We start from the raw sequence: 72,089 nt of genomic DNA, 5'->3' as shown, positions 1-72,089 counted from the left end.
TCAACGCAGTAAAAATTAAACTTGTTGTGTAAAGCTCAAAGACCTGTAAACAATAGGTGGTTGACATTGTCGACATTTCACGATTCAGCAAAAATCAGCTCATGCCGACAACTATTTATGGCACCTTCAGCCGTCTTGTGAAAACGAAACGAATTTAGTCGCACACTCAAAAACGGATGTGTCAGAAGTTGCGGGACTAAATAAAAACACGTTTGGTAAAAATATTTATTTTTAAATTCAATTCTTTATTGCATTTTTTTTTTCAAGTACACACAATGTGTGTTTGAGTTGTGAAACAATCAGAAAAATGGTGGCCCTTCATCTTAAATCTTCCTCAAAATTCCCAGAATCATGGACCTCGTCATCAGGGTCTAGGTCACCTTGAGCTCCACTTTTTTGGCACATCTGTGGTGGCTTCCCAACCATTATCGTAACACCGACTGGGACAGTAAGGCCCAATACGACTTGATTGGCCGCGCCTGGGGTACGTTCTGGGGATTGTCTTATTCACGTACAAACGGTATGTTATGGACGATCAACCAATCCAGAGTGGCCCAGGTTCGTTAGAACACCATATCTTTATCCTTATGGTGCTTTTTCACGAAAGCAACCATTTTTCTCAAACTGTTTTTCGTTTAGCCCACTTCGAATTCAGATACTGTCTAAGCATCCGAAAGACGCGCTCTCGGAGAAATCTCTGTTCCGCGACCTTCATCTTAACAAGCGAAAACACACTTAGCACGAATAACGCCCACAAAGAGGAGAACAAAACCACACACAGCGATTTGTCTCTCTATAACGCGTCTGACGCAAATCTCGCACTTATGATCCATTAAACAAATTTGAAAAAAATGTAAATTTTTGAAAGATATTATTTACATCGTGTCCAATATATTCTCATACAAATTCAAACTACGATTATTTTACATAAGATATTCATATTTTATTGGTTATTGTTTTGAATGAATTTATTTTTTTACTATAAACGTTTTAAGGAGGCATTCTAGTGTAGACACGAATTCCGAACGTTTTTTCGAGTTCCGTAAAAATAAAACAAAGAATATTTCTATTATTCTTTATATCATTATTTGATGCCTGCAAATTGTATCCATATAAATTCGACATGAATCGGTTCAGTAGAACTTGAGATATCGTGTACGCCAGTTTCGAGAAAAACGCGTTTGAAGTTCATTGTTATGGCCGCACTAGGTTAGATATCGCATCACTACAATGGCTCTAACTCGGTAAATAATAGGATTTTCGGAAGGAAGGAAGGAAGAAAATTTACATTTTTTTCAAATTTCTAGACTACAATACTGCCTTAACCCTACGGGTCATTCGCGTCTAAATTTTGAATGAATGGTAATATTATGATGATAATTTACAGCATATATTTCGGAATTATACCGCCTCTAATCTTATTGACAAGCTTCAAAAATTTTTCGATCTCGTCGCAAGCGACATACGCGATTTCCATTGGCGTTTCGTCCCTATTCGGAGAATCAACGGCCTTAAACTGAGCCAAGGTAGACATTTTTTTGCTCGTTTACTCTCGACAGCATGAGTGAGCATTATTACCAGATTATATTTCTAAACCTATTCTAACTCTAAAGCTAACCGCATCTTCAATATCTGAGTTACAGTATAAGGTGTATCACGGGAACTAGTCTTTAAGCCGTATTAGAGTAATTTTCTGAGTAATAAAGAGTTGAGAAGCACTTTGTGTGTCTTTACGCGTTCAGCTTCTCAAGCCTTTCGGACGTTGTTGATAATATAAATATCAATCGGGAGGTTGAGCAGCTTCTTGTTGACTCTGAACTGCTGTGAACTGTAAATGTTTCGCAGTGGCTGTTGCCGAAGGAGTTTCAATGTTGTGGGGTCTAGATACGGACAACAGTAGCAGGTTGTGTGGCGTACAGGGTTGCCACATTCAAATCTATAGAGTTTTCTGAACAAAATCTGTATATCTGAATTTTTATCCAAAAAATCTGTATAACAAATTTGTATAGAAAAGTTGAGGTAAAAAAATGAAAAAAAAAGTTTATTTTCACTTCGAACTAATTTTTCCTATTTATGGGTTTTTAAAGTCGTATCAGTACAACAAAATAAATCATAGAACAGTTCTCCTCTGAATTGTATGATGTTTATAAATGGTTTTGTTGAACTTTGCTTTCAAATTTTCGCTTTTAAAATAGAGTTCATAATCTCCGGATTTTTTATTTGGCATTGTAAAGCGAAAATATTCGCTCAACACACGCGCATGAGTATCAGAAAAAAATGTCTTACAAACGACCTTAGCAATGGATATAAAAATTCCCCTTCACGCTTTTTGACATTCAACAGCTAGGACCAAGTTATATCTGAGTCACTCAATTTTGCCCCATAAGATTCGACTCGAGTAGCCTGAATTCGTTATCCAAGACTTGTCTATTATCTGTCTCAACGAATTGCGGAAATCAGAAAAAAATATTAAGGTTTGGTAGCTTGACGAAATTTTGAGGGTTTATCAAGCCCGCAGCTATGTTTCACGAGTTCAATATAGAAGTCACGACAGATCGATTTGAAGGTCAACTTCCTAGCTGCATCCAATCCTTTTTCAGCTTCTTCTGTATCGATACCAACGCAAGAATCCTCAGGCTTCTTCAGAATGTCTTTAAAATCTTTCACATCAAGGTCAGCACCTGAGAATCGTAGTACGTAGTTCTTCAAACATTACCCAACATGATAAAAAATGACATTTTGTCTTGTTATAAAGATCGCAAAATTGAGAACCTTCTGATTGGAAAGCATGATTGAGGTTATTGATGAGCGATGGAACAAAGTTTAGGAACAGCATAATCAGTTTAGTCATAGGATCGTTTAAATGAGTCAATATACGATACGATTGCGATTGTTGCGTTCAACATTTTTATAACACATATATATATATATATATATATATATATATATATATATATATATATATATATATATATATATATATTATATATAAATGGATTTCTGTCTGTCTGCCTGTCTAATTCTTATGGACTCGGAAACTACTGAACCGTACGATATGAAAATTGATATGTAGTGGTTTTTGGGGTCGGGGAAGGTTCTTATGATACTTCGAGACCCCTCCCCCCTCTCTAAGGGAACAGGGGTGGCAGGGGGCTTCCATACAAATGAAACACAAATTTCTGTATAACTCGAGAACTAATCAAGCAAATCGAACCAAATTTGGCATGTGGAGGTTTTAGGGGGCAATAAATGTTTTTATAGTGGTTTGACACTCCTCCCCCTCCTTAATGTGGGGGACTGCATTACTCGAGAATCAATCAAGCAAACGGTAATTTTAAAGGGTAGATTGAAAGATCAATCAATGAACAGTTCTGCGATTGGACACATGAACGTGCGCCTAATAAGAAAACGTGGATGAGATAACGAAAAATAAATCTTGAGCGTGAAAGTTTGCCAGGTCAGCTAGTTTTATAATAAAAATTAAATTTAAAAAATAATTTGTAAATTCTGTATTTTTGTTGAAACTATGTAATTCTGCATATACACATTCTGTATCTGAAATTTGACGAAAAATATGTAAAATAGAGAATATTCTGTATATGTGGCAACCCTGGTGGCGTAGTTGTTTGTAGTAGGCAGTTAGTCTGCGTACAAAGCTGGATAATGCGAAGGTTCATCTACTTTGATGTCCTTCGAATGGTAGACAAAACTTTTCGGCGTTGTTATATCTTCCAACAGGTGATTGGGGACCGTGGACCTGTTTTACGATACAAGGGATGAACTTCTTCGTTCGGTGTTCTGCTGCGCTCGACAACTCGATAGACTTGGAGGTCTTCGTAACTACATTGGTTACATTGGTTACGCTTAATAAGCGATCGATCGTAAATTCAAAACTCAGGGCCCTCAACTGACCACCTTTATGTTGTTACAGAATAACTACGTCCACGCAACAATCATTAGCGATGGAGATCGATCCAAGGTCGAAATAAGATCAATTCATCCATACAACTGCTCTGCTCTATTCTATTAATAACACATCAATAATCACAACAACTCGAGTTCTTTGTGCTTCGAGGGAATCGTCTATAGAATTCAGTTGGGCCACTGGATATTGGTCCGTGAATATAGTGTGATCTCTGCCGAAGTTACAGTAGCATGGACTACAGTCGAGGGCTTCATGTTTGGCTGTATTTATGGCTCACGCCACTTGTTGAATATGCTCATTTCAGTTCCGCTGGTTCTGACGCAGGTGATCAGCGCACGATTGGTCCGCTCAGCTGCACTGCACATTGACGCGTAAAAGTCAGTCCTCATATGGATTCTGTTATATCTTTTGGATTGTAACACCGGGGAGAGTAACTGTGATCCAGAGTAAGAAATGATAACTCTTGGTGTCGAAAACCAAAGAAAAACATATTGTTCCAGAAAATATGACATCTTATTGGCGGTAGCAGTGCGAAAAGGCTCCGTGATTAGGAACTTGATCACCCAATCGACGATAACCAAGAGAACCGTATTCACTTGTTTCTAAAGAGTTATGGGTCCTACCCAATCAATCAATATCAGCTCCCATGGGAGTTGAGCTGACTGCACATATTTTCGGATGTTGGCCGCCATCTGTGGCCAGTAGTAGTCTCGTTGTGATACTTCGTTGAAGATGCTCTCATTTTATTTCATATGTTATGAAAGTTTGTCGGTGAATTTTGTCGGCATGATCTCAAAAATTGTAACATCATACGAAACAATCCAAGGGCCACTTCTACACCCAAACTAGCGTTATCAGAGAGCATTTAATTTTCGACAGAAAAAATGTCATTTCATGCCTTGGAGCGTCACATAGGCAAATAATGTCATCTTTCCCCCAACGCTTTAAAATGTTTGTATGTATGGAAGCAAACATCTATTTCTTTTTTCATCTTTATTGGGATTGCACTAAAAAAAAAGTCCAAACGACGTCAACGGGAGTCAAACCAAGGCCAATTGGAATGCAAGACTGTTTTACACGATCACGCTATCCACATAGCTAATGATGCTTTTGGGGAGAAGCGTGATAATATTACATCTCATTACAAATTGAAGTTGGAAAGTGTTTTTTAATTTTACTCCTAGAAAACACTTTCCAGCATAAAGGAGATCTATGTCCATCTCGGTCTGGGCCGTGGCCAAGTAATGCGTGCTTATTTGAAACGTGTCGCTTGTTCCGCTCGCTCGTATTGCCGTACCATACATATTATACAAATGCTTACCAGTATTTGTGAGTCATGACATTTTCTGTAATTCTTACGCTCATTTAATGTAATAAATCAGGATGAGAAAACAATAGCAGAAAATCATTTTTGGGTGTAATGATGCTGTTCAGCAAATGCGTGATTATATTGCACCTGATTATAAAATGAAGTTGGAAAGTGTTTTCTAAGAGTAAAAAAGGAGCGCATGAAGGAGAGCAATATCTATCTCGGTTTGTGTCGTGCATGTGGCAAAGTATGCGGAAAGCTTATTTGTCTTTTGTTTCGCTCGCTCGTTTTAATCTTATATTGCTGTACCATGTATATTATACAAATGCTTACCAGTATTTGAGAGTCACGACATTTTCATTTAATGTAATAAAACGGGATGAGAAAATATGAGCTAAAAATCAATTTTGGGTGCACCCCATTCATAATCGGCTAAATAGTTGATCAAATTTCTCTGACATCACTTCTGAACCCGATTCACAGTATGAGAAGGCGCACCGTCATAGGCCCACAATCTGTTGTTTTGGACATTGTGAGACAAATAACTTTTCAGCCGAAATGATAAAGTCTTGTCACCGTGCCGTGATAGCAGAGGAGATGCCCTTTCATACCGTCTTTTTCTTCGAAGCTTCCGAAACTCAAGAACATAAACTTTACATTTCTCAAAAGCTGGGCATTCCATATCATGTTTGAGCACATTCTGCATTCTCTGTTTCGAAACAGAAGCAGATTCCAAAATCATGGGCGATTTTAATTACAGAGCTTTTTTTTCTGTCAAATTCACTACTTGACGATCTTAATCACACGCTCAGTCCTTTCTAAACATCTTCAGCAGGATCTTTTCCGGCCGTCCAACGAGAGGATTTCATGGTTCCTCCTAATGGTACCTCCTAAAGGATTTCCAAGCTTATGACAATAGCGCCAGGTGGCACTACTTTTAAAACCTTTTTTTCCACCGCAGCACGAAACTCTTTCATCGTTGATCAACAATGAATACTGAATGAAAATGATCAAACAGATCAGTCAATGGATTGTGTAAACATAATGCTAAATTACAGAAATAGAATGCATGCAGAATAGGGGTACTATTCAGAGGTACTGTATATGTGTGTTTATTGATACAGGGTGGGCCATTTAAAGTGGAAGGATTGGTTTTTGCAATAGCAAAGTAAAGAAGTGGAATTTTAATTTTTTTTTTTGAAATTCATTTAATTTGGTCCAAGGAGATTTGTTCTAACTACTTTTTGATTATGATATCTCGTAAATGACCGCCTCTGGCCTTGACCGCAAAATGTGCCCTTTTTTCGGCATTTTCCATCACTTTGCCCAATGTTTCGGCCGATATGGCAGCAATTTCTTGTCGGATATTGTCTTTCAGCGCAGCCAGGGTCCTTGGTTTATCAGTGTATACCTTGGATTTTAAATATCCCCATAAAAAAAAGTCAGGAGGCGTCAAATCAGGTGATGTCGGTGGCCAGTCATAATCGCCGTTTTTCGATATTAATCTTCCGGGGAACATTTCGCACAATAATTTGGTCGTGGCAGCCGCTGTATGGCATGTAGCGCCGTCCTGTTGGAACCAGTAATTGTCCAATTCATTTTCACGAACAAATGGCAATAAAAAATCGGTTATCATTGTCCGATAACGCTCCCCATTCACGGTTACCGTTGCTACATTTTCGTTTTCAAAGAAGTACGGGCCGATGACTTCATCGGCATAAATGCCACACCACACAGTAACTTTTTGGTCGTAAAGAGGTTGCGTTTCGATGAATTGAGGGTTTTCAGTAGCATAAAACCGACAATTTTGTTTATTCACTCCTCCATTCAAGTTGAAATGCGCCTCATCAGACATTATGATTTTTTGCCAAAAGCCACAATTGAGAAGTTATTTTGAATGTACAGCTGAACAATTTCAGCGCGTTGTTTAGGTGTGTATTGTTCCATGGTTAAAATTGTACTGAAATGACGCTTCCAACGCGGTATGACATTTGTTAATCTGACATTTCTGTCAAAAGTTATGGGGTTGCCAGATGCTTCCACTTTAAATGGCCCACCCTGTACATTTCATTTTCTATTGGGACAGAGAGCGAAACGGTTTCCACTACAAAATATTAATACAATCTGCAAAAAAGTTTGTAGTAAACAACACCTCATTGTACCGGCTCATAGGTACGCTATCTGACCCCAGCCTATCATTCAATATATAACCACCAACACTAAAATACTGACACAAAATCGCGATTTGCCCACCACGCTAAACGCAACGCGTCCCACAAAAGGGGACACAGTTTGTTCTCTACAATCAGATAAACCCAATTCAACTCGATCGAGTAGAGCACACATAATGCCGCAGGGATAAGCTATCAAGCAAGAGCAACAAAAATTATACTTTCACTATCGAACTAAAAATGTGACCACATTTCGCCCCGGGAGGAGCGGTCGATTATCGCATACTCCCCTCTATGTGTAATGCCGTGCCTTTACCGGTAAACATCTCGGGTCCTGGTGCTCATGACTTTGACTTCGAATCGATCTGGTTAATGACATAAAAGTTGATTGCTTGCAGCGTCCGTTCCAGCCACTTCTCCCGGGCGTTCGCGTGTGTACCTGTAGCCGGACACGACGTAAGGGTTAATATTGCAGCAGCAATTCGTCGTCGTCGTCGTTCACTGGCAGGTTGATTCGTGATTTGATGCTGTAAGGCGGAGAGATGCACGCGAGCGGATTTGCGATTGAGAGAAACACGGAACCATGAATGCAAGCACTTATCTGCCATTTTGGCTCAGTACAATCACGCGCGTTTATTTTGCTTGCCGTATTTTGGAAATTATATTCATGATTGGATATTTTACGTAACTGTGCATGTGATTGGAATTTTGCGATCATTGGTCGCTACAAACACTAAATACGATTTGTTAGTTGTTCTCATCTGTACATAATCAAACATTAGATACAGCGAAATATATACTCTCATTAATGGTGAGTTTATTTATTTTTTTGCTCTACTCATTTGAGTTCTGAAATATTTTGGATTTTTTATGATTTTTCCGTGTTTCTCTTCCAAACATTCATGAAATTCTGGAAAAAATAGAAAACGAAAAACCATGGCTCTTTAGAGTCCTGTTGAATATTCTAAATCTAAAGCACATTAGATTGAAAGTTTCAATATACACTGCAAGTGTAGGTGTATGTTCCAAGGGTTGTGCTGGCCAGTGATCATTCAACAAGAGTCGATGAGTCGAGTCAAGAAAATGGCACTACGCTAGATGAGGAGTATTTGCTAGGGGCGGGTTCAGCTGCATCCCAATAGGATGCTGTTATATCCTATAAGCACCCCATGCCAGCCACAATTATTGCAATTATGAAAAACTCATTGTAATACTAACCTCGAGTCAACCGCGAGTAATCAGTTACATATTACGTACATAATTATGAAGCAAAAACTTCCGAAATATTGAACTCCCGGCTCCGTTAGGCAAATGAGCCTGAAAATGGATTTCTGTATGTCTGTCTGTCTGATTCATATGGACTCGGAAACTACTGAACCGATCAACACAAAAATTGGTATGCAGGGGTTTTTGGTGCCGAGGAAGGTTTTCGTGATAGTTTGAAACCCCTCCCCCTCTCTAAGGGGGGCTGCCATACAAATGAAACTCAAATTTCTACATTACTCGGGAATTAGTCGAGCAAATGAAACGAAATTTGGCATATGGAGGTTTTAGGGTATAATAAATGATTCTATGGTGGTTAGACTCTCCACCCCCCTCTTTAAAGGGGGGCTGCCATACATGAGAAACACAAATTTCTGCATTACTCGAGAATCAATCAAGCAAATGAAACCAAATTAGGCATATTAAGGTTTCAGGGTGCAATAAATGTTTCAATGGTGGTTAGACCCTCCACCCCCCTTCTCTAAAGAGGGGCTGACATACAAATGAAACTCAAATTTCTGCATTACTCGAGAAATAATCAAGCAAATTAAACCAAATTAGCCACATAGAAACTTTAGGGTGCAATAAATGTTTCTATGATGGTTAGACTCTCCACCCCCCCTCTCTAAGGGGGTGCTGCCATACAAAAAAACACAAATTTCTGCATTACTCGAGAATCAATCAAGCAAATGAAACCAAATTTGGCATGTGAAGGTTTTAGGGTCCAATAAATGTTTCTATGGTGGTTAGACTATCCACCCTCCTCTTAAGGGGGGGAGGGGGAGCTGTCATAGAAATGAAACACAAATTTCTGCATAACTCGAGAACTAATCAAGAAAATGGAACCAAATTAGGCATATGGAGGTTTTAGGATACAATAAATGTTGCTATGGTGGTTAAACACTCCACCCTTCTCTTCTAGGGTGGGGGAAGCTGCCACACAAATGAAACACAAATTACAGGGGACACAAAAATACAAACTTCTGCATAACTCGAGAACTAATCAAGCACAATTTGGGATGTGAGGGTTTTAAGGGTATGAGAAATGTTTCTATGATGGTATGACACCCCTCCCTCCTCTGGAATGGAGAGGGAAGATATGCGTAATGGAATATTACGCATATCTCAACCAAAAATATTCCAACCAAACATGAGAATTGAAAATTTTCGAAAAACTCTGAAGGAAAAAGGAAAAATTCGGAAAATTGAATTCCCATATGTTCTACGCACGATGAAACGCACTCCTATATCTTCTTCTATCTATACCAATAAGAAAGTATCGCCGAATGTGTTGATAAAATCAGAACTCGAGGATGGAATTGTCCGATTTAGGGCTGTCTTTATTCTATCATATTTTCTGTATAAAACATTTATTCCATGTAACGGAGAAACATGTCATTTGCAAGTGGTTGGAAAATCTTGAACGAGAATTGTGTCTGAAAATAATCTGATATTATAATGATGAGTTTCGTTAGAAATACTTTATAATAAAAGGTAAATTCAATGGGGTCGATTAGCAGATCGATCAATGAACAGTTCTGCGATTAGACTCATGAACTTGCGCATAGTAAGAAAACGTGAATGTTTGAAGATATTGATAACATAAAACAAATTTTGGACGGGACGAAGTTCGTCGGGTGAGCTAGTAAAAAATATATATATTTTTAGGGTTATAAAACTATTTCCCAAGTAGATGGTGCTTACGAATTGTTCCATCCGAGTAGAAATCCCTTTTTGACATTTTATCTATGCGCAAATTCACGCACTTTAATCTGAGTTGAACCCCGGTAATAGTTATCGTTTTTTTTATTTGTGCCATACAAATCAAACACAAATTTCTAAATTTCTCGAGGATTATTCAAGCAAATGAAACGAAATTTGCCGTGTGAAGGTTTTAGGGTGCAATAAATGATTCTATGGTGGTTAGATACCCTTCCCCCATCTCCTAGGGGGGGCTGCCATACAATTTTTTTGCATTACTCGAGAATTAACCAAGCAAATGGAAGGTTTGGTTTGGAAGGTTTAGGATGCAATAAATGTTTCTATGGTGGTTAGATACCCCTCCCCCCTCTCTTAGGGGGGGGGGGCTGCCATACAAATGAAACACAAATTTCTGCAATACTCGGAAATTAATCAATCAAATAAAACCAAATTTGGCATGTGGAGGTTTTAGGGTGCAATAAATGTTTTTACGGTAGTGAGACACTCCACCCTCTCGAGAATTAATCAAGCAAATAAAACCAAATTTGGCATGTAACGTAACGGAGGAACATGTTATTTGCAAGTGGTTGAGAAATCTTGAACGAGAATTGTGTCTGAAAATAATCTGATATTATTATGTCGAGTTTTAGTGGAAGTACTAGGAATTTTATAGTAAAAGGTAATTGGGGTAGATTAGAAGATCAATCAATGTATAATTCTGCGATTGGACCCATAAACAGCGCTTAGTAAGAAAACGTGGATGTGATAGCGTAAAATAAATGTTGGGCGGGACGAAGTTTGCTGGGTCAGCTAGTATTCAATAAATATTTCATGCCACAAACATTATTTTTTTACATTTCATTCAACAATGTTCTAGAATATGAAAAAAGGCACTTGTCCAAAAAAGTTACTCCTATGTTCGCGTCGGTGTGTCAGACCGAAAGTGTTAAAAAAGTGACACACGTCCCCAAAGTCGTAGTATTGATATCTTCTGAGAAATGAACGAATTATTGATTTCTCGGTCTGACAGACCAATGCGCGAGTATAGGAGTGTTAAGGTGGCCGTACACTGTTTGTCCAGAGATCATTTGACACTTTTTGACAGGTAGAGTTTGGGTTGAAATTTGTACAAACACTATTTTGTTAGCCACTCTTCAATTAGGGTGCTCATACACTGTTTGACCGAAGCCAAATATTTGACTCTTTTTGACAGATAAAATTTGGTCAACGTGTACTGATCAAATATATTCTAAACAAAGCACGACAAGCAAATATTCAATTATTGGATGTCTAAAATATTTTTTCAGTCTGTTCTTCGAACCTGTCGGTACATGGTTAGGTTACCTTGAATATTTCAGCGGATTTTTTCCATGTTCGGTGTTTGACATTGTTTACCACTGTTGAAAATTGAGGAGTGGCAAACAAAATAGTGTTTGTACAAATATCAAATCAAACCTTATCTGTCAAAAAATATCAAATATTTGACCTCCGGGCAAACAGTGTACGGTCTCCTTTACCAACAGTGGCAAACAAAGTCTAACATCGAACATGGAAAAAATTCGACTGGTATATTTAAGGTAACCGATAGGTTTGACGAACAGAACGAAAAAATATTTTAGACTGCCAATAACTGAATATTAGTTTGTCTGGTTTTGTGTCGAATATATTTTGCAGTTGATCAAATTTTATCTATCAAAAAGTATCAAATATTTGGCTTCGGTCAAACAGTGTATGAGCACTCTTTTGCTTCATGGGCGCAAACATATTTTTCTTGCTGGTTATGTATACCCTGCGCATTTCACACGTCACGCAATGTTTAATTTGTCATTCTTCTCAGCGCAAAACAGTTTTCAATACCAAGTGACACAGCAAATCTTATCCGGCACTCATAATGGTAAATTATATCTTTATTATTCACCATATTTCGCTTATAGTATGTTATGAACAAATAGGAAGAAAATTATCAATTTTCGACATATTAATCATGAACCGTTGTGTCTAACCTTGTTTCAGTTCCGCAATCAGTACGACAGCGATGTTACCGTTTGGAGTCCCCAGGGCCGTTTGCACCAGGTGGAATATGCGATGGAGGCAGTTAAGCTGGGTTCCGCCACTGTTGGGCTCAAAAGTAAAGATTATGCAGTACTAATTGCTCTGAAACGAGCGTCTTCGGAATTGTCATCTTATCAGAAGAAAATCATTCCGATCGATGATCATCTGGGTATTTCGATCGCCGGAATTACTGCTGATGCTCGAGTTTTAAGTCGCTACATGCGCCAGGAGTGTCTGAACTATAAATATTCTTACGATGATAACTTTCCCGTTGGACGTCTGATCGCCAAACTGGGCAATAAAATGCAAGTTTGCACCCAGCGTTATGACCGCCGTCCCTATGGTGTTGGTTTGCTGGTCGCTGGTTACGATGACCAGGGTGCCCATATTTATCAGACCTGTCCCAGTGCTAATTTCTTCGACTGCAAGGCGATGTCTATCGGTTCTCGTTCGCAAAGTGCTAGAACGTATCTGGAAAAGCATTTGAGCAAATTCCCAGATTGCAACAAGGAAGAGCTCATTCGACATGGTGTCCAAGCTCTACAGGATACACTACCCAATGAAGTGGAACTGAATAATAAGGTATAATATAAATGACATTTCAAAAACATGTTAATGTTTGCTTTCTAATTGTTATTAGAATATTTCAATCGCTGTTGTTGGAAAGGATGAAAAATTCCATATTCTCGAAGAAAACGAAAATGCACAATATTTGACCAATATTGTGCGCCGTGGAGGCGGTGGTGGAGGACAAGTGGATGCTAGCGGTGGACAACCACCAGCTGACGATGATCAGCCTCAACCCCCAAACGACCCAGCGGACCCGATCCCCGCCGTGGCGATGGAAACATAAAGCGGAGTGCTTCCGTGGAATCGTTGAATGTTGAAGCTCATCAAGTCGAGGCTTTGGGTGCGTTTCAACAAACAATATTTCCGAAGCATTACGTTAGTAAACCCTTTCTGGTGTATGCAGTTTTGAAAGGCGCATGGGTGGGAGTTTGAAAATGTATTACTTTGTCAAACTCCCACCCAAAATTTTGTATGTGATCAGCGTTATTGTATCAGATTCTTTCGTTATGCCGCTATTCAAAATACACTGAGTATATTATTCATAAAAAAATGTTTTTCTTCTCGTATGTATTATATATCATAATTTTCATGACGAAATAGCTATGGTTCATCAATATGATGGTCTAATTTCTGGAGTGTTGTTTGTGCTTTTTTCTGATGCTGGTAAAATTAATGGTTTTGCGAAGTAAAAACCCAAATGTAACGTTAAAACCGTTCCAATTAAAAGTTTCAACATCCTAGAACGCTGCATGATGAACCTGGAAAAACAAATCGTTACTAGAGATCAACAATCAAATTGATGAAACCTGAATGTATCGTACCACTTTTAGATTATGATGCACAATTATTTTATTGTGATTCCTATACCTGATTCAAGTATGAATTTTTATGCACACTCGGTAAACTTACGAATAACATCACTTTTGATTTTTTAGCCATATATTAGATTTAGAAGAGTGGCTAAAAGAACAATTTGCGGTGAATTTACCGGTCGTTCAACTGATCGTATGTAGGCCGTGCTCATGTATCAGTATAATTTTCCTATAAACCATGTGATCGTTTCGAAAATTTTGTTATCATTATTTTTAGATTTAATCAAATCAAACACAAATGCCAATATTGCAAAGCATTGGGCGATTTACGTAAATATTTTTTGACGCTAAAATAATGCACACACACAAAATTCATTTTGGTTATTTGGTCTTAAATACGTAACCTCAGAAAATAATTTTTGATAATTTTCATAATTTTTATATTAAAAATAACTCAAATTTATTACCATTTGAGTTATTTTTAATATAAAAATTATGAATGAAAATTAACTGCTCCGTATCAAATTATTATTCTTTTTTTTTTCCAAAATATATGTTTTATTAAGGCACATGTGGCGTTAGCCTGACGGGGCCGGGAGTCCAATATTTTGACAATTTTTGTCTTACAACTATGTTAGTAATATGTAACCGATTACTCGCGGTTGGCTCGAGGTTAGTATTACAAGTGTTCTCATAATTGGTATGTTGCAGTCTTCGATGCTCTGTACGTGTGCCCGACACGGGATACTTCCTATTGGGATGCAGCCGACCATTAATCAGCAACGCCCCCCTAGTCTGTACCCCATATTTAGCGTGGTGCGTCTTTCTCGCCTCGAGGAATCCAGGATAGAATGGTCACTAGCCGGCGCAATCATCAGCTCGTGTAGAGTTGTCATGAGCGGTACAACCTTTGGCTCTTGTTGAATGATCAGTGGACTGCACAACCTTCGGCCCGTGCATCTGTAAAGAGTGTGTGTATGTATTGCCGCGACTAAGTAAAAGTTTATCGATCGCATAGGAGGGATATGAAACGGGGGCACAACGAAGGAAACATCATTAAACGTTGACATCGGCGTTTCTGAGGAACAGGTATAGATGAAGCAGAAGATCAGGATCCCGGCTACCTAAGATATCCCGGACGGGGATATCCGATTGTCTGCCTTGTGCTCTCAGTGCTCTAGAGAGCTGAGAGCGAGCAGCATGGAACCGGATACACGACCAGACAACATGCTCAATGTCGTGGTAGCCATCGCCACAATCACAAAGATTGTTTGCTGCGAGCCCAATGCGATAGAGATGCGCGTTTAGGTTGTAGTGATTGGACATAAGCCGAGATATCACGCGAATGAAACCACGACCTACATTCAATCTCTTGAACCATGCACTCGTCGAGACCTTAGGAATAATCGTGTGTAACCAACGACCGAACTCATCACCACTACACATGCTGCCAACTTACGAGCGTATACTGACGAGGAATGTGGAAAAATTCATTATAAGCAATTTGCCTTTCAAAAAGTGTGCCTTCTAAAGCGCCCACCTTAGCTAGCGAGTCCGCTTTCTCATTCCCCGGAATCGAGCAATGAAAGGGAACCCATGCTAAGGTAATCTTGAATAATTTTTCGACCAAAACACTCAATAGTTGTCTTATTCTTGTTAGGAAATAAGATGAGCGTTTATCAACTTTCATTGAGCGGATTGCCTCTATTGAGCTGAGACTGTCTGAAAAAATAAAATAGTGGTCGATGGGCAATGTTTCAATGATCCCTTTAACGGTCTACTTGGATGATTTCAACGATTTCATAGGTTTCCACGACGATTGGCCTACCAGTACGGAGTGTATCTTCGACAGCCACTACACCAAAACGAAATCAATCAAACCAACGCTGTGCTATGCGAATCGTTACAGTATCGGGTCCATAAACTACACGATTTTTTTCGGCCGCCTTCGTTCCAGTTTTACCTCGCAGATAGTAAAAACGTAAAATGTGGCGAATTTCTTGCTTGATGGACTCTATCTTTGACGCGCTATAACTTGAGACTGAGAAGGACAATCACAACACTGTCAAAACGACACTTGCAGCACAGATTGTCGTTTTTAAATAGCCGTATAGTATGACCCGATGCGATAAGTACAACACAAGATATGTTTGAGTGTTGCCATATATTGACAATATACGACATTTCTTTTTCCTCAACCCAATATATGTCATGGAACTAACTATCGAACAATTGAAAAATCGCAACCCCTATCCTAACGGAAATACCCACTTCTGATTGGGAAAAAATTGACGTTAGAGGCGAATGAACTGCAAAGTTTAAAGCCTCTTAAAAACAAAGAAGGAAGGAAAAAATTAACGACACATGCGGGGATCCCTAACAGAGACATCAAAACCAAGCTGCCTGGGGGAAATCGGCATTGCAAATACATGAAAGTAGGGTAAACATTTTTTCCTACCGTAATGTATTCCTTAACAGAGATATCAAAACCAAGGTGCCAGGGGGAAATCGGCATTTCAAATATATGCAAGTCGGGGCATTTTTATATTGCAAGTAAAGCGAGTGATACGATTAATTCTAGCAAATAAAATTTAAATTGAGAACTTTAATATTGGTTGCTTCGTGAAATTTCATATCAATGACCAATCGTGTATTGCGTGTAAGTGTAAAATTGTATATGGTAGCAGTTGTGTTAAAAATTACTTGATATATGAAAAGATTCATTTCAATTTTCACGGGTCGGGTTTAAGCTGTCTGTTTTGTTGTGCTCATTTCACCCAATGAAAGTTTATACGGCAAGAAAAATCGGAAAAGTGAAGAAATATTAGAAAAAGTGATTTTCTATATGCTCTACATATAGTATTAGTTGTTGTCAGTCCAATTAAAATTCGCATTGGGTTGAATAAACACTCAGAAAGTAAAAATTATTAAAGAAAATTACCTTTCCCATTTCAAATATGTTTTCTCTATATTAAAGTAACATGTAACTGATGAGAAAAATTGATAATTGTGTTCAGTATTGGTAATTATCTTATATTACATTAGTGATTTTTTTTCTATAGTTCTTCCATACATAACACAGGAGGCATCTCGTCTAGGATCACAGAGGGTGGTTTTCATCATATCTCGTTCCGTTTCGGTATCTTTTATCTGTTACGCACCATCCAACGACTGTTCACCATCCTTCTGTCATCATCACTCGGTAAACACTGGTGGAGTGAACAAACAATACCCAACAACAAAACAAAACGACCCTTTTCAGGGTCACCAAATGATTATCAAAGAATTTAACGATGTAATTCTTCAAACATATCCAAAATCAACAGATAGCCCAACGGAATCCCACGCCAACTATGCGGTCATGTCTCGGACACAACCCTCCCGTAACTTTTTTTAGTTGTTATTTGACACTCTAAGTCAATAACAAATGAGGACACGACTCCGAATCTCACAAACTGACCGATTTTAGTAACGCCATTCGTCTACGGGAATGCAGTGACTTGAGCCATCTCGCGTCATTCGCCGCGGAGAATAAAAGGGACTGTTTAAACTGAATCAATTAGATATCTGAACACTAGAATGTGAATATTTTAAAAATCGCAGGACACAATTTTGTTCGAAGTAACAATAAATAGCAAAGAGTGGAAAATAATCATAAAGTGCTGTGAGTGGAATATGAAATTCATCTGATGGTCATCAATCAAATTGACTTAGAAACAGTTTGAAAATTAACATCGCTTCTCATAAAATACACCAACATCCATGTTCCAGAACAGCCCTGCACTTAAACTAGTGCTCCATTCATGAATGCCTCGATTAGTACTGATGCAGCAACTGACGATTTCTTTTTCATCGTATATCTCAGACCCACTGTTACAACTATGACAAATCTCGAAACGACTAAATATATCAACATTGAAATGTTAGGCACGAGTAGTAGCACTTGAGATAAAATACGAACTGATATAGAAGTAGCACACCGTTGAACCGTATAACTGTCATCAATAAATTTCTACAGAGGCATCACCTTTTTCCATTCTCGTGCCATTTTTATTCCATTCCTGAAGGTCTTCACAGAGTGTCACATGAAGCACCTCTTTTAAACAAGTCATGTCGCTATAAATATATGTCTATCCCTACGCTATCGACCCAGCATTGGACGCGATACGTGGCCACAGATCAGCACATTCTTTCGCCACAGGGCCTGTAATAGCCGACCCCTTCATTTCTCCTTTGTTATTCACGATAACGCCGGCATTATCCTCAAAATAGAGAAAAACTCCATCTCGCCTACGGAACGGTTTCCGCTGCCTGATCACGACCGCTGGCATAACCTTCTTACGCAGTTCCGGTTTACCCTTCTTTATGGTGGCGACAAACATATCACCAACTCCAGCGGCGGGCAGGCGGTTAAGACGACCACGAATTCCATGGACAGCAATGACATACAGGTTCTTACCACCTGTAACCAAGAAACAGATGAATTAGTTCCTACTCAAATAATGTTCAACAATATAGTTGGCCCTATGTTTACAGCCAAGTATTGAGGTTAAAAAACCAAAACAAATTCCCTGTCTCGGTGCTCTGATTCTCACCTGTGTTGTCAGCGCAATTGATAACGGCGCCAACTGGCAAACCTAGCGAGATGCGGAATTTTCCTCCCGCGGATCCTCCACGTCCTGGAAATATTAAATAAATTTAAACACTTTGCATCGTCAGTAGCCTGTTCAATGAACTTCAACAGGATTCACATTATGCACTCGTAAATTGAACTTTAAATCCATATCTAACAGTTTCAAATCGATTCAACTGGTATTGCTAAATGTGAGATCACTTTCTTCACCAATCCACATTGATTTACGATAAAAAGTACCAAATATTCACCTCTTTTAGACATTGTTTAGTTTGCACCAAAATTGAATGTGTGCTCGACACTACCAAAGATGCCGGAAAAAGAACGAAAGACAGTAGTGGTTGACAGCGGGTTAACTTCCGTTTCGAAAGCAAATAGCAAAAGTGACAATTCAGGCGGGAAAATTTCCTATGCTGGGAATCATTCAAGCAAGTATTCATTCCCAAGTTATGTATAAATGAAATTGTGATACACATTACTTTTATAATTCTTTCACTATTCCCAGCTAATGTGAGATGGTAAAACTCTTCACATGCTAAATGATATTATGAAGGTGATTATAAGGTGATAATTATAATAATACCTTCTATGGAGTATACCCAGCAAACATTAAATCGCATAACAAGCGTATATATATAACATCATATGCCCTAAATTTTGGTTGGCATATAATACGCCTAACTGGCTTATGCATGCAAAAGTGGAGGGCATATACATACATGGCAAATGCTAACCGAATTAGTTTGGATGAATATGCAACTTTGACCGGCTATAATAGCTATCATGTTGAAATTGAATTGCGATCTAATATGAATATATTCATGAATTGTCAAAGCACCCAATACGACTTTTGCCATACTAATATACGATTTATTACAGACATAGAGAAAAACAAATGGCGCAAAATATTTTCGTAAAATGTTTATTATAGCCTTACGATTTTTATATATGAGTATTTATGTTTGTAGAAATAATAATTGTTTAATTGACTTGTGTTGGAAGTGGAATATAAATGTTTAAAATGGCACAGATTGATGTTTGGTGAAAACTGCTCCGATGTGGGTTCGAACTCCGGTCGTCTGGATTATCAACCACCAGCTATCTGCGCGGCTATCTGAAATTTAATTGAACAATTTAATACATATGATTCGATATGATATAACCTAATACAGTAGAATCAGTCATTCCTGGTTGCCGATTTTATTATTTAACTATGTTCCAAAGAAAAAGATCTTTGATTTCCCTATCATAGAAACCAAATATATAATATCATTGAACTGGAATAATAAAAAATAAATAAATATCAATTAAATTATCTCAGTTTTAAATTATTTTTATTACAATTTTCACTGTACAATTTGTGTTCTCAATCATATCCAACTAAATTCTGATTACTGTTATATTAAATATAATAAATCAATATGGCAACCTTGCAAAGCGATGCTATGCAATGGGCCAAATTCGATGTGGTATATATCTAAGATTGGCGTTCAATTGCGTAGTTCACTTCGTTTTGCTGCATGTTTCATTAGAAGGGTTGTTTGCCGTTGTTACTTTCATCGAACATCAGCAATTTCGAGTGCATTTCATCATTTTCGAGTGCATCAGCATTTCATTGACATTTCAATATGATGTAATATGGTTGTACGTATATCCCCAGCAAACATTAAATCGTATAATTTTGCACGTACTAGGTCTTACAAGAAATCAGAATAAATCATAATCGCATATAATATCAATCAAAGTGTGTATCGTGTATATTTGAAATCGCATAAAATGTGAAAACTCGATTTTATATACCATTATCAAATTAAGTCGCATATCGGTATAATAAACATCAATTTTATGATGTACATTGTCGTAAAACATATTTAATCCGCATCATATGCGTATATTACGCTGATGCAGTTTGTGTGTCGTATAAGCGTATAATTTAAATCGATTCAGTACTGTAGTAAATCGTGTTGCATGCTGAAGAAAATCATGAAACAGTAAATCATATTAGATCCTAATAAAGGACATATTACATCATATTGAAATGTCAATGAAATGCTGATGCACTCGAAAGTTTTAACCGCTGTTGAATTAAATTGCAGATAGCCGCGCGAGATAGCTGGTGGATGATAATCCAGACGACCGGAGTTCGAACCCATATCGGAGCAGTTTTCACCAAACATCTGTAATAAATCGTTTATGAGTATGGCACAAGTCGCTATTATAGCCGGTCAAAGTTGCATATTCATCCAAACTAATTCGGTAAGCATTTGCCATGTATGTATATGGCCTCCACTTTTGCATGCATATGCCAGTTAGGCGCATTATATGCCAACCACATTTTAGGGCATATGATGTTATATATACGCTTGTGATGCGATTTAATGTTTGCTGGGATACGTATATGATGCGAATTAAATATATTTTACGACAATGTATATCATAAAATTTATGTTTATTATACCGAATTGCGACTTAATTTGATAATGGTATATATAATTGTGTTTTTACATTTTATGCGATTTCAAATATACACGATAGATACTTTGATTGATATTATATGCGATTGTGATTTATTCGGATTTCTAGTAAGACTTGGCACGTGCAAAATTATACGATTTGATGTTTGCTGGGTAGATCTGTAGTCCGAACGGTATGGTTCTAACGAGAATTATCAAACCTTTTCAAGCTCCAGTACATCTTAAATGAGCGTTATACCCCTGCTTGATCAAATATCTACTGGAATTGGTACAATCAGTAAGTTCTCGTGTAAACACACGTTGAACGTCGCATTGGTCTCCAGGGACCGACATTGAGCTTTTTGTTAGGAAAGCATTGATCACTGGGACTGATAGTTTCAAAGCAAGAAAATAAAAATTATATGGTTTTGTTTTCGAGTGTATAACAAAATTTGACTACTTTCTGGTCGAATTTCTGATTATGTATTTCCTTTTCATACAATAAATTTATTTGGGAGCTGGGACCAATACTAAATTGTGAAATTCTTGATGCGGATTGAATGGAAAAAGTAGCAATAACATTTCGGGGCTCAACGTGTTAGTAATATAAAACATGGCATCGACAACGTCTTCGCGTAAAGCTTTTTTATTTTCGATCGGGAAATTTTACTGACCGGAATCGGTACCATAGTTACCACGGAATATTTCTCGTTCTTAGGAGTGTATTTCGAGAGAGATGATTCAATAAACAGAGCGTTGACCGTAGAGGTGGAACGCAAGGCAGAGCACCGTCTCGTCAGCCTGCGTATGAGATACGATAGAGTATATTTGGAATACGTAGTGGAACAGCCACATACGGTGATCGGTGTAATATATATATAATACTTCGTATAATACTTTTCTGCATACTACCAAACGTAGAAATGAATAACAAAAAAAATGAAGTCACTCTCCTATCTCGCTATTCTTGGTTTTGATACTATTCCGAGATTGCTTCCGTTTAACTGGGCTCAATACCAGTGCCGGGATATAACCGCCGATGCCAATGGGACTTGCTTCACGTACTGGGTGCTGGGTAGCTCTCTTCCGAGGTTTGGTTTAATTCAATAGTAATGAGTTTAATGCTGCGCTGCATACATTGAAGTGCAGAATGAATTATTGAAATAAGAGAAGCCACCTAGTCAAGACGCTTATTTCTTGACTAAGGAACCTTTCTTGTTTCATCCTTCTCATGTCCTATTCCTACTTTGAAAAATCATAACTTAAAAAAGAAAAAGAAAACATCATTTTGACATTTGGGCAAAGTTGGATTTTTGGATATGCTATGCAAAAAATCCTCGGCTTTCAAAAAATATATATAAAAACTATAGCGCCCTTGATCTCGAGGCCATGTAAACTATTAAAAAAAAAAAGAAATACAGTAAGTTACATCTAATTCGGCATGCCGTGGCACCAATCAGTGTCGCATTGGAGGAGATTGTGACCTGTAAGGTGGCTCACACACCGCAGCAATAAGCAACTAGCAAACTGGAATACGCAATTTACAACAGGCAACATATTTTGTTGTTCTTCACATACCAGAGCAATAAAAACCCCTGACATTATGCAAACAATCGGCTTAATGTACGAAATTTGTCAAAATATGGGCGATAAGTTGCTCTTCAACCGACACGTCGTGTTGCTAGCGACATGTGTTGCTCTGTAAAGGCGACAGCGATATCGTATTGCATCGGTGTGCGAGATCAACAAAAATTAAATGGACAAATCCATTGGCGATAATTTTGCTTATTACATGTTAACAGTTGCTAGTTGCTTATTGCTTTGGTGTGCGAGTCGCCTAATTGAACATTCACGAGGACAGTGGTACACTGTCGACGTCTGGTGGCGACTTTCAATGTGGGGCCATAATTTGGGTCCCGAATTCGATGTTTACAAGAATATCCAATTAGAGGTAAAACTGTCCAATTAGTCGCATCACTGGTCTGCCCAATTAGCTAGATATCGAATTAAATTTAACTTACTGTACAATCAATAATTACGAAAACAAAATTCAAAATTTTTGAAAGCGCATTATTTTTTAAAAAAAATACCAGCTAATTGGTTTTGATTTGATATATCGATCATCTGAAATGGTCTAGTAGGTAACCGTTATGGATAATTGAAAAAAGTTATTGTTGGGGAAAAAGTTGATTTTTTGGACCACCCTAAAATGAAATGGGCACCCTAAAAAAAATTAAAAAATACGGGTCTAATATTTTGTGGTAAGAAACAAAACTTCCAATTTCTAAGAAAATCTGAGAGCCACTATATCGGTTTGGCATGGAACGGCTGATAGTTTGAAGCACTCCTAAAAATTTATCATGTTGTCGAAATTTGCACAAAGCTGGGACAAGACTAGTCAATAGAGGGGTCGATTCCGGACCAGTTTTCGGACCAGCTGCTGATTGGTCAATTCTAAAGGGTAGCCAAAAATATGTGAAAATATACTTCCACATAATTTACTCATGGTAAATACTCTCTAACTAGTTTTCATGACAAAGCAAAACAGAAAAATATAATTTATTGAAAAAATTCAACAATTTTGCACTATATCAACCGAATGAGACTATTCATGAATATATGATGCGAAAACATATGTTAGGGACGTGGAAAATAGTTTCAGAAACTTTAACTCATTTGGAAACATGACATCGGAAGTGGTTCGGTATCTCTGTTCTTAGCGCTTGGTCGAGGAAAAGGTAAAAAGAAGAGTAAGAAATCAGTTGTCATGTCTTGTCTTAGGCTGAAGACATAGTGAACGCGTTTTTTTTTATGTTTCATTATATCAGGGACAGACACACAGCTGTACTAGCGTTGTACATGTACAGCGTTGTACAGGTACCATCGTAGCATGACAGACATACTTTGGTTGTACATTGCACCGCATGTCAAACTGACAATAAGAAATTCGACCAATTTTCACCACATTTTTTAATGAAAAAGTTCTTTATTTAGCGTCTGAACTATCAAACACAACAAACAAGTATTCAATCTGAGTTATTAACTCAAGAGAAAGTCAATAAAAAGAATATTTACCAAGTGTTTTGATTCAGTTTGTTCATGCTACCTACCACTAACCGTTTGTGGCGCTGCGCACAGTACAACTGTAGTCATGTACAACGGTGAAATAGGTCGGTACAGATTCAGCGATTGTACCGAGATGCTTGCATGGTTCTAGCGCTGTACATGGTGACAGACATACATTTTTCGAAGTACAGTGCAAGTACAGTTGTATGTCTGTCATAAGTATTACACTCCATTCCACATGTAAATAACCCCGCACAAGGTTGCCAGATATGATTACATATCATCATTCTGTAAACAGTCGAATTGTGAGATATATAATTTAATAATAAATTGTGTTTTTCTCAAAAAACTACAACCGAAAATCTAAATTGAAGGCACAGCAAATGAAACATTTTTTTTCAGTGGCATTTGGATACTTTTTCTCTCAACAACTCAATTTTTTTGTTCGATGAGCTCGGTTGTGAAGATATTTATATATAAATCGTCTGGTAACCATCACTTGCGTCCACTCGCTGCAAAACACTCCACATACAGTTTCGCCGCATTGAAATCACGTTTACTATGTCACGTCCGGGCGGTTTGCATTTGATTTCCGCATTCCTGAACGAATGAGCTTTCCCGCAAACGAGCCCACGCCCGCACCCGCATCGCATCGCATTCACTATGTCCTCGACCTTAGGCACAAAGGATATTTACAAAAATGTCCAATTAGAGGTAAAAATATTCAATTATTCGTGTCGCAATACTGGTCTTTCTCAGAGCATCCCCACCGGCGGGTTGCTATAAGTGTTGGTAATTTGATAAATTTAATAGTTGCTATTTTGAATAGCAACTCATTTTTGCACCGGTCGTTGCTATCATGGTTGCCATTCTACTACTTTCTTTTTCGCACCGGTGGTTATCAAATGAGATTTTTTTTTCTTTGTTATGATTGTTTGATCCAAGGTTTGAGAAATTCACGCGTCGTAAAAAGAAAAGCAAAAATCAAATGGCAACTCCCGATGTTTCCTACATTTCGATTCTCTTTCTGTAGTATGAAACGTCTAAGTCTTCGAAATATGGGTCAGCGCCACTCTGCAGACTGCCTATTGCACTATTGGTACTGGATCCACGTTTCATTCATTGTCACAAAACGTCGGAAGAAGTTCACTCGATTATGCTTCAACAACGCCAAACCAGTTGTTGAATCACCAACGCGCCGCTGTTTTTGATTGACGGTAAGCAAACGCGGCACACATCGTGCGAATAGCTTTTTCATGTCCAAAATGTCATGCAAAATGTATCCCACTGGTTCTTTTGAAATGCCTATGGCCTCAGCTAACTCGTGTACTTTATGATCGTTTAAAACGAGTCGATTTGCCTCTTTTGGCCTTCCAGAGCGAGATGTATCTGTGGTGCTTGTACGGCTCATTTAAAATTCAATAAACCACCCAGCAAACATTAAATCGCATAACAAGCGTATATACAACATCATATGCCCTAAAATTTGGTTGGCATATAATGCGCCTAACTGGCATATGCATGCAAAAGTGGAGGTCATATACATACATGGCAAATGCTTACCGAATTTGTTTGAATGAATATGCAACTTTGACCGGCTATAATAACGATTATGTTGGAATTGAATTGCGATCTAATATGAATATATTCATGAATTGTCAAAGCACCAAATACGACTTTTGCCATACTCATATACGATTTATTACAGACATAGAAAAAAAAAGAAATGGCGCAAAATATTTTCGTGAAATGTTTATTATAACCTCTTGAATCGCCATTTTTATATATGAGTATTTATGTTCGTAGAAATAATAATTGATTGATTGACTTATGTTGGGAGTGGAATATGAATGTTTAAAATGACAAAGATTGATGTTTGGTGGAAACTACTCCGATGTGGGTTCGAACTCCGGTCTTCTGGATTATCATCCATCAGCTATCTCGCGCGGCTATCTGAAATTTAATTCAACAGCGGTTAAAACTTTCGAGTGCATCAGCATTTCATTGATATTTCAATATGATGTAATATATTCTTTATTAGGATCTAATATGATTACTGTTTCATGCTTTTCTTCAGCATGCAACACGATTTACTACAGTACTGAATCGATTTAAATTATACGCTTATACGACACATAAACTGCATCAGCGTAATATACGTATATGATGCGGATTTAATATATTTTACGACAATATACATCATAAAATTGATGTTTATTATACCGAATTGCGACTTAATTTGATAATGATATATAAAATCGAGTTTTTACATTTTATGCGATTTCAAATATACACGATACATACTTTGATTGATAATATATGCGATTCTGATTTATTCAGATTTCTTGTAAGACTTGGCACGTGCAAAATTATACGATTTAATGTTTGCTGGGAACAGGTGGGAAGATTTTTGAATCTGTGACGTCACAGATTTTGTTTATGCATGTTACTTTTCTTATAATAGTCCACTACATAGGAAAAGTGTTGTTATTACATGTAAAAATAAGCAGATGAAATGAACGAACATTTTTTTTTCTTAAAAACAATGTTAGCGTTCAAAATCATAAAAGCCCATTTAGCAGAAACTTAAATTTCAGTATTATTGAGGTATTCTAAACATAATTTCAATTCATTTTTTCTTCTCGTTCGTCGACCAAAAACGTAAATGAACAAAGTCAGAGTCACATTATCTTTTGTTCCTTTAACGGAGAAACATTCAACAGTGGATGGGAAAAAAGGTTGCAAGTTTTTTCATGTAAAATTCACTTGAGAAATAAATTTTATTGACTCCTTATGAACTAGATTGAGACGAAAAGTTTTCCGCTTGGGTCTTAGTTTTAGACGAATGAAGTGTTCAACACTCTAATTGTGAAAAAAGTAATTACAATTGCTGACAAGAGAAAAACTTCCATGAAGTTGCTCTAAAAACCAAACGTAGTATTACATTAGAATACTATTTCTGATATAAGAAGAAATCAAAGAAAAAAATTAACATTTTAGTTTGTGACATGTTCTGTTTTTTTATAATGCGAAAAATATATTTTGGAAACATGTAATTAGTTTCTATATATCCTCTTTCAAATTTATTCGCAGACACACTCAATGTTGTAACATTTGTGTAACTGACTGGTATGCCTGATATGTGAACTTCCAATCTTCCAGGCTACTAATACAATCAAAGTTTAACACAACCAAAACTCGTGAATCTTCCCACCTTCTATTCTTCATCTCGCAGTTGCACACTATCTTTCCTATTGAGTAATTTCTAGAGCAACATGTCAATAGGGCCTAACTCGAATGTGACAGTTTCGAGAAAAATGACTTTGGAATTTTAATTCTCTTTTTCAATTCCTATTTTAAACAGTAACGTAATTATAATCATAATGACACTTCAACAGAAGCGCGAAAATATATACTTCAATGATTGAAACGAAGAATCAACACTAACATCACCAATTTTTGGAATTATCGAAAACATAAATATGTAGTCCCTTTCTACTTGTAGATTTCAGTTAGGCCCTTTTAGTTAGATCCAATGTTTGTGTTGTTTTGATCAAGGCGCCTAGAAGTTTATCCTAAGGTGGGCTAACTTACTAAAACCAGCCATCTTGGAAGTCTACTGTGTTTTGTTTGTAAACAAAACACAATACGCTAGTGTCGAAGCTCGCTCGTGATCAGTCTGTCTCTTTCACGCTACAAGCAAATAATTCCTCTTCTGCTTTCTTCCGTACTGTTTTCATATACCGCTCTCCTAACCAACTTAGTGACGAAACGGCCTCACCTTCTTGGTTTTGATCAAGACGGGTCTGTGGTACTAGGTGAGGCCATTTCGTCACTAAGTTGGTTAGGGGAGCGGTATATGAAAACAGCACGGAAGAAAGTAGAAGGGGAATTATTTGCTTGTAGCGTGAAAGAGACAGACTGATCACAAGCGAGCTTCGGCACTAGCGTATTGTGTTTTGTTTACAAACAAAACACAGTAGATTTCCAAGATGGCTGAAGAGTGGTTTTAGCAAGTTGGCCCACCTTAGTATATACTTCTAGGCGCCTTGGGTTTTGATATAGATCCTTTTAGATATGCCCTTTTGAAATTTGACATTTTAATTAGAGCCTTTTCGAGTTGTTTGCTGATTGATTACTTTGATTGTTTTCAACCTTTTCAACCAATCCTACAACCAATTTGAGACAGATGGGAAGAAACTTCACTCCAAAATTAGCAGCCTAGAGCAAAGCGAAAACGAGACGCGTCAACGGTACGAATCAAGGAACAATAACATGAAGACGTGTTTGCAGGGAACACGGAAAGAGTGTGATAAACTGCAGAATTGATACCAAGATTTGGCCAGAAAGCGCCAGCAGGAACGCCAGATTATCCAGGCGGTAGAGCGACGACTTGGCGAAGGACGACACCACCGACAGTCGCTGGAATCTCAACTGCAGAATGTACGCAAACATCGGAAGCAGGCGGTGGCACAGGCTCGTGTCTCCAGCGCCAGCAGATGGAGATGGAGATTCAGAAACTAAAATGTGATCTGATCAACTCGGAGAACGCGAAGCACAATGCCAAAAGCAGAATCGTAACATCGAGCAGGAGAGGCGCAAATTCGAAGTGCTCAGTCCGGATTCGGTGAAACGTTCCTACCCACTGCGTGTTGTAACCAACACGAAAATGCAGAACAACTTCATATTTTGCTAAAAAGGAACATCTTGCAAATTTTAAACAAACTCATCTACCGCTCTTTATATATATTTTTTATTTGGATCGAATGAAGTCACTATTTGTATAAGCCCGATTAATTTCCCTAATTTTGAAATGAACGATACTCTTTACAATGTACTAACTTGGGCGACCATTGTCCCTATAACACGAGATACACGATACACGATAAATATATATTCAAAGCGTTTAGATGTGTAACATAGGGTACGCGATCGATCCCGATCGCAAGGATGAGTTCTAAATAGCGACATGTATGTCAAAATCACTTTAGCGATTAAACATTGGAAGCATTCGCATGTTATCAACAGAACTATTACGATGATACGAATCAGTGGATTTGTTATGATGGCACACTTGTCTTTATATGGACTGGATTTCAGTGAAGAATAGTGTACTGTAGGGTTCTTGAATCGGAAGTTTGCCCGATAGGTACCAGCATTCATATCCAACCATTTGAGAAATTTTGGATTATGAGCATGTTGAATATTATTGACAAGTTGATGGAATTCAGACAATACTTAAGTTATACTTATATTTACAGGAGATAAATTTAGTGGTGCATACGACGGAACACTGATATTTGATATAGCTCGTCTCGTCACTCTTGCGCGATAAATCAAATGGCGAATCCTTTATGAAGAACAATGCCAGATTCAAAGCAGACAGAGTAGTTGGATTTCTATACTCTTGCAGATATACATCTCATGACTTCCGTGAAAAAACAGACGGTTGACAGAAAATATAAAACGAATGCATTCAATAAAACTTTTTATTAGATCCAATTGAAGTTAGATCCTTTTGCATCAAAGGGTCTATCTACAAAGTATTATCAGTTAGGCCGTTTTCTCAAAATGATTTTTACGTGTTTTTCCATGTATTCTTAGTAGTTTTTGTTAATTATATGGAGTTTGAGTTCTCAAACAAAAAATGCAATAAAAAGTTTGTTTACATTTTCGAGTTAGGCCCTTTTGACATGTTGCTCTAGATTTTCAAAGTAACGATACAAAAAATCTAACATACCTTAAAATGTCTAGATAACTTTATACATCACCGACATTACGGATGACAGTTTATGAGAGACGTGTCAATATATACACGAAAGAGGAGTGATAAAACGAATAGACGGAAAAATTCATTCATCTTTTTGTGCAGACGAAATAAACTGTAATAAACCAGATAAAATTGCATCGGTTTGGGTTGAAGTTATAGAAAAAGTGTAATCCGAACCATTAATTTGCCGAAAACAGGGATACTTCGATAATGTTAACCAATTTCGAAACAAAATCTGCCCGTGTGAAGGGTCTCTCATTCCACCCGAAGCGGCCGTGGGTTTTGGCAAGGTATGCAGGCTTCCATATATATTGTTTTGCACCGTTTTGATAGATCAATGTGCGAGTTGAGAAAAATGTAACAATTCGAGTAAATTGTAAACATGAATTTTTAATATTCTCTACACAGTCTGCACAGCGGTGTTATCCAACTGTGGGACTATCGCATCAGTACCCTGATTGAAAAGTTCGACGAACATGATGGACCGGTGCGAGGAATTGCTTTCCACAGCCAGCAGCCACTGTTCGTTTCCGGAGGGGATGACTTCAAGATCAAGGTGTGGAACTATAAGCAGCGTCGGTGTATCTTTTCGCTGTTGGGCCATCTGGATTATGTCCGCACGACGGTATTCCACCACGAGTATCCGTGGATTCTGAGTGCCTCGGATGATCAAACCATCCGAATCTGGAACTGGCAGTCGAGATCGTGCATCTGTGTTCTGACTGGACACAATCATTATGTTATGTGTGCGCAGTTCCACCCCTGCGATGATATAATCGTATCGGCTTCACTGGATCAGACGGTGAGAATTTGGGATATATCGGGGCTGAGGAAGAAGAACGTTGCTCCGGGACCCTCGGGTTTGGATGATCACATGAAAAATCCAACCGCAACGGATCTGTTTGGACAGGCGGATGCCGTTGTGAAGCATGTGCTTGAAGGGCACGATCGTGGAGTGAATTGGTCCAGTTTCCACCCAACGCTGCCGCTGATTGTATCCGGTGCCGACGATCGACAGATTAAGCTGTGGCGAATGAATGAATACAAAGCCTGGGAGGTTGATACCTGTCGGGGTCATTACAACAACGTTTCGTGCGTACTGTTCCATCCGCGGGCCGAATTGATTGTGTCCGACAGTGAGGATAAGAGTATTCGCGTCTGGGATATGACCAAACGACAGTGTATTCACACCTTCAGGCGAGAGCATGAGCGGTTCTGGATTCTGACCGCCCATCCAAACCTGAATCTATTCGCCGCAGGTCATGATTCTGGAATGATTGTATTCAAGTTGGAACGCGAGCGCCCAGCCTACGCGGTTTATGGGAACTGTCTGTATTACGTCAAGGAGCGTTTCCTGCGGGAACTTGATTTTAACACCACAACCGATTCGGTCGTAATGACGATTCGTGGTGGCGGTAAAACTCCCGTTTACAGTATGTCCTACAATCCAGCACTCAACGCGGTGCTTTTGTGCACGAGGACTTCCAATTTGGAGAATAGCACTTACGATCTTTACAGCATTCCGCAAAAGGATAGTGGATCTCAGAACGCCGAAACCGATAGCAAGCGGTCGTCCGGAGTGACGGCCGTCTGGGTTGCCCGAAATCGATTTGCTGTTTTGGACCGCTCCAATCAGCTTGTGATCAAAAATTTCAAGAATGAGGTTACCAAAAAAATACAAACACCTGTTTGCGATGAAATATTCTACGCCGGTACCGGCATGCTGCTGCTTCGCGAGCCGGAACACGTAACCCTGTTTGACGTTCAACAGTTGCGAACTTTGGCACAGGTGAAGATTTCCAAATGCAAATATGTCGTTTGGTCGGCCGATATGAGTCATGTTGCGCTGCTTGCGAAGCATACGTTGAACATCTGTAACCGGCGGCTGGATCTACTCTGTTCTATTCATGAAAGCGCTCGTATTAAGAGTGGAGCCTGGGACGAGTCGGGAGTGTTCATATACACCACTTCCAATCACATTAAGTATGCGATCATCAACGGAGATCACGGAATAATTCGCACGCTGGATCTTCCCATTTATATCACCCGCGTTAAGAACAGTCAGGTGTTCTGTTTGGATCGGGAATGTCGCACCCGGGTGCTGAACATTGACACGACTGAGTACATGTTCAAGTTGGCGCTGATTAACCGCAAGTATGAGGAAGTTCTGCACATGGTGCGCAACGCGCGTCTCGTGGGACAAAGTATTATTGCCTATCTGCAGCAGAAGGGTTATCCGGAGGTCGCTTTGCACTTTGTGAAGGATGAGAAAACCCGTTTCGGACTGGCCTTGGAGTGTGGCAATATTGAGGTGGCCCTGGAAGCTGCCAAAGCTCTGGATGATAAGCAGTGCTGGGAGAGACTTGCGCAGGTAAGACACACTCTATAAAGGTTCAATGTTTAGAATTTGATTAGCTGACCCGGCAAACTTCGTCTCGCCAAAATTGATTTTTTGATATGAATAGTTTTCAACATTCACGTTTTCTTACTAAGCAAACGTTTGTGGGTCCAATCGCAGAACTCTTCATTGATTGATTACCCTTCGACCCTTCACAATTTCCTTTTACTATAAATATCCTAGTACTTCTACCAAAACTCATCATCTCTATATATATATAAAAATGTTCTGTTCGTACGCGTCAAAAACTCGAAAAGCAAGGAACCGATTGAGCTCAAAGTGGTACACAATATACAATCCACAGTGTTGTTGTTACGGCATAAAAAATTGGAAAATTGGAAGAAAAATGATTTTATATATGACCAGAGTGCGTTTCTGAAATTGAGCTTCTAATGAAAATCGACTATTCAGTAATGAATATGTGTTCTATGTGATGGAAACATCTTTTTCCCACGTCTTTGACAAAATCATGAATTGAGATTGTGTTTCGAAGTGATTTAAAATTTATCGATTTCCCTCATCAATTTATATATATATATATATATATATATATATATATATATATATATATATATATATATATATATATATATATATATATATATATAAATGTTCTGTTCGTTTGTGTACCCGTCAAAAACTTGAAAAGTACGGAACCGATTGAGCTCAAAGTTGTACACAATATACAATCCACTTCAAGGAATGTTGTTGCGGCAAAAAAAAATTGGAAAATTGGAAGAAAAAAGACTTTATATATGACCAGAGTGCGTTTTTGAAATAGAGCTTCTAATGAAAATCGACTATTCAGTAATGAATATGTGTTCTATGTGATAGAAACATATTTTTTCCACGTGTTTGACAAAATTATGAACTGAAATTGTGTTTCGAAGTGATTTAAAATTTATCGATTTCCCTCATCTATCTCTTCTCTATATATATAAAAATGTTCTGTTCGTTTGTGTACGCGTCAAAAACTCGAAAAGTATTCATGGAATTCAACTCAACCATGCAACCACAATGTGTCACGGCAAAGCGTGGCAGGGTACAGCTAGTTATAATATAAAATTATTCTCAGACACTTCTCGTTCATGATTTTTCAATGACTTGCAAATAACATGTTTCTACGTGAACACATGTTTGATACAGTTGTCAGCACTCGTTCCTAGAACGATAGAGGCATGTTTACTTACTTTCTGGCGTACGCCAAACGCTTGCGTCTGCTCTGGTCCCTTATGAACGGCTTATCCCTTGGCTCTTGATTCCAATCTCATTCAAGATGGTGAATCGGCTTACAGCCTCTCCGGCGATTCGGTATGTGTCCCGTGTTTCACCGATTTACGGTGCTAACGTTAATCTTAATCGGGAATAGAATCGGGTCCGATTCCGTCGATCTGGGCAGATTAAGGGATTTTGCGATTTTTTTCTGGATACCTTTTTACACTTCTTTCTTTTTTTTCCTCCTGTGTTTTGGATCAGGATCACGACTATATGGCCAGCAAAAAAGTGATCCCAGCGGCGTTATAGCAGATGCCGTGAGTTCGGTTTTAGTCTTCATTACATTTGTAGGTTCCCCATTTTGCATTCTCTCCGTTCCCAGCTTGCTATGTTTCTTCGGCTGATCGGCTGATAAGTTTTAACTGCCGGCTAATCACATCAAAATTCTCGCGCTTCTGATTCGTTCGTTGCCATTGGTCTTTCAAAGTTATTGTGTCGATGCGTACGACTCACCCAACACTGGAAGATCGTTGAAGTTCTCCAGAGGTGCATACGCGTTTTGCGCCTGTAGAAGAAAGCATTCTCTGGTTTCACCAAAAGAAATTACTGTTTTCGTCATCAGCCATTTGATGTTCTTTAGTCTCAACTTCTCCGGAAAATTAAGTCTTGCATAGAGTCCGATCTACAGTGCGCACACTTTGGCCTATATTTACACAGCTTAAACTCTTCATCCGTGTCGTGTTGACCGGCACACTTTTTTCATCTACGTGCTCCTTTGCATCGTTCCTCACTATGGTGAAACCTGAGGCATTTGTCGCAAGCTATTAGTTTCTGTCCAAATGGCCTCACTCTGCTGTAGAGATGTGCCATCCGCTCATGAGTTGTTCATTCGAATCGCTTCATCATAGTGAGCGGATTCGGATCGGCACGCAATCAAAACTAGAGATGGGCAAATCGGTTCATCATAATGAGCGGCTCAGAGCCGTTCAGCTCATACAAGTGAGCTGCTCATTTGGAACAGCTCTTCGGCTTAGTTGAATTTTGCGGTTGTCCACACAATTGCATATGAAACGTAACTACCATGGGACAGTTTATAGTGTACATTTTCTTAATAGACGGAAAGCAAAAAAATAAACGAATTTAATTTGTAATTGTACACAAATTAAAACTAATATGAATTCTAATAATATAATGTACAACAAATATTGAATGCCGAAATCCAACATACAAGATGCTTAGAACCAGTAGTAGCTAAATAAAATGCCTTCAGAAATATTGACCGAGACAACGTTTTTTGATAAAACTACCGACGAGAAATAATTATTCACAATGAAAAAGGTAACAAAAGGACCATTATCACTCATCAGCGTTTATGCCGGGTGGCTTTCTGAATTGTTTTGATTCAGCACGCGGAAATAAATTTATGTGGTTCCACATTCATGTTTAAAAAACAATATAATATAGTAATTTTATTTACAAGCATATAATAATGTGTATTATTTTCTTTGGCGATGTAAGAAAAATTTAATGAAGTAACGAACGACTGAATATCTTCAAAACAAAAACCTTTTTCCTATCTGGCATCTCCGCTAAAGCCAAAGAACGAAGAGAGACACACGAATACAAACTGACGTCATATCATAAAGCGCGGGAGACGAAAAATTCTTTCGCGTCTCTCAATTCACACTCTCTGCAGCTTTTGCGATCCACAGCTCTTCAAATCAACAGCTCATCGGCTCAGCAGCTCATCAGCTCAACAGCTCAGTAGCTCATCAGCTCATCAGCTATCCAGCTCCGTAATGAGCTGATGAGCTGCGCTGTTTTGAACTACAGCAGAGTCTGCTGTAGCAACAGAAAAGACGTATTAGAGAGGAGACACTCAAGAAATCCACTCCGGGTGTCACCCGGTCACGCTACGCCACTGATCTCTGATGATACACCAATACCAGTTTTTAGAGCAAATGCAAATGGTCTTGTTTTCAGCAAGGCGCGTAGAAGTATATCCTAAGGTGGGCCAACTTGCTAAAACCACTCTTCAGCCATCTTGGAAGTCTACTGTATTTTGTTTGTAAACAAAACACAATACGCTAGTGCCGAAGCTCGTTCCAAGGCGCGTAGAAGTATATCCTAAGGTGTGCCAACTTGCTAAAACCACTCTTCAGCCATCTTGGAAATCTACTGTGTTTTGTTTGTAAACAAAACACAATACGCTAGTGCCGAAGCTCGCTTGTGATCAGTCTGTCTCTTTCACGCTACAAGCAAATAATTCCCCTTCTGCTTTCTTCCGTACTGTTTTCATATACCGCTCCCCTAACTAACTTAGTGACGAAACGGCCTCACCTAGTACCATAGACCCGTCTTGGCTCGTTCATGATCAGTCTGTCTCTTTCACGCTTCAAGCAAATAATTCCCCTTCTGATTTCTTCCGTACTGTTTTCATATACCGCAAAGTCATATCCTTTAAGATAAAAAATTAACATTTCCGAAATTTCTAATCTACGACCAATTAGTCTGCTATATACGTTTTCAAAAGTTTTCGAAAAACTCAAACCTAAGATTTGCAACTTCATTGATGTATGAATTTTCTGAGTACTTACCAATCTAGTTTTCGAAAAAATCACATAAATAGACATCTCGATGCTGGTACCAAAAGTTTTCCAAAACGTTGATTTGTCCACATTTTATCTACCGTGATTTTTTTTTAGTAATACAATGACAGCTTCCTTGAAAAAGTTGCGAGTAGCCCTGAATGCTAGTTTGCGATATGTTTACAATTTATCGAGATATTATAATTGATGGAATTTTCATTCTGGCAATTCTCGGAATACAGATCATGTCTAACTTTGCAGAAAATAGTTACCTCAAGGAAGCCTAATTACCTTTCCAACAAACTAATTCCAATGCGGTAATCTCGAACCATGAACTTCATAATTCCTTATCATAAATCTTCGTATTATGGACAGTCGTTCTTTGTGAGAGGCATTGGAAATTGGAACGCGTTACCTATTAACATAAAATCAATTAAGTCCACTTCTGGATTTAAGCGAGCAATTCTTGCCAGATTTGATAGCACGAATAAAAACAATAAATATTTGGGACCTTCAGGAACTAGTTCATTTTTAATTGAATGAAATAATCTAAATGAATTCACTTTGTGGCATTCAAAAAGACGTCACAATTATTATTAAATAAATAAATAATTTTTGAGTAATGCAAATATTTGTGTTTTGTTTGTATGGGAGCCCTACCTTCCTGAGAAGGGAAAGGGGTCTCGAACAATCATAAGAAAGTTCTCCGCCCTCAAAAACCCCTAAATACAATTTTTCACCCCGATCGGTTCAGTCATTCCCAAGTTCATAAAAATCAGACAGACAAACCGAAATCAATTTTTATATATGAAGATAGATTAATCTGCATCCTTTTTCTAGGTCGCATTAATGCAAGGAAACCATCAAGTCGTCGAAATGTGCTATCAGCGTACCAAAAATTTCGATAAGCTATCCTTCCTATATTTGATCACCGGTAACCTGGAAAAGCTGAAGAAAATGAATAAAATCGCCGAAATTCGGAAGGACGTCTCGGCTCAATACCAGGGAGCTCTTCTGCTGGGCGATGTCAAGGAGCGTGTTTCCATTCTGAAGAACTGCAACCAAACGTCGTTGGCATACTTGACAGCCAAAACACACGGTCTGGAGGAGGATGCTAACCAGTTGGCTGAAACTATTACCGCTACAGGAAAGGATCTTCCGGAGGTCAATGAAAAAGCCAAATTCTTACGTCCACCGGTACCTATTCAACAGGCGGAGAGTAATTGGCCTCTTTTGACGGTGTCGAAGGGTTTCTTCGAAGGTACAATGATGTCGAGGGGAGCCGCAACAGTTCACCAAGCACTGGCAGCAACAGAGACCGTTGTGGAAGCAGCAGAGGAAGATGGCTGGGGAGTCGATGACGATCTACGGGATGATGAAAAATTCGACGATGCTAAAGACGATGATGATATTAAAGTGGAAGGAGGTGAGGGAGCCGGTTGGGATGTGGGTGATGATGATTTGGAACTACCAGAGGAACTAATCTCGAAAATTAGTGCCAGCACTGCTGGTGATAAGAGCTTTTATGCCGTTCCACCGAAAGGATTGCCTGCTTCACACTTTTGGACAATTAACTCCCAGCTCGCGGCGGATCACATCCGCGCTGGGTCATTCGAAACTGCATTCCGACTGTTACACGATCAAATCGGTGTCGTTAATTTTGCTCCATATAAAGACCTGTTTCTGGAATCTCACCTCGGAGCGAAAACGTCTTACACTTGTCTCCCAAACATTGGACCGCTTGCAGCATATCCGAATCGCAATTGGAAAGAGCTCAACATTAAGAATGGCCATCCTACGCTCGCGCTAAAGCTCAACGATCTGGTTCAAATGTTACAGGCCTGCTATCAGCTGACCACGACCGGAAAATTCACGGAGGCAATCGAAAAACTCCAGCATATTATGCTTTGCATACCTCTGTTGGTGGTTGAATCACGACAGGAAATCGCCGAAGCTCAACAGCTCCTTACAATATGCCGCGAGTACGTAGTTGGTCTGCAGATGGAAACGGTTCGCAAGGGATTACCGAAAAACACACTGGACGAGCAGAAGCGCATTTGTGAACTCGCTGCCTACTTCACCCACGTGAACCTGCAGCCGGTGCATCAAATTCTTACACTGCGAACCGCTTTGAATCTTTTCTTCAAGTTGAAGAACTACAAAACTGCGGCGTCCTTTGCCCGGCGGCTGCTCGAGCTTGGGCCGCGTCCAGAAGTAGCCCAGCAGGCGCGTAAGATTCTGCAGGCTTGCGAAATGAACGAAACCGATGAGCATACGCTGCAATACGACGAACATAACCCCTTCACGCTCTGTGCAGTCACGTATAAACCCATTTATCGGGGCAAGCCGGAGGAGAAATGTTCACTCTGTTCCGCCTCCTATCTACCGCAGTACAAGGGCGTCACCTGTGTCGTCTGCAAAGTATCCGAAATAGGCAAGGATATAATTGGGCTGAGGATCAGTGCGTCACAGTTTAAATAATCGTGTGGAAAGTATTCTTTCGTGAGTTAATTATAAGACGCATTTTGAATGGTGAAAAATTTATACTTTTATTAAATATAAACTATAAACTATCCCTTTATTGTAGTTCATATAAAATTGCGTATTATGCAGTATAAACATATGGATAAAACTGACAATGAAGTGATTCCGAAATCAATAAACGCATACTGACAGTTATTAATTGTTTGCTGTAATTTTGTAACCATTTGTACCGTTTTGCGGCATGCCATCTTTGTCCCGTGTCCCGTCAAGCGTATTCAGGCTACTTCAAGTCTCCAGAAGCCATTACATCTGCAAAAAGAGAAATATAAAATGAAGCGTTGAATAACCAAAGTACTGTTCCACCGCAAATGATGATTTTTTTCATAAATTTTATTTTTGTATTTTTTTATTTTTTTACATTTGGAAGGACTTAAGCAAAGATTACTTGAAAAAAAAACTCAGAAACGATTGGTCCGATTGATTTGGTGTCTTCCGCGATGTTTTAGGTTATACCGTGAAGCTCCCTTATACCAGCCAGTGCATAATTCCATATGACATAAAATACTGTTTTTCTCACTAACTATCTTATTTGTTCTGATAAATTATATTTGTGTATACTCGCAAAACTGTAACATTCGAAGCACATTACGTGAGAAAATCAGCTCGTTCCAATCCATTTAAAAACGGAATACCGGCTCGTAAATGGATCATTGAGTTCATTGAACGGCATCCAGGAATATAAAAACGGGTGACAAGCGTATTGTGAAAGCATCGTGCAGTTGCTTGGAAACGCAACAAATCAGTAGCTGGTTTCACTAAACCCATGAATATTTTGAGGAAGAAGCGCTCTCCAATGTGTTGAAATTTCCGGAACAGATGTTCAATTTGAACGAAACAGCAGTGCGTACAATACCTACAAAAGAACTGGTTTTAGCTGGTTGCGGTCAAAAAAACGTCCAGGCAAAAGTAGTTAACCGTTCAGTTTTCAGTTTTTGGTTTTTAAGGGACTTTAACCCGATGGTCATTCGTCCCTAAAGTAGTTAACACCGATTGAGAATCTTGCACTGTACTGTTTTGACGTACAGTTAGCGGCAACGTTGGTGCTATACTCGTACAAATCGAGAATGCCAGAAGAGATCTGGGAGAGGTTGGCCGAAAGCTGGGCCGCAGCAAGAACGGAATCGGGTTGGATGTCCCGAATTGTTCCTGTTTCTCAAGTATGTTTTTACCCTTGGCTTGTCCAGCAGAAAATATCGCTCCCTTTTATATTTTTTTCAAAATGGACATAAGTCCCATGTCTCTTATGAAACGATGCTGCTATGCACGGAAAAAAACATAATCATGGTTTGTCTTCCACAAAATTCCACTCAAATCATTTAGCTGCTGGACGTCAGCTACCACTCAAAAGCTGTGGATAGAGAGACGAACCTACAATCGACATTGATCAACAGATTCCGATGATGTTGATTGTATCCGTTAGATCCTGATGCTGTTTTCAGAGACGAACCAGCCTACGGCTGAATGTCTCTTAAATTTAGACCAAAAAAAACTGATGCTGTTAATTAACGGAATTAGGAAAATTATGTTTTTGCCGGTTGTAATTAGGACCAAAAGGTGCAAAATGTTATCCATCATTATAGATGGTATCAATACAGAGACGCTCTCATCCGTATGTTTACCAGTAGTGAAACGAATACCAAGCAAGTAGCACACTTGATAACACTACGCGTAAGCACTGATTATTTGAGTACACAAACGTTAAATATTGTCTTAGCTGAGCGGTATATGGGTACTTCACGGTGGAGAAAGTATGCATTGTTAACACTCCTATACTCGCGCATTGGTCTGTCAGACCAAGAAATCAATAATTCGTTCATTTCTCAGAAAATATCTTTTTTGACTTTCAACTCATTTGGCTGGTTCGTCACTTTAACTTCCATTTTTGGAAGAATGTCGGGAGTGAGAATTGAACTCGTGACCTTTAGCGTAAGAGGCATGGATGTTACCACTACGCCAGATCGCCTCCACAGAAAATATCAACACAACGACTTTGCGATTCTCTCTAGCTTCGTTATTCGTCGTTAGTCATCGTTTAACGTATCGCATGTGTTGGTACAAAGGGGACGTGTGCCACTTTTTTAACACTTTCGGTCTGACACACCGACGCGAGGATAGGAGTAACTTTTTTGGACAAGTGCCTTTTTTCATATTCTAGAATATTGTTGAATGAAATGTATAAATTAATGTTAGTGGTGTAGAATATTTATTGAATATTATGCATAAGATCATTACCGGACTATTTTTATTTGATTTCAGTCCCTTTTGTAACAGGATTGAACGGATCCATACATTAACTATGCGTCGATATATTCGTCGTTAAATTCATACGTTTAAAAGCAAAATATAAATGTTTGACTTTCGTATAGTTATTCGCTAAATATAATGGTCATACATATACACATATGTGAAAGAATTTCACTTGTGGGAGAATTGTAAACAGTAGACTATAAACTGATCGGTAGCTTATGGTAGTTTTGAACAGTTACAGTTTCGAGGATATTTTTCTTAAAGTGGACAATATCGACAAGGAAACAAGAAAAAGAAAAGGAAGTTCCTAGAAATCCTTTTATATAATCTTTTTATGCCCCATATAAAAAGGCATTAATTCTTAATTTACAAGGAAAACAGAGACAAAGAATATTAGAAATATGCAAACTTTATATTCCAGAACCTTTATCATCTGGTAATTATTTAGAAGGTCGTTATACATTCTTCTCTTCCATAAAAGACCCGAAAAACACGCAACAACTGCATAAAATGTAAAAAAATATGTTTGTTTCGAGCTATGTTCTGATTCTTACTCGAAGAAACCACAATCGATTAATACGTTTTTCATGTTATTCCATAGCTCTTTATACTTCCATGAATTCTATTCAGTTGCTTACTTTTAATTAATAACAGTGAAAAATTCGAATTTCGTCATTTGTGTTGGAGTATCAAAAATTACTCTATTTTGAGGAGGCTGAATTAGATGACTATTGAAACATAATAAAGACGAAGGAAACATATTTTTTGGAGTTGTTTCATTCAATCATACCCTCTTCTTCAAATAAATGCCAATAAAGCCTGAAAAATACACAATGGCAACATTACAGAGAAGTTCAATTTTCGGTCTGTGACACCGTGCGCGAGTATACGTGTTATGATTTTGCACGCGAGTACAGGAGGGTTAAAATCAAGTATTATTTTCATTTGATTTCGAAAACAGCACTTGAAACTTTAAAACAAAATGATTTTGATTTTTTTTATATGTTGCAGCGGACAACTAATTAAGTTTATTTCACAGTGCACCAAAATGGAAAAATTATGTACAAAAAAGTTATAATTTTTTTTAAAGTTGGTCGTTTGATTTTTTTTAATGTTTCTTATAACTGCTTCTAAATCCAATTTTATGAAGTACGAAGATCCGAAGATCGCCGGGAAGATTGGTTTAGAGCGGTTACTCAGGTTACCCAGAGATAATTCTTCAACGCTGCAGTTGGAGTTCGATAAACAATACGCGCGATGAACGACGATGTATATTTACGATCTTCCGGTTTTACAGGAGTTCTTTGAGTTATTTTTACAGGTTTCCCAAAAATAACTCTCTGCCGTTGCGATTGGAGCTCGATGAAGAATACAAGATTTAAATAACGGAATATATCGCCGGAAAAATCGGTTTTAGAGCAGATTTCTCGCAGACAACACTTCGTTGTTGCAATTTCAGTTCTATGGACGTGAGATGAATAACTTCATATATATATATATATATATATATATATATATATATATATATATATATATATATATATATATATATATATATATATATATATATATATATATATATATCTCACCTGGAGGCGATCTGGCGTAGTGGTAACATCCATGCCTCTCACGCTAAAGGTCACGAGTTCAATTCTCACTCCCGACATTCTTCCAAAAATGGAAGTAAAAAGTGACGAACCAGCCAAATGAGTTGAAAGTTACTTTAATACAGATAAAAATAAAAATCTCCGATCTAATTGGTTTTACAGGAGTTCTCTCGGTTACCTTTTCAGGTTTTCCATAGTTAACTCTTCGCCGTTGCGATTGGATTTAAAAAAAAAGTAAGTTCAATAAATAAATGAAAAATTGCCGGTCTAATCAATCGTGTTGTCACATGATTTTCGAAATTTCATTTCATTGTGTGGTCGATAGTTTGCGTTTACGTAATCACTTCACTCACCTCAGTGAATCCTGATTCTTACTTCTCCCCATTAACAACTATCCCTCCCACGAATAGCATACTAACATTCCTTCACTCCCCCTGGTGATTGTGAGGACGTTGCCGGCGTGGTTATTGATTATTTAAAACTCGAATCACCGAAACTTGCACAATAAGAATGGTTTGCTACTCCCAAGCATCATTCAGTATTCATTGTGCAATTTCGCCGGCTCAGGTCATACACGGAGAGCATCTACAGAGTGTACAGTCTACCCAAGCACAAGCTCAAAATATTCAGATCGAAAATAATAACTTGATGAGTAGAGGAGTAACATTCCTCATTTGTCTAACACAAACATACCTGATGTTTTCTACAAGTATGCACATTGCTATATTTTTGGTGGTCAGACAGAATCGTACCTAATAGTTGTTTCAAGTATATAAAACAGTGCTGATGCAGCAAAGATACAAGCAAGTGATAAACAAGTAACAAGCAAGTGTATAAACGATTATGAAGTTATGGTTATGAAATCCGTTTTAGGGAAACACATTTCGTTGAGAACAAAAGTTCCCCCAACTTGTATGTATTTGCACTGCCGATTTCCTCAGGCTGCTTGGGTTTGAAGTCAGTGGTGGGGGAAATCGTAAATCGGACCAAATCAAAATGTGGCATTTAGTGCGTTTATTTTTACAGGCTCAGTTACACAGGTTTAAAGGAGCCGAACTCTTAACTGTATTTTTACTAGAATATATTAACATGTCTCCTTAATTCTATGTTGTGGCTGCAGGGTATCGTGCTGATTACGCTGGAGGAAAGATCCTCTCTGGAGCCACCAAATGTGGCTGCAGGGTATCGTGCTGATTACGCTGGAGGAAAGATCCTCTCTGGAGCCACCAAATGTGGCTGCAGTTCGAGATCGTGCTGATGACACGAAGGGAAAGCCCTTTACTGGACGCTATGTGGTAGGCCAGATCACGTAGAGCGCATAACGAGTATGCGCCTACTGGTGCGATCCGGTAGTACCGCGTCACTTGGGAGTTTGGCCGGGCGGAGCCAAGGGAAGGAAAAGGGAGAGGAAGGGTGGTTGGAATTTCGGATCTTTGGAGGAGGGGTGTTCAATACTTACCAGCGCTTGTTGCGCTGGGATCTGCCGGCGATGATGTCCAGGGTGCTCCCGATGGTGTCCAGGATGCTCGGGCGATGTCCAGGGTTGTGATACGTTTATGACAAAAAAGAGGGGTTCGGTACTTCGCCACGACGCTCCTACGTCCGTGGTATGGTTGAGAGTGTCCAGTTGAGAGTGCGTTTATTCTGTTCAAGTTTTCTCTTATATACAGACATTGCCTTCTTATCTACCCCAGAAGGGCGTAGCATAAGAGAGAGAAAATTACAATTATTTATTCTAAGCCAGACGGGCGAACGAGGGATGATTATTAACACGCTCGCAGGCGTGTTATCTTTTCCTCTCCGTTTTATTACTTATTGTCCTAGCTCGGAGATAGGCTCCGTTTATAGCACCCATAGTGCTCTCTTTTTGGGATTTCTCCCGTCCTTCGGTATTTACGATCGGAGATAGGCTCTGATCGTAAACACATTACGTCGTTTTGCTTATTTTTGTTTTGTTCTCCTTCCCGGCGGGTTATCGCTGGCCGGAGGAGTTTTATGATATTTAGGTTTTCAGCTAGCAATAATCGCACTTCGGAAAAACCTCATTAGTTACGATAAAGCCACTGCGCAAGCTATTCTGTGTATTTAGGATAGAGCGCGATCTAAGCATCCGCTCTATCGTTCTCGCCATGAATCACGCTCTAAAGGCATGATCCGTGCGGCGACATACCGGCCCTCGTAAATCGCGTAAGGCAGATTTACCAATTGAGCTACGCCGCATCTGTTTCTAATAATTTTTTCTTCTATGCTTCTGATGCTGTATCTTTTATTACTGTATAATTCGCAATTGTTTCATCTTATATTCTCTTTTCAATATTATGTTTTTCTTACATTCAATTTCCTAACCTGAAGTTATACAATGCAATTCGTTTGCTATGAGCGGATGACTTCCGTTTATTCTTCATACATGGTGTGTTATAAATTCATTCTTTGCTTCGTTACAATTTATTAGCCACTTTGCCTTCAGATTCATTTACAATGCAAATCCTATTCATTTTAGCTTTGTGTTACACTTCATTTTACTCTCGCAGGAGTATTCAATTTTCAAATTCAATACTTCTTCTATCCATAGAAGAGTCTTCAACTTTATGTACTTTAATAGCCATACAACGGCGCCTAATTGCTTCTTTCACTGAACAAATTATATTTTTTTTTTTACTATTACATTAGACGACATATCTTCTCGTCAGTTTATGCAACCCTTTGTTGCTTATATTTCTTATTCATTGTCAGATTCCTCATTTTGACTACAATTATTTCATATTCAATTATTTTCTTCTATTTTACATTTTGTGTACTTATGGTCTAACAGAGTTTTAAATCACTTTTTCTCTTCAATTCTTCGGCATGCCGCCTTGCTTCATTGAACGTCCCTCCAATGCTTGGTTTTAAAGCGCTGTGTCTTCTAATTGTTGCCGGTTCAATAGGTTGTCCATTCGGATATGGACATCGGGTCCTGCTGTGGCTCTGGATCTGGTGCAGCATCTTCGTCTGCAGCAACGTAGATAAATGATCCCGATTATAATCATTAGTATGCTTACGAAAAGGGCGGCGTTCCTCCAAAGATACTTCGATTTCGGATGGAAGGGATCCAAACTGTTGTACACGGTTATCATAGCGTTGTTATCGTAGGGATTATCGGGCTTCGGCTCCACCACATCTTTTACGGTGTCATTGAATTCGTCCAATAGGTGATCGGCCACCTGGTATTTAGATTTGAAGTATGTTGCAATCTTCTTGTTCATGCCATTTAAACTTGCATGTATCGTTTTGTTGTTGGATTGTATACGGCAATCTGGCTGGAGAGTTACTACTGCTGCCTCATAAGGTGGTGACATTACCACGTTGTCGCAATGTATAACTATTGCCTTTGTATCGGATGCATAGTATAAAACGGTATTAGGAGTGGACAGTGTCTCCATCATAGCGTAAGGCGTGGTTAACAGTTTTGTTGCACATTTGCGGGTACTTGCGATATGCAGTATGACAGCCGCTACGCAATCCACTTCCTTACTCAGTTCTGGTTGAACCGTAATTAAATGCGTATCATTCAGTTTTGTTGGTTCGATCGATGGGTAGAAGAAGTCTTGGTTGTGGCCTACCGCGATGCGATCATGTTCTGTTACAATAATTGAGCCATTCTCAGCCCGTGGGATCGGTATTATCTTAAATACCTCGAACTCAACTTTGTTGATGACAACACTCGTCATGGTAATTATGAGGGAGCCGTTGACTACACGCGTGTTGTATTTTACGGCTGATGGGTGATCCAGGACAATGTAACCAGTTGGCAACGCTTGTGAAATGTTTTTTCTGGTTTGGGCTAGTTCGTCGACGGACAAAGGAAACGTTCGAACTTTCCTATATCTATTCAATGTTCCATCGATAACTTCTCGTGCCAATATCGTGGTTTCTAACATCGTTGTTCGTAACCTTTGAACCTTATCCGCAGAATATAATTGTTTTAATTGAGTCATGTCTTTGTACAATTTATAGTATCTCTCGTTAAGCTGTTCTCCCATTTTGGACGCCTTGGTATTCATTTTTACCATTGACTCCGATATTTGGTGAATTTTTTCGTCTTCATGAACCCTCATTGCCTGTAGCTCGTTTTCCATATCGTCGCTACCAAATATTAAGTCCGCCAAAAAACCGAAGAACCCTTTGCTTCGTTTAGTTCTCGTTGTCTGCTTGATCTCATCAATCGCATCATCGCATAAACGTTCAACAGATGTTGCAATTTGCTCTAGGAGAGAGTCTTCGATGACAAACTCCATGTCTTTCATCGCTACTGTCACATTATTCCGTATCGAGTTAATTACTTCAATGTCTTCATCGGGCACTACGTTGGTTTGTATATTCGTTTGCCATATGCCTCTATGTAATAAGCACGTTCCTTCGTGGTCGAACATTAGACCGTCTTTGTCAACGGGTTTTATGGATATAGCGTTGATCAACGTGAACGACATTACGAACAACATCATTATTTTCAATATACGTGAGATGTTGAACCAAGATTTAGAAATGCCTTTTGTTGTAGTCTTATTTCTACGTCTTTTTTTTCGCGTTGATTTTTTTGATTTATCTTCGGTCGAGGTTATCAGCATTACGTTGTTAGAACTCGCGGTGGTATACTTGTTGACCGGTTCTAAGGGCAAGGGGTTGTCGTTGACTCTTATTGGTTGTCTGATGCTAAATTCATCGATCGAGAAGTGCGCAGCCATCATATCTCGTAGTTCTTTATCGTGTTGCAATAGTTCATGATCGTTTTGATAAATTGATCTGACATTACCGAAAATAAACCATCCAAGCTTACTTCGGACTGCTATTGGGTCATTGTCACTTCCCCTTCTTGTTTCCATGGCGGTAAGCAAATGGCTTTGATTCAGCCCTATGAGAATTGTTGGCCTTGCAAGCTCGTAGCTTTCGATCGGAAGGTTTTCCAAATGCGGATATTTTGTAGCCATTGCTTTGTAGTTCATTGTCTGAGTCGGAAGTTGTAAGTTTTTAATGGTTCTTACACCGTCAAGTCGGTACGACCTTCTGGACGACCCCTGAATGCGAACTTGTACTTTTCTACTGTTCAGCTCGTTTCGAGACACGTCCTGTGTCCATTTTAATTGTAGTGGTTCTTCTCTGCCGTATAGGTCCAAGGAGTTTGCCATTTCCTCATCTAGCAATGTCAGGGAAGACCCTGTGTCTAGGAAGGCATATGTATCGACTGAATGCCTTCCGTGTTGAAGTGTTACTGGAATCACCTGGTAGTATATCTCGTTTGCTGAGGACTTGTGAATATTGCAGTTGGCTTCAAGCGGAACTGTAGCGGACGTATTACGAGGTGTTGGTTCCATGTCTGGATTCGAGTGTAACATTCTGTGGTGGTGCTTGTTACATCCACTCAAGCCGCACCTCCTAGATCGTCTGCAATCTTTAACCATATGTCCGGTGCCTAGACATCCGAAACATATTTTACATTGTACTGCCAATCGACATCTTTTTTGGATGTTGGAGTTCTTAAATTCCGTGCAATCGAAGATTTTATGGTTATTCGAGCAAACCGGACATTTCATGCGTGGCATCTCTTGATGGACATGTATCTGGCTTCTAACTGTAGAAGGTAGAGGAGAAGCCATATTCCTCATTATTTTGGCGTGAGGTTTCAGCCAGTTACTCATTTCTTCTAAAGATGGGGCATCACCAGTCGTCGTTCTATGGCGTGTCCATTCTATTTGCAGGTTATAAGGTAGTCTCTTAACTAGGTCTTCTATTAACCTCGCATCTAGTAGGTAACCTCTTTGATTTATGATCGTCATGTTTGCCACCATATTTTCTAAAGCATCTGACATTTCGATTATTATTGATCTACTTTCTCTTTTAAGCTTCTGTAGATCGTGCAGTAGTTCCTCATATATGAATTTAGGGTTTCCGAAATTTTCCTCTAGTCTCTCTATTATACTCGGAACATTTTCCGAGTTTATAAATAGTTGCTGCACGCTTCTAGCTGCGCGTCCTTCAAGGGCAGCTTCAAGTCTGGAGAGATTTTCATGATTGGAAAACGCACATTCTCTCGTGCTGACTTCGTAGATCCTTTTGAATTTAGCCCAATCTTTGGGCGACCCGCTGAATTTTGGCAAGGGAGTCAAAGCTTGCCTCTTCATTAGAATCGTAAAATCTCCATGCTGTGGAGCTGGCATCATTGCACTCTGCTCCCAGCCAATTGATGGACCGGATCTCATTGGTAGTGGTGTTTGAATCGTTGCTCGGTCACGTTGTTGCCCGGAGATATTGATTAGGGGTTCAGTTGACTGCGCTTGCGCCGGAGAGCATGGTAATTCTGTTTGTCGCTGTGTTGCTATTGTCGTTGCGCCCACGACTAAAGCGTTGAGTGATGCCTGCATTGTTACTATTTCCTTTTTTAATGTGGTTATGTTGTTGCGTTCGCTAACATGCATCTCAGCTAGTTGTGTAACTAGATTCGTCAGCTCCTCTATCTGTTTTTGTTCCCTCGAATTAGTTGAGGGATGAGACGCTGCAGGTGCCTGTGCCTTTCCCTCACTTTCGTTTGTTTTGGTAGGGGAACAAAGCGAGCATACTAAATAGGTTTCCTCTTCAGTGGGTGTATGTCCTACACAGGAATGATGATAATTCCTTTTGCACTGTCTGCATTGGACCAGATTGTCTAGTTCAATTTTCTTGCCACATGCATCACAGCACGGGCGTGATGATCTCGTAAAGCTTGATATCATTATTCCTGAGTGAGGAGCCTGGTTGCCGTCACTCGATGTTTAAACTGTGTTATAATGCGCAAGTGGCGAGGCGCCTGGTTGCCTTCGCCTTGTCTTAAACCAAGCGTGGCGCCTAGTTGCCTACGCTGATTTCAAACGTTGCACAATATTCGTCTTCCGGCCCTCGTGACCGGATTACAGTTGATGTTGACGAGGCGCCTGGTTGCCTTCGTCCAACTATGCCTGACTGGCGATCGGTCTGTTTATAAAGCTGGACTTGTTTCAACAAGATGCCGATTTCTACGGCCTAATTTGTCCGTCTTTCAGGACCTAATTTCTGTTTCTTGAAATGCGCAATTTGCCTCTTGGCTAAATGGTGATGTCCACAGACAACCTCACCTTGTTCGTCTTTACAAGACCGAACCTCTCCGTTCAACGACGGGCGCAAATCAATTTAACAGGATTCTCAACTCAACCGAGCGTGTTGTGAGTTCGTACAGTGTCTTTAGGAAAAGACTCCTCTCTGGAGCCACCAAATGTGGCTGCAGGGTATCGTGCTGATTACGCTGGAGGAAAGATCCTCTCTGGAGCCACCAAATGTGGCTGCAGGGTATCGTGCTGATTACGCTGGAGGAAAGATCCTCTCTGGAGCCACCAAATGTGGCTGCAGTTCGAGATCGTGCTGATGACACGAAGGGAAAGCCCTTTACTGGACGCTATGTGGTAGGCCAGATCACGTAGAGCGCATAACGAGTATGCGCCTACTGGTGCGATCCGGTAGTACCGCGTCACTTGGGAGTTTGGCCGGGCGGAGCCAAGGGAAGGAAAAGGGAGAGGAAGGGTGGTTGGAATTTCGGATCTTTGGAGGAGGGGTGTTCAATACTTACCAGCGCTTGTTGCGCTGGGATCTGCCGGCGATGATGTCCAGGGTGCTCCCGATGGTGTCCAGGATGCTCGGGCGATGTCCAGGGTTGTGATACGTTTATGACAAAAAAGAGGGGTTCGGTACTTCGCCACGACGCTCCTACGTCCGTGGTATGGTTGAGAGTGTCCAGTTGAGAGTGCGTTTATTCTGTTCAAGTTTTCTCTTATATACAGACATTGCCTTCTTATCTACCCCAGAAGGGCGTAGCATAAGAGAGAGAAAATTACAATTATTTATTCTAAGCCAGACGGGCGAACGAGGGATGATTATTAACACGCTCGCAGGCGTGTTATCTTTTCCTCTCCGTTTTATTACTTATTGTCCTAGCTCGGAGATAGGCTCCGTTTATAGCACCCATAGTGCTCTCTTTTTGGGATTTCTCCCGTCCTTCGGTATTTACGATCGGAGATAGGCTCTGATCGTAAACACATTACGTCGTTTTGCTTATTTTTGTTTTGTTCTCCTTCCCGGCGGGTTATCGCTGGCCGGAGGAGTTTTATGATATTTAGGTTTTCAGCTAGCAATAATCGCACTTCGGAAAAACCTCATTAGTTACGATAAAGCCACTGCGCAAGCTATTCTGTGTATTTAGGATAGAGCGCGATCTAAGCATCCGCTCTATCGTTCTCGCCATGAATCACGCTCTAAAGGCATGATCCGTGCGGCGACATATGTTTAATAAAATAGGAAACCGATTACTCGCGGTCGACTCGAGTTTAGAAGGGTGACACATTTTCATTAGGAAAAGGATGGGATGTAAGAAGATTGTAACAATGTTCACACTCACACTCACATTCACATTCTCATTCACACTCACACTTCACGCTTGTTTATCTCATGAAAAATAACATTTAATTAATTGTGATAAATGCGTAGAAAGGGTTTGCATCATGATTTCCGGTAACTTACTTATTTATTTTATATTTATTTATTTATTTACTTATTTATATATCAAATTTGAACAAAATTTATTTCATGTCCGATAGAGCTACTTTTCGAGTCTTTGACATTTTAAGAATAACTATGATATAGATGTTGAATGGCGTGTTTTTTGCAACATTACATGGCAAAGAACCCTGCGATGCCTTAGGAGAAACAATAAAAAGCATAGCTACAAGGGCTAGTATAGCTAAAGAACGTGAACACCCCATCAAAAATGCGAAGAAACTGTTGGGCTCAAAAGCGAAAGAAGGAGCAACTAATCCAAATTTTCTTTTCCTATGCCACTCCAACAGAGTATGAAAATACTAAACAACAGCTTAATGAACAATAGTCGGAAGCTTTTACTATTCAAGGAACACAAAAATATCATTCATTTATTCCAGTTTCTGATAGAAGTTAGGCAATTTTCGAACTGCAATGATAGTAAAAAAAATTCAACAATGAGAAATCAGTAATAAAATGCGACTCTCTATCATTGTATAAAAACTTCAAATAAAATATTTCTAGAAAAATAATTTACACTTTTTTTATTGCAAATCATGCGTACTTTCATAAAATCGGGTCAACAAACATTTACAAGAATCATTTCAACAGTTTTCAAAAATCCAACTTCTGTTTGAAAAATTATAACTTTTTTGTGCATTATTTTTTTTATCTTGGTACACTGTGCAATAAACTTCATTAGTTGTCCGCTACAACAAATAAAAAAACAAAAAATCAAAAACACCTTTTTGAGAAAATTGAGTGTTATTGTTGAGTTAAAACAAAAATAAAATAGTTTTCAAACAACGCATACTTTTTCTATATAGCCCCAATAATAACCTAAAACATTGCGAAAGACACCAAATCAATCGGACCAACCGTTTCTCAATTATATTTTTTAAAATTTCCAAGCAATGTTTGTTTAGACTCTTCTCAAAAGTAAGATTAGAGTCAAAATGGAAAATCGAAGATACAAATTGTCCATTTTGTTCATATATAATGCGTCTGCATAATTTGAGCCAAATATCACCCTGCGATGTCGAAATCGACCTTCGGATTCAAATGGAATCACTCTAAACAAACAATAGAACAAAGCTGCTCTGAGACTGTCATCTATTCATGTCATTGTGCCGCTGGCTATACAAGTAGAAGCATTCCTTCAACGCTGGTGTGTTCATTCGTTATTTGTTCTCTGTTCGGTTTCATTTTATTGTTTTATTCGTTTCGGATCACTAAATTCACAATGCTCCGACTGTACGACGGACAAAAAATTCCGGTCATTGGCATGGGAACACTAAATATCATCGGCAAGGCCAAGATCCCCCATTTTAAGGAGGCTATCGACATCGGTTATCGCATGTTCGACACGGCTCATATCTACCACAATGAGACGAACCTGGGCACAGCCATTCGGGAGTCGATTGCCGAAGGCAAGGTATCGCGGGAAGATTTGTACATTGTTTCAAAACTTGGACCCCAATTTCACCAGCCGGATCTGGTGGAGAAAGGATGCCGTATCTCGCTGGAACGGTTGGGTTTGGATTATATCGATTTGTATCTGCTGAATTCACCCGTGGCTTTCGTACACCAGAGCGATCAGTACACCTTCCCTCCGACCCCACAGCAAAACCGGCCAGAGTTTGATGATGAGCTAACGCCGACGAGAACGTGGCGGGCCTTGGAGATGTGCAAACGGAAAGGACTAGCTCGGGCCCTCGGTGTTAGTAATTTCAACGAGGAGCAATTGTGTGAAATTCTGGATGACTGTGAAGTGAAACCAGCGGTAAACCAAGTCGAGTGCTCCGTCGGCTTCAGACAGGATAAATTGCGAAAATTCTGTACGGATAATGGAATTCTAGTAATGGCCCACAGTCCACTGGGGAATCCACGCAGTTGTCCACCAGAATGCACCCCATTTTTGCGATCACCCGTGTTGACCTCGGTAGCGAGCATATGCAGGAGAACTACCGCTCAAGTTGCTATTCGATATCTGGTAAGTCAGATCAAATGTTCTCATCATTCTCAGTAACATATCAGAGGAAATTTTAAATTTTAGATGGAGAAAGGAACTATTCCAATACCCAAATCTACAAACAGATTCAGAATGGCGGAAAATTTGAACGTATTCGATTTCGATATCGCCGAAATCGACATGAATTCGTTGGATGAAAATATAGAGCAACGTCGAACTGCATCACTTAACTGGATGAGGGGTTCTGTTAATTGTCCGTTCGAATTGAATTGTTGAGCATTGATCAAATAGTACTGATAGAAAATTAAAATCAATTCATTTTTTTTTCGTTTGTTTCGTACCATATGTATTACCGCATCGAAATTATATTTGTCGCAAAAATACAACAAACTAGTTGTTTCAAAAAATGATTAAAAAAAACTTGAGCGGTTAAAAACTGCATCAATATTGAGAAAAACAATCTTAAACATCTCTTACCGAATATGACTTGAAGCTATTTTCTAGAGACGAAAAGATGATAACCAATTACTCGCGAATGGTTTTCGACTATTAAAATATTAATTTCGTTTGAGGAATGGGAAGAACAATGGCGATTGCGACCAGGGCTTGTCCCTTTCGAAACTAAGGAATGAAAAGTATTTTTTAACTCGTACCTTTCACTTCAGCCAGAGTTATTTTCAATGGATTTACTTTAGTCTAAGAAGGGGAATCGGCATGTTCTTATCGCTCATTTCCTTTCAGTTTGGGTAGCAGAAATTTTTCTCGTCGATTTAAACCGTTTGAATGGGCTATATGGTCGGTGTTAAGTCAGACCGGACCATGTGACATTTTTATGATTTCGAGAAAACCGAACTTGAAGTTGAAGTTCTGCAATTTCCAAAGCATTTAATTTTTTCGTTCAATATTGTTCTCAGAAATGTTAGCTACTTTCTGGCAATACTTTGACGTATGATAATTGTAGAAAACATCAAGTATTATACCAAAAAGGCACTTATTTGGCTGCCTATACCTACATGGTCTTCTCTAACCGAACTAAATGAAGCATTTTTTAAGATTTAGTTCACTATGACTGAACAATTTCGAAATATTTCTCAATCAATTAACAGTTGTGAGTCAAAATGTGCCATTCTGTTATACAAATTAGAAAGAGAAGGCGTGTGAGGTTGCATAAACTTTTGGTTGCGTTCAGCATAATAGCTCTGCCATCTAGTACAGACATGAATATGATTTCATTTTCAATGATTTTAGACATTATTCGTCAATAAAATCTTCAAATTCGAATTCATTGTCATCGCTACAGTCTAAATCGCACTATGAAATAGCATCTTTTTGCGATCATTCACACTTTTCACTAATTCGGAGTGGGCATGTTTTTTTTTAATATACACATAATGTGCGCATTTTACACTAACAGGTTCAAGCATATTTCAACAAGGTGCCTGTTAGTTTCAAGAAAAAGTTTTGTTGGCTCTAATTCGGCGCTTGAAAATTGTTTAAAATCAAAAAACAAATTGATTGATACATGGTCTACTCTGTCTGCATACTATGAGGGGTTTTCGTTGATCAATCATAACAATTTCGATCAATTATTCCTGCTGTATACATGGTCCACTCTGTCTGCATACTATGAGGGGTTTTCGTTGATCAATCATAACAATTTCGATCAATTATTCCTGCTGTATGCGTGATTTTCCAAATCTGATCAATGTGGTATGTACCTTACATAATGCTTAACCAAATGTAATCAATAACTCGAAATTTTCTATTTTGCGACTTCGTCCCCTCTGACTTAACACCGACCATATTCATTATCAAGACGCTCGCAGCTATTTAATTGAAAGTTTCATTCGTTTCATTTCACCGAAATGGATTGTCTCCTGCGGTCTTCAAAAAAAAACATAGGAAAGCATTGAAATTCGTTGATCGCTGTCGCCGCTGTACCGATGCTGCCATTTCTGCCACATCTGTCGCTCCTGCCGCTGCTACCATTACATGCTACAATGATGGCCTTGGCATATGAGCTCTGATTCGCGGTTGGAAAATGAATGGTGGCAACTGCCAAATTTATTTGATTCGACTGGCGGTAGAATCACAAGGGGAGTGGCTTACAATGCTATTTTTGCTTATATTCCGCTGTTACTCTGGTTGCTTCTTTTGGAACCATTTGAGGAGCACAAATTGGACCAATCAAAGCACATAGCGCGTTTGGATAATGTTTGAGATTTCACAATTACATATTCAATTGTATATCTCTACAAAAAATCTATATAAAAAAAAGTCGTTGTTGAAGTCGTATCAATACAACAAAATAAATCATAAAAAGGTTTTTCTCATAACTAATTCTATGATGTTTATACATGGCTTGGTGAACTTTGCCTTCAAATTTCCCGTCAATTTCATTCTTATCGCCGATACATAGTTCTTCGCTTTCAAAATAGAGTCCATCATCGTGAGAATTTTCCTGAATTATGATTCGTTGGCATTGTAAAGCAAGAATATTAACTCAACACACGCTGATGAATGTGGAACTATCAAAAAGTATCCCGCAAACGACCTTAGCCGATACGGAGAGTTGAGGTGACCTTTCATATGGTTAAACATTTTTATAAATCAAGGTACCTTCATGACTCAACCAAAAAAATAAGTTTATTAGTAAGAAGGCAGACAGAGATAAGTGGCAACGCTGGATAGATGCGAAGAATTTTTTTTTCCAAAACCATGGAATCCCAGATCATCTACAATCCAATGCTATTCCGTCGATATTTTCGGAAAAAAATATGGGAAAATTAGATCTGCTAAAATGTTCTTTACTGACGGTTCATTCATAAACGGGTCCACCATTATTTTATTTTTTTCAGACAGTCTCAGCTCAATAGAGGCAATCCGCTCAATAAAAGTTGATAAACGCTCATCTTATTTCCTAACAAGAATAAGACAACTATTGAGTGTTTTGGTCGAAAAATTATTCAAGATTACCTTAGCATGGGTTCCCTCTCATTGCTCGATTCCGGGGAATGAGAAAGCGGACTCGCTAGCTAAGGTGGGCGCTTCAGAAGGCACACTTTTTGAAAGGCAAATTGCTTATACCGATTTTTTTCGCATTCCTAACGGGTGTTGAATAAAAAATGAGAATTTTTTCAATACTTTTCAGTAACTCAAATAAAGAGCGTAAAATTTTCTTTCTCCAAGAAAATTGCTCTTTGGGCTCCCTAGAAACAGTAGGCGTGTTTGGTTTTGCTAGTTTGAATTTAGTCAAAGCAAAGATGGCGTCGAAACAGCACGTGCTCCGCGAACGCATTGTACGGTTCTACGAAACGCATTTCTAGCAAGGAAAAAAGTTCACGGTGGCACATTTTAAGGAAGAAAATGTACCTGTCAGTACGGTATATCGTATCCTGGGTTCCCTGAACGTAGAGCGGAAGGTCGGAAGTGGTCGTCCGGTGACGATAATGACGAAGCAGAGGAAGACATCGTTAAAGAAGCTGTTTGACAACAAGGACGCAACCAGCCTGCGTGACGCCGGTCGGAAATATGGCTGCTCCCACGTATTGATCCATCGGACCCTCAAGATGGAAGGAATCGTCTGCAGGAAGAAGATGAGGTCACCGGAGTACAAGGAGGAGCAGATTGAGACGGTTGTCGGTGGATGACCAAAAAATACCGCGGGACGTCTTTCGTTCTGGACGACAAAAGCTATTTTCCGCTGTCCAAAACGCATATTCCCGGAAATGATAATTACTACTCCAGCGACAAGTCATCCACACCTGAAGTGAAATACAAGTTCAAGCACAAGTTTGAAAAAAAGGTTATGTTGTACATCGCCATTTCCGACCGGGGCATTTCAAAGCCTTGGTTTAAGCCGAGCGGTCTGGCAATCAACCAACAAATCTATCGAGAAGAGTGCCTCGATAAAATCCTGCTGCCGTTCCTGAACGAGCATCACGCGGATGGGAAGTACGTCTTCTGGCCGTCTTCTTTTTTTGAAGATCATGACGAAAAAGAAGAAGAATCTCTGAAAAAGCTGTTCAAAACCAAGAACCCATTCCTACATCCACAGAACTCTCAAGCAGAAGGGCATCATCTGTCGCAAGAAGACTAGGTCCCCAGAGTACACGGGCGTGCAGCTAGCGACCGTGAAATCTCAGTGCCGGTGGATGACGAAGAATTTTCGCAGGACATCGTTCGTGCTGGACGACCAAAGTTATTTTCCGCTGTCAAAGTTCCACATTCCCGACAATACATGATTTGACAAGCAATCTGCTCATGTGACAAACGAAGTGCGTCGTTCGTGAGTATAAGAACTGTAAACAGGCCAATCTAACTCAAGGAGTGTTTACAGAAACGTTTTGAAGCAACATGAGGGCCCTACGATCTTCTGGCCGGATCTAGTACCGTGCCACTATTCAAAGGATGTCCTGGAGTGGTACGAAGCCAACGGGGTATATTTCGTATCCAAGGACATGAAGCGAACCCTCCCCCCCTTCGAAAAATACTGGGCTATTACGGAGCAGGCACTTTTTTTCGTTTTTTCGGTGATGCAAATTGATATTGTACACCCTTTAATACAGCCATTCCATGCTGAACCAATATAGTGGTTCTCAGATTTTCGTGACAATCGGTAGTTTCGTTCCTTATCGCAAAATGTTAGAACCGTATTTTTTTAGTTTTTCATTAGGGTGCCCATTTCTATTTTAGGGTGGCCCGAAAAATCATTTTTTTCCGTTTTTCCAAAAATGATTTTTTAATTTTAAAATCAATAATTTTTGAACAACTAGACCGATTCAGATGATCGACGTATCAAATTGAAACCAATTAGCTAGTCTTCTTTGAAAAAATATCATACTTGCGCAGAAATTGGATTTTGTTCTCGTGGTTATTGATTGTATTTGTTTTTAATAGTTCACATGGTCCTCGGGACCAAGGGCGCCATATTTTTTATAGTTTATCATTAAAGCTGAGGATTTTTTACATAACATATCCAAAAATCAGAGATGTATTCTTTTTCGTTTATGAGTAATTTTTATGTTTATGAGTAATGTCCGATGATCTGAAAAATCATTTTTCCCCTTTTTCCCAAAAACGACTTTTTCAAAAAATTCATAACATGTGATCTACTGGACCGATTCAGATAATCAACATATTAAATCGAATGAGGTACTCTTCTTTGAAAAAATATAACACTTGAGATTAAATTGAATCATAGTCGCATTGATCTAGTCGAGTCGCATAGGAATAATGAACGAAGATTGAAATGAATATGAAGAAATCTGAAGGAAATTGTTGAAGTTATGAAAAAAAAAGCTCTATCGTCATGTATTTTAAATTGCATGAAGTGTCGAGATTTATTGTTGTCTCGAAAAAAAAATAGTCGAAAATTGACTTTTCAGAAACGACCGAGTGCTATGCAATTTTAAGACATTTGGCATCAATTTTTTTTTAAATCCCGATTTCATTCACTCCTCCTTGTGTGATTTTTTTGGTTTCCAAAATAACTCAAGGGGGTCTCCGTAGCCACATTGGTTGCGCGTTCGCTTAGTAAGCGATCGATCGTGAGTTCAAAACTCAGGGCCCTCATTGACCATCTTTGTGTTGTTACAGAATAGCTACGTCCACGCAACAATCATCAGCGATGGAGATCGATCCACGGTCGAAATAAGATCGATTTATCCATACAACTGCTCTGCTCTGCAAGACACATCGGGCTGCTGTTCTATAAATAACTCAACAATGATCAATCAACTGTCTCCGCTGTCCGGTGGTCCCACTGGATAATAGAAGAACAGAAAGAATACTCTTACGCCTAAATGGCTACTGTGTGAATGTACCATATGTAATGGTATAGAAGGAATACTGGCGAATGGCAACTGTGTAATGTGCTAATTATAGATATATGATAACCATGTGACATGTACACGATTAAAAAATTCGGCTCTGTTACAGCTAAAATGCTAATAAGCCTTAAATAAAACATTGGGATAAAAAAAAATAACTCAAATTTCAAACGACACTTCAAACTGAAGTACTATTGAGCTAATATTTAGCATAGGGTATTTTATCGTTCTAATCAACATTTCACAGGAAGTCCCGTAAGAAAAATCAAGATGGCCACTTGATACCGATACCGATATTGATACCGTATACCATACGTTTCACCTTGTATTCCGAGAAGGATTTTCGAGGATCAAAAAATCAAAACCTTGAGCGCCCCTAAATCATGTCCGATTGAGCTGAAATTTTGCACAGGTCATTTTTTTTGGGCCAATAAACAAAATATACACGGTCGATTTTTTAAATTTGATATGACCATTTTCGCGACCACTCTACCCTGCATGCAAAAATCTCTGCTTCGACCGGTTGTTCTCTATGGACACGAAGCATGGATGATAACGTTTGCATTTTAAAAATTGGGCTTTCTTCGAATGGCGATAAAAAAAAACTAAGACAGATAATTGAGTTTGATAAATTTCCCATGGCAGGTTATTACATTAGTTTACTTGCAAAATAAATTTTACGCCCTTGCGAGCGACATTCTGGCAGTTAACCGGAACATTCGCCATGGCGGACGAAAACATGCGTGTATGCATGTTTTTGAGATCTTTCTTCGTTTTATTATCAATTTCTTGTCAGTTTTCGCGACAAAATTGTTGGAGTAGATCTTACGCTTCAGGTTTGCCCAGAAAATCCCGATGGGACGCATCTGGGGGACGTTGGGCGGGTTCCCCGACTTGGGTACCACATTGATATTCAGCCGTTCCATCTCCTCTAACGATCGCTTCGAGTAGTAGGCCGACACCAGATCCGCGTCTTCCACTTGCTGGATGACGCAACTTCTGGCAGGCACTTTGTACTATAAAATTCCCCGTTCACGGCCAGTCCGGAACTAAAGAAGCGCGACTTTGACATCCCCTTCTCGCTCATTGTCAACCACATCAGCACCTTCTTGGGGAACTTGGTATGATAATAAACTTCAAGAATTTCCTTCGTGGGGGAAGTAAAATACGAAGTGCCCTGTCAGTCGTTGCCATCCAGGGTGAGATAGGTCTCGTCGTCCATCACTACCGCCACGTCGCGATTTGCCGAGAAAATCGGCTTGACCATCTTATTCAGCCGCTGCCGCTGCATCATTGCCTACAGCTCCGAGACCAGTGGACGGAACTTCCGCTTCCCGGCATGTATGTCCATGTTCGCCAGGTACTTTTTCACTGTTTGACCGGTTGAACCGACCTCCCGGCCAAGCGCACGCAGCGATGTAGCCACTTTTCCCTCGATCTTCCTCTTCAGCAACCTTTAGAGCTTCTTGTCGCCCAGCGTCGTCCGCCGTCCGGCACCGGGCTTTTTTCGATGCTCTGATTGTTGTCCAATAGCCCCAAGATGTTGTAGATGCCGGAACGGGCGTATCCGGGGTCTACAAAGTGCCGCATGATGTCCGTTTTCGACGTGGCAGGATACCGTTCTTCACTGTTTTCTTCGCCATCACGGTTAGAGTTCGACTGATAGGGCTGTCAATTTTTTCTCTGCTAACTCATGGGTTACTATGATGGATGCTGCATGGGTAGTCTCGTCAGTGCGTGCGAAGGTAGACCCTTGAAAAATCGACAATTTTTGTCCATTTTTTTAAATGCAAAAGTCACTCGAGGAGGACTCACTTTAAGCGCTTGGTGTTTTCGATCACCGAGTGCTCAGAACAATATTCGATGGTGTACAGAAATCGGTGCGGTCTGTGCGGTTGGAGACCTGCAGCTAAGGGCCGGGTTCATTGTCGAACAATGATCCCTGTTATATAAATTGAATCGATAACAATATTGCTATTTTACTATTATAGATACCGATCAATTCGATAGCATCGACCGAGTGAAAGCTATCGGTGCAACTGTCAGAAGTTTTTGAGTTGTTTGGTTTGCTTGTCGCATACCTTCAGAGAATTATTTTGTTTTGATTTGCGTCCCAAATATTTTCATTTGGGAAATATTTCAGAAACGTCTAAGTATATACAATTGCAACACATGAAATTCGAGCTCGGAAGAGATTATCTCGATTTACAAATTTTGCTCGGTATGATAGTGATAGTGATTGCATCGACTTCTCGATTCGATTTATATAATACAGCCCAATGTTGTGAATAAGATCCTATTTCTTCATGGGATGTAGCATTGTAAATAAATAAAAAAAAGCTGTCCAAAAGAGGACCACAACCTTAGCCCTAGGGAAGAACCATGAAGGACATATTCTACCAAATCTCCACGAGAAAAATTCTAGTATTCCTTATAAGATAACCCTATCATAGAAATCGAGTCGATAAGATTTATGCTCATTAGCTCTATTTTACTATTATACAGGGTGGCGCATAAGTCACGCAATCCATTTGCACAAAAAAAATCGTATATAAAAAAGTCTCACGATACAAAACCTTTATTCTCGAATAAAAAACGATACAAAGTCGAAAACTGAACTGCTTAGGAACCAACACGCTCGATAGTTGCAGCGCGGTCGTTTTTTTCCTTCAGAGAGCGTTACGTGACTTATGTGCCACTCTGTAGATAACGAGCACCGAGTGAAAGCTATAGGTGAAACTGTCAGAATGTTTCGAGTTGTTTGATTTGCTTGTCGCATATCTTCAGAGAATTATTTTGTTTTGGTTTGCGTCCCTGATATTTTCCTTTGGAAAACGTTTCAAAAACGCTTAAATATATACAATTTGCAACACATGAAGTTCGAGTTATAACTAGATTATCTCGATTAACAAAATATAAAATTTTGCTCTTTATTATAGTGATAGGGATTTTATCGACTTCTCGATTCGATTTACATAATAGAGTCCATAACATATCATTCAATTAAGGCAGCTCTCGAAAATGTAATTTTCCAGACAGCACATCTTACCCCTGTGGAACCCAAATTTTGAGAATAGACTGTCTAATTCTATCTATTGTTTTAAGCAAAAAAAAAGGTCAATTACATACAGAATCGCGGTATAAATTATAGTTGGCTATTCGAACTAAATTACAAGCAATTTGAAAACGAACAAAATAACAAAACTGTAATCTCAATAAAAAATATAAATCACACCTACCGGCACTTATCAATCCATCGCTGTTCCCAGGCCTTCATGGCAGCTGTTTTGGCAACGCTAACCACACTGCTGCAGGATCCACACCGGGTGCAGCGGCGCAACGATGCTGGCCTACGACCGAGCTGCAGGTACATCACCGAATCGATCACATTATCGTTTGAGAGTCCTCCCTCCACGATTGGTACCTCTGGACAGAATTTGAGCACTTCATTCTCTACGCCATAATCACACTGGAAATTCGAAAAGAATAACCAACAAAATCAAAGATAATGCAAAGATAATTTACGTTCAAAGCGAACCTACCATCACGGGCAAACTGACATGCGGAAGAAGGGGAGAAGCAATCATCGTTCGCGAGGGTACGAACTGCAACTGTGGAATCAGCACTTGATTGGGAAGAAGACAACACTCGTCGAGCAGCAGGTCATCCGGTTCGTTTGGATTCAGCGAAAGTTTCGTGAGCAACCGGAACAGCGTCAACAGGATGTCCAAATTGTCCGCCGAGCAGGAAAATATGGGAAGACATTGTGGGTTCAGTAAGCCCCAAATGCGAATCATTACGAGTAGCTCGCGGATGCTATTCAATGCGACGATATCTTTGCTGATATCATATCCTTGGGATTTATTGGACATGAACGAACGATTTTCTGGAAGTTTGGCAAGGATATTCAGCGCAAGATCAGCAACCCACTGAATCAGCTGCTGCAAACTTTGCAAAGTGGAACGCTCCATCGTAAAATCTTTTGCTTCCAAATTGAGCAGCACTTTGTCGACGTCCGGGACCGATTCGGAAAGAACCACTGAAAATAAAAATTGATATATTTTACTCATGTTGAAAATATTCAATGTACTTACTGGCCAGATTCTCTGCCGGGCCCTTATCATGCGAAGTTAGATCTGACGGACGCAACAAGCTCTTGAACGCGATAAGAATCGAATGGAGAATCAACAGGTTCGACAAATCGTGAGCCTTCTGTTGTCCAGGTATCGACAGTCTGTACAGAGCGATTTTCATTGTAAGAAAATTCACATAGTAATACTGCTGCACATTCGAAGGCTGCCGATGAAAGTTCTCGGTCAAGCGTTCCAGAATGTTATCCAATATTTGAATTTTAAGAGTCAGAAGAATATCCAGACTATCGAATCCAGTGACCAAACAATATTCTAACAAATTGACGGTTTGGACAATCAAAGCAGGAGTCCCCAGTTGATCCTGGCAAATGAAATTGCATCGATACACATACAATTGACCGAAAGTATCCAATGCGATGAAAAGATGTCCCAAATAGGATATATTAATAGCTCCGATTTTGACGCCCAGTTTTATTTGCTTGTTAGAGTGGTCGTTCGGGTCACGGATCGAAATGATGTTCGTACAAGTCAATCGCTTGAAAGTATCTCTCTGCAGGCAGTGAATACTGTTATCGCTCATGGCCAAATAGATGAAAGAGCTGCTAAGAAAGTTCAACCGGGTCGTGCAAATCTTCACCACTTTTGTGTTATACCGGTATTGATTCTTGCTGACCCAAAGAATCGTCTTGAAGGCCTCATTTTTGCTGCTTTGAAACAGCTTGTGTATTGGGAGAGATTCCTCGGTCAGCTCCCACTGTTCTATTAAACACCCTCCACCGGAATGGTTCGAAGCCACAATCAAAGAATCGGCATCCTCGTTGAAAACCCATTTCACCCGAGCCACCCGTAGGTCCTTCAGATCTTTCCCTAACCCCTCCGCTACGAAAAAGCTGGGAAGGACGGAACTGCTTATTTCGAGTGTTTCGCCAACTTTTTTCACCACAACTCGGAAACATTGAATCATGCTAGAGTTCGCCGATTTCGTATCCTCATTGCCCACGGCAACCATAAAGTGGCCATCTAAAATGAAACCAAATGATTAAAGCCGAAGCATTGTTGCGCTGCTTGATTGATACTCACTTTTCGTGCAGCAAATGTCCGCGGTGGTGTAGAAATTCCTCGTCACTGCGAGACTTTCCGTGACCGGTGTCAGCGTGACTGGTTCTTGAACTTTCTGAATGTTTACGTTGGACTCCGACGGAATGATGAAAGCTCCCAGCATACCGGTGGCCGACACTATCAATACCCCGTTCACCGGAACGCCACCGAACTGTCTCACGCTGCCAGTGAACTTGACTTTTGAAAACTTCTCCAAATACAAATATTGATCTTTTTTATCCGATTGGAGGTTCATTTTTCGCCCATTGTGAAAGAACACTGCCGCAATTATATTTTCGCCAGGAAATTTCGTCCTGTAGAGCACCTTCCACTCCGACAGCAGGTTGTCTTTTTGCACAAATATCTTGATGTTACCGTTGCGGTCTCCGACCAGCAAATATCGTCCCGTCACATCCCAGTCCAGAATTGAGATGGGGTACTTGTTGGAGGTAACTTTATAGGGAAACCACGGAGTATTCAAATCTGCCACATATATGTGGAAGCCCCAGCCTTGGATAGGCGATAGTTCCGTCAGCTCATTCGTCGTTGTGAAAGCAAGAACGTTGCATGAGGATGTTATGCTGAACTGTTCGAAGTTTTGTCTAAATAAAACAGAAGATATATTTTGTGAATCTAGAACTACATAATTCAAAATCACGTACTGTGTTTCCGCTAAACTAAAGCTGTTTGCATTCCATTTACGGTGGGTTGTATAGAGAAGATCCATTGTTTAGAGCTAAACTTTAGGACTAAGCACCGCTGGTATATCAAACTAATTCCTTTGACTCCTCTAATAACTAAATTGTCGCTGCACTCCAAATTGAAAAACCGACTGTCAATTTCCCAGGCGATGCGGAACCCAAAAAAGAAGAAGTGGAACAACGGGAGAATTTGTGTTGTTAAACAAATCATGGGCGTACGTTTGAATGGGAGTCATTAGATGCAGGGGTGTAACATTGTTTCCACCAGCCGGGTGCTATGATTGATGCCTAGGTAGTGCGGACTGAATCAAAACGGCTGTCAAAAAAGATCCAATTGAAATGTCAAAAGAGATCCAACGATCAGGAGTGTTATTTTTCTTATGGTATTCAACTCTATAAAAAAGGTATTGTTATCAAAGGCAAAAATAATAATACTTATAAAATGATCGAACTACAATTTTTCGTCAACTGTTCAATTGACCATTGCAACCTCCAAAAACGAATAAGCTTAGTTAACTCCATGATTTTAATGTGGGAGCAAAATTCGACATTGGCGAATTTCGATAAGTACATACAAAGCAAAAGTGAAACGTCATTAGGTATCAAAACATTTCACTGTGAAAATGGACGGTACGATTTTTAACGTCGGTGAAAACAACTTTGCTAGTGAAGCGGGCCTTCATATAATACTACATAGAAATCAGTAACAAATTCTTTGCACAGTTATCACTATAAAGAACAACCTATGCCTGGAAACAAGAAAAAGCACTAATCTTGGAATATCCTCGTTTGTGGGAGCCTGTGGAAGCTCCTGTGAAATATATTTGTTAAAGGAATGCAAAAATATGTGATCGCCGATAATGCTGATATTTGCAAAAAGAATTAGTTTCTTGTATTCAGTGCGAAGATCAACCGTCGAGCATGCCACATTAGAAACAGTTCTTGTGCTCTCACATTCTTGGTAAGTTTAGCTTAGCTTGTTGAAGAAATAAAGGAAGTTTTTAATATCATTTGGTTTTTGCAGAATTCAAACAGATAAAGCACAAATCGAACGACACAGTTCATATACGTGATGGATTTGATCGAAACTGTGTTTTCGAACTCAGAGTTAGTTCCAGGATGTTAGTGTTAGGCGTTCATTTTTCAAAAGGATCAAACCACAACAAAGTTTCAAAGATTAAAAAAAAAGACGGGTGGGTAATGTCGGGGACATAACCGGAGTGACGTAGGACTATACAAAGGGGACAGCTTTCATTCAGGAGTTGAACTGAGACGAACTCTACGATCTGTCGAGAAATAAACGAGCTATAAGCGTTCTGAAAAACCAACAGTAAATACAAGGACGGATGACCTTCGGATTAAAGTCCTTTCAAATAAGAACAGATCAGCAGGAAATACATAGCTCATCATGTTGCTCCTTAGTTATGTTTCTATACAATGCAGATGTAACGTCAGTCAATTTTCAACATCAGTTATCAACTAAAGAAAGCAGTTCTTGCTACCGAGAAAATTCGTTAATGCCATCCTGCATACAATGTGTTGTAATTTGAAACCACTTTCAATTCGGGAACCATGCATAGGTTTGTGAAAACTGAATGATCAATTTAAAAAACCCCAACCACCAATAAGTTCAAGAACAAGCATAAACAAAAAAAACAGTTTATATTATATGTCATATTATGTCACTTTAGAATGCATTGGTATTGTGAAAAACTTTTAATAACTCTTCTTTGAATGGTTTAATGGCCCTGAAAAGCGCCGTGTTTTACGGTGACTGGTTTTGCCACCAAATCAGTCTGTATAAACAAACTTTTTCTTTCTTCTGCCTGCTGCCGTTTTGCGATTGCGTTTGCCACTCGCTGAAACTAGTTAATGCCACCGAACCAAATGGGCTCTGTTCTGCAGGCGGGTTTTCTTATTGTCGTGAGCAGCTTTGCAAGCCAACTCGAGCACTCCGGCGGCCAAAATTCTATAACCGCTATTAGGTATACTGATGCTCCGGCACCAATCCATTGATGCGAAGCGATGTTAAACGATGCCGTACAACCACACTGGTTTACGGTTTGAAAGAAAATGAGATTTTTTTTTGGGATCCGCGCGTTTTATACACTAGCGGTACACACTCACAGGATAGAGACAAATCGGCAGACTCAGCCAAAGGGGCGAGTCCAACGAGACGAACGAATGAGCGTTAAAAGGGAGCGATGGCAAAAGAATACATTCATTACGATTTGTTCGCTCGTTGGATTCACATGCAGGCTAAAAAGGGTCCTTTTCAGGATCACAAAATTATCTTCAATCTAAAGAGTTTATTGTTTTGTTATCACTCGATATCCCCATCTTGTTCGGCTAAACCTTTCTGTTTAGCGATTGCGTTTGCCACTCGCCACAGCTTTCACAGTTGGAAAATTTCTTCCCATCCAGCTTGTGACATATTGTACAGTAAATTATATTCAATGCCACGTCGCATTACCACCACTCAGTGTCGGATTGGAGGTAATTTTAATCTGTAATTGAACATTTGCGATGACAGTGGAACAGTGTCGACTTTCAATGTGGGGTCATAATTTGTCAAAAATGTCCAACTAAATATGTCGCATTACAGGTCCGTCCAATTAGCTAAATGTCGAGATAAGTGTAAATTACTGTACTTTCAATCTAGAAGCAGTTTAAGAATTGGTGAAAATCAACAAGCTCAGAACAAGTGCCAAATTCACATACTCATCAGATCCTGGCAAACAAATTATGAAATAATCAATTTGTGTTTTATTATTATTTTGGATATTGTTTTAGAAAACATTGAACTGTATTTCCTAAACTCTTTTTTGGAAGGTTTAATGGCCCTGAAAAGCGCCTTGTTTTATGGAATGGTTCCAATTTAGAAAACTTAGTACTCGTGGTTTTGAAAAAAACCATTTCAAACGCCCTCGATGCCGCCTTGTTCTGGATTTGCCACCAAAGCAGTTTGTATAAAGAACAACCTCTTTTTTTCTGCTACCTGATGCCGTTTTGAGATTGCGTTTTCCACTCGCCACTCGCTGCAACTGCCTGTTGTCTTGATGTCCACCGAACCGAATGTGGTCTGTTCCGAATGCGGGTTTTCTTATCGTCGCGAGCAGCTTTGCCAGCTAGGTGGACTGGTGCACTGGTACTAACGCGCTCGGCCTAGCTACCCTTGCGGGGAACTCCAGATCAACACGGTTCGAGCGGGATTTTGCCTTTCCCTTCACTTTTCCTCCTTTACCATGTCCAAACATGGCTGCTTGGGTTGGTTTGTTGATGTGTTGTGATGCGAACCGATGTGGTGTACGGTTTGAATGAGAATGATCGTTACGGCAGCGGAGCGGGGATTTTTTAAGCTGAATGGCTGGCTCGAGAATTACGCATGTGTGAGACTGCGACCAATGTTTCGTTCATTTTTTTCTTTTTCCTTTCCAATCGTGCTTCATTCTATTTCGCTGCTGCTCTGGTTGCCCGTTTTGGTCGGTACGATTTGAGGAGCACAAAATGGACCAATCAAAAATTGGCACATAGTGCATTTTGACAATGCTTGATATTTCATAATTATTCAATTATTTATCTTAAGAAAAATGAAATGTTATTCGTTATGATAGATGCGTAGATATATTTCCTATCAATTGATGCAAAAACCTTTGCGATCTATTGAGAAATGCTCGAGTTATAAGCGTTCCAAATCTTGCATTTTTTCCTACTTGTTCAGTGCCTAGATTTCCATTTCACCCCCTATATCTTCCGGTTAGACGTAGTCCTACGTCAAAATAACACAATTACAAAATTCATTACGAGTTACATTTGAAAGGCGAAAAATCAGGATCAAAACTTAATATTTAATTTAACATACTTCGACTGTCGTGTTTTGTTTTCCTGATTTTCCAGATTTTTTCTGTATTTAATCTGTGATGTATCAACGATGCAACGAAAAAACTCTTCAAATCGTGGCAGCTTGGTAGAACTATTGGGATCGGCAAAGAGCTTAAATATTTCGAATAAACTTTTCCTGAATTTTCGATCCCTTCGTCTTGCAGTTGCGTGTAGCAGGAATCTAACGTCACGAAGTAATAAAAAAAATCTGCAGAAGGATAATTATGTGATGTTTCTGTTTGCTTCTGTAATAAAACAGTATAGCGGCTCATTTGTAAATCAAACGGAACTTGAGTTGTGCAAACCGATAGACAATCGTTACATGCTTTTTTACGCATGATTGAAGTTGCGATTATTTTATGGCAACGGTCAAACAAACCATTCAGTTTAGAATTGTCTTTATATGAAACAATATGACTCCCATAAACCACTGGATCGATTAAAGCGAAGTCATAAGGATTATCTCCGGAATTTTGAGCTGAAACATCAGGAACACATTCAAAATCCGTCTCCATTGATGAATCTATTGCCTCCGTCGCAGAAAAGCTTTGTTTTGATGACGATGCCAAGCCACGGTCTGTGGCAGTTAACGAATCTCCCGAATCATTGATTGTTTTATTTCGACTCCTATCCTTCAACAGGTCATTGAACGAAATGAGGTGATTTCGGTCATCAACGTCATATGAACTGCCATTTGGGACGGGCATGTATTGCGACAGAGAAACAGTGCGCAAATGCTGCTTCATTTGGAGTGCCGTTGGTCGTTTTTGTTTCGAGCGAATGATAGAGAAAACATTCTCCAGACAATCTTGCGTGCATCGCGATGTATAAAAAACAGGAAGTGGGTTATATCTATGGTATAACCGCAAGGGTGACGTAGGACTATCGTTGATTTAGAGATCATTTGTATGAAGTTGAATCTGAATTCATTCTGAATGAATGAATATTTGGAGAACTTCGAAAACGAGAGCGTTACGTTGGAGGCACAAGGTTTTATGCATCCAATATTGGATACGGAAATATCCTACAGATGGGGAAGAATAATCTTCAGAAGATATCCTGTTGATTGCGATTGATTGAAAAATCACAAAACCTAATGTATTTGGTCACAGTGTTACATGGATAGAAAACATTCAATTAAACTCTTTCAGATGAATATATTTTGAAAATTCCCAAAGGAACTGGCAGATTATTTTCAGTAACGATTAGATATTTCCACATTTTCCTCGATACTGGAAGCCCACCAGTGGTAAATGCCAACTCGATAACCACCTGGTAATAGCACTTGATTGAAACATATTTGGTCACAGTGTTACATGGATAGAAAACATTCAATTAAACTCTTTCACATGAATATATTTTGAAAATTCCCAAAGTAACTGGCAGATTATTTTCAGTAACGATTAGATATTTCCACATTTTCCTCGATACTGGAAGCCCACCAGTGGTTAATGCCAACTCGATAACCACCTGTTAATAGCCGCGCGTGTATGTGTGTGTAGCGATGTCTTCCCAGGGAACCGTTTGTGGCATCACTCTCCTCCTGATAGATTCCCTTCTGGCCTAGGGTGCACAAACAGGCTCTTGGTGAAACCCTTCATCCGCGCTTTCATGATAAATAAAGAGCTTCACCGCAACAGCGACAACATGCTCCAATCGCTGTTCAATTAGAACTGAGTGGATTTCCGAGCGCCGCTCGCTTATATACCGATTGGTGATTTCAATAGCCTGTTTTGAAAGCAATTTTAGGACTATTGAAACAAGATTTTGGATCAAAATGTAACAAGTATATAACGCGTAGACATTTTATCTTTCGAATGAAGTGTTTATCATACCATTTCGTTCAGTTGTTTAGGAGCTATTAACGCTCAAAATCTCGGTCTCCGGCGTAACGCTTTCGTTTTCGAAACTTTCGAAAAAAAAAACCCCGGTATAGAAATGAAAGACGTAGTCCTACGTCAAAACAGAGTAATTCATAACATTGAACAAATGTGATTGAAGTCTTAGAACTGCTTTAGTGGCAATAACTGCAGCGGTTTGCCAGGGCTTCCAAAGCGCACTTCGTCCTACTTTGATATCAGTCATAAGCTTCGTAATCATCTCAGCATGTTCAATCGACCGATTATAATGAATTGACTCGGAAGGCCGCAACGCTTGGTCATCTTCACGAGAATTCATTATCCTATACCAATTTGCCATATCAGCCAAGAACACACCGGTAGTTCTCTGACTAGGTTGATTGGTTTTTTCACCAACAACTTGCAGCGCAGCTGCAATGGTGCTATTACAAAATTTTGTGGCGTTGGACACCTTCATCTTATCAACGTTAGAGAGTGGCCTGTTTTCGAAATCTACGTCCACTTGGGAAAGTCGGCCGACCAACGTGTACGTAGCATCATCCTGGCTTTCCTCTCTTATCAGCATTTTTAGTTGGTCACGGTCTACCACATTTGACTGCAAGTCGCGTAGTTGAACGTACCATTCAGGCAGATAGATCTCCTTGTTGGCTATCCATCCATGCACAAAATTTTTGAATATATGCACTGGATCGGGTATGAACTCTAGCCTTCTATGCCGGTGACATGGATGTTCGATTGATAAATCGTTCTGAAGAGCAGTTTTCACGGCTTTCACTCCGAACTCATTCCACATCGTTTTGTTGGCACTGCCACAATCGGATGTGACAAAATGGACTCGTAGGTTTTTTCTCTCGGCTTTCTCAATAATATCTATAACTATTGATTTTAGTTGACCTCCCGGAATCGCATTGCCCGTAAATTCAAATGCTACGATCTGCTTCCAACGTGATGCGATGCCACCCAGCATGAAGGTGGTAATGTCACATTACCATACCAGTGCTTATTTTTCGGACATATTTCTCTAGATTCGTCAATGCTCATCTCGTCAAGAAATAAGCCACAATCTTTTGCACTGTCATCCAGCACAGAGACCTTTTCCGCTAGCAAAGCAATCACGTCATCCAGGACACCTGAGCAATAAAGATATGCATATATATAAACGTGAAATAGAACTTTACCAAGGTGACTGTGTATGTGAATGTACGAACAGAATAAGTGTGGTAGCTGCGTACCTATATGTGATAATATTTGTGAGTGTGAGATGACATGTATATGTAAGAACTACATGTACATTAGAGAGATGAATGAACAATTGAGGATAGTGCAAAAATAACAATGGAATAAAGATAAACTACATTTTAAGTTTAAAGTAAATGCTGTTTCCACAAGTAATGCCGGTAATATATAATAAACAATAAATGACTCAAACGCCTAAATAACATCAATCTACCTGAATCAAATGGAATGCCCTGAATGTGTTCGAGAAGCGTACGAGTGGATGGATACGGCAGATGATTCTTACGAAGAAATTCGTATCCCTTTCCGCAGGAAAATCGTGTTTGCAAACCGCGGACCAAGGTTGCTTCTGACCACTCCTTAACTTTTTTAACGTTTCCGAGTACCATCTGAATCTGGTCTTCATCGAAAACTTTAGTGAGGCGCTGTGGAACTTCGAACTGCTTGCTCAGTTGGTTAAATTTCGATTTCCAATAGCGAGCTTTCTGACGCCACATACCAAGTAATCTATAATTAAAATA

At 39.4% G+C, this 72,089-nt stretch overlaps 5 protein-coding genes, 1 long non-coding RNA gene and 2 pseudogenes across 6 annotated transcripts; 3 read left to right on the top strand and 5 right to left on the bottom strand.

Moving 5' to 3' along the window:
• Positions 1-12,163: 12,163 nt before the first annotated feature.
• On the top strand, positions 12,164-13,536 carry LOC129776499 (proteasome subunit alpha type-1). Its single transcript, XM_055782179.1, has 3 exons — positions 12,164-12,263; positions 12,383-13,003; positions 13,062-13,536. The coding sequence occupies exons 1-3, from the start codon at positions 12,261-12,263 to the stop codon at positions 13,272-13,274; spliced, it is 837 nt and encodes a 278-aa protein (XP_055638154.1). The 5' UTR covers positions 12,164-12,260; the 3' UTR covers positions 13,275-13,536.
• LOC129776500 (uncharacterized) lies at positions 13,507-14,150 on the bottom strand. The gene is made up of 2 exons (XR_008743109.1): positions 13,813-14,150; positions 13,507-13,749 (listed from the first exon to the last, which is right to left on the bottom strand). It is a non-coding gene; the product is annotated as an uncharacterized LOC129776500 (long non-coding RNA).
• A 3,681-nt stretch (positions 14,151-17,831) lies between these two features.
• On the bottom strand, positions 17,832-18,772 carry LOC129776900 (60S ribosomal protein L23). Its single transcript, XM_055782833.1, has 3 exons — positions 18,688-18,772; positions 18,399-18,482; positions 17,832-18,265 (listed from the first exon to the last, which is right to left on the bottom strand). The coding sequence occupies exons 1-3, from the start codon at positions 18,698-18,700 to the stop codon at positions 17,940-17,942; spliced, it is 423 nt and encodes a 140-aa protein (XP_055638808.1). The 5' UTR covers positions 18,701-18,772; the 3' UTR covers positions 17,832-17,939.
• A 10,975-nt stretch (positions 18,773-29,747) lies between these two features.
• Positions 29,748-38,605, top strand: LOC129775056 (coatomer subunit alpha). The gene is made up of 3 exons (XM_055779257.1): positions 29,748-30,015; positions 30,134-32,096; positions 36,767-38,605. Exons 1-3 carry the CDS (start codon positions 29,936-29,938, stop codon positions 38,405-38,407), a joined length of 3,684 nt encoding a protein of 1,227 aa, XP_055635232.1. The 5' UTR covers positions 29,748-29,935; the 3' UTR covers positions 38,408-38,605.
• On the bottom strand, positions 38,460-64,816 carry LOC129775057 (mediator of RNA polymerase II transcription subunit 16). The gene is made up of 6 exons (XM_055779258.1): positions 64,553-64,816; positions 63,873-64,492; positions 62,796-63,812; positions 62,244-62,740; positions 61,941-62,170; positions 38,460-38,719 (listed from the first exon to the last, which is right to left on the bottom strand). The coding sequence occupies exons 1-6, from the start codon at positions 64,615-64,617 to the stop codon at positions 38,686-38,688; spliced, it is 2,463 nt and encodes an 820-aa protein (XP_055635233.1). The 5' UTR covers positions 64,618-64,816; the 3' UTR covers positions 38,460-38,685.
• Positions 44,271-44,399, bottom strand: LOC129780788 (U4 spliceosomal RNA; annotated as a pseudogene).
• LOC129780787 (U4 spliceosomal RNA) lies at positions 50,424-50,552 on the bottom strand (annotated as a pseudogene).
• Positions 52,011-53,194, top strand: LOC129775058 (aldo-keto reductase family 1 member D1-like). The gene is made up of 2 exons (XM_055779259.1): positions 52,011-52,891; positions 52,955-53,194. Exons 1-2 carry the CDS (start codon positions 52,142-52,144, stop codon positions 53,144-53,146), a joined length of 942 nt encoding a protein of 313 aa, XP_055635234.1. The 5' UTR covers positions 52,011-52,141; the 3' UTR covers positions 53,147-53,194.
• Positions 64,817-72,089: the final 7,273 nt, after the last annotated feature.

Source organism: Toxorhynchites rutilus, chromosome 3 (genome assembly GCF_029784135.1).
Source record: "Toxorhynchites rutilus septentrionalis strain SRP chromosome 3, ASM2978413v1, whole genome shotgun sequence".
NCBI classification, from domain to species: Eukaryota; Metazoa; Arthropoda; class Insecta; order Diptera; family Culicidae; genus Toxorhynchites; species Toxorhynchites rutilus.
This window is presented reverse-complemented; position numbering and strand designations above follow the sequence as displayed.

What these genes read in the sequence shown, in the direction of transcription:
- LOC129776499 (XM_055782179.1), top strand. An exon ending in AAGTGGAACTGAATAATAAG is followed by an intron (nt 13,004 to 13,061) that starts GTATAATATAAA and finishes AATTGTTATTAG; the next exon opens with AATATTTCAATCGCTGTTGT.
- LOC129776900 (XM_055782833.1), bottom strand. An exon ending in CAATTGCGCTGACAACACAG is followed by an intron (nt 18,266 to 18,398) that starts GTGAGAATCAGA and finishes TCTTGGTTACAG; the next exon opens with GTGGTAAGAACCTGTATGTC.
- LOC129775056 (XM_055779257.1), top strand. Translation starts at nt 29,936, where the DNA reads ATGTTAACCAATTTCGAAACAAAATCTGCCCGTGTGAAGGGTCTCTCA. An exon ending in CGGCCGTGGGTTTTGGCAAG is followed by an intron (nt 30,016 to 30,133) that starts GTATGCAGGCTT and finishes TTCTCTACACAG; the next exon opens with TCTGCACAGCGGTGTTATCC. An exon ending in GCTGGGAGAGACTTGCGCAG is followed by an intron (nt 32,097 to 36,766) that starts GTAAGACACACT and finishes TCCTTTTTCTAG; the next exon opens with GTCGCATTAATGCAAGGAAA.
- LOC129775058 (XM_055779259.1), top strand. Translation starts at nt 52,142, where the DNA reads ATGCTCCGACTGTACGACGGACAAAAAATTCCGGTCATTGGCATGGGA. An exon ending in AAGTTGCTATTCGATATCTG is followed by an intron (nt 52,892 to 52,954) that starts GTAAGTCAGATC and finishes TTTAAATTTTAG; the next exon opens with ATGGAGAAAGGAACTATTCC.
- LOC129775057 (XM_055779258.1), bottom strand. Translation starts at nt 64,617, where the DNA reads ATGGATCTTCTCTATACAACCCACCGTAAATGGAATGCAAACAGCTTT. An exon ending in CCCGGCAGAGAATCTGGCCA is followed by an intron (nt 62,741 to 62,795) that starts GTAAGTACATTG and finishes TTTTATTTTCAG; the next exon opens with TGGTTCTTTCCGAATCGGTC. An exon ending in ATGTCAGTTTGCCCGTGATG is followed by an intron (nt 62,171 to 62,243) that starts GTAGGTTCGCTT and finishes TCGAATTTCCAG; the next exon opens with TGTGATTATGGCGTAGAGAA.